The sequence below is a fragment of the Oratosquilla oratoria genome, chromosome 25 (assembly GCF_046742065.1).
Source record: "Oratosquilla oratoria isolate Oo_2021 chromosome 25, ASM4674206v1, whole genome shotgun sequence".
NCBI classification, from domain to species: Eukaryota; Metazoa; Arthropoda; class Malacostraca; order Stomatopoda; family Squillidae; genus Oratosquilla; species Oratosquilla oratoria.
In genome coordinates, this window is record NC_134801.1 from 41505264 (window position 1) to 41566414 (window position 61151).

General features: G+C 36.8%; 2 protein-coding genes across 2 annotated transcripts in view; one reads left to right on the forward strand and one right to left on the reverse strand.

The window, feature by feature from the left end:
* The window catches only part of LOC143039086 (uncharacterized), a 4371-nt gene extending 2682 nt beyond the window's left edge, over window positions 1-1689 (reverse strand). Inside the window, exon 1 of the mRNA XM_076208938.1 lies at window positions 1-1689. This exon is cut by the window's left edge and continues 2682 nt beyond it. Coding sequence (XP_076065053.1) covers window positions 1-1689 — 1689 coding nt within the window.
* Window positions 1690-22791: 21102 nt separating this feature from the next.
* Window positions 22792-60729, forward strand: LOC143038764 (trypsin alpha-3-like). The gene is made up of 5 exons (XM_076208293.1): window positions 22792-22978; window positions 29950-30158; window positions 31561-31661; window positions 45322-45427; window positions 60060-60729. The coding sequence occupies exons 1-5, from the start codon at window positions 22968-22970 to the stop codon at window positions 60188-60190; spliced, it is 558 nt and encodes a 185-aa protein (XP_076064408.1). The 5' UTR covers window positions 22792-22967; the 3' UTR covers window positions 60191-60729.
* The last annotated feature ends 422 nt before the right edge of the window (window positions 60730-61151 follow it).

A 61151-nucleotide genomic window follows, 5' to 3' on the forward strand; every position in this document is an offset into this window, starting at 1 on the left:
TGGCTCAGATACTTGACTAGTATTCAAAGGTATGCCCTTGAAGTAGGGGAATTTATCAATCTCAATTTTGACAGGTGGTTGCCTAACAGGCACTCTTGGGACGACCATGACATTTGTAACACTGGCCTCTCGTCTACCATCCGGTGACGTAAGGCTAAGGGATACTACCTTTGATTGAGTTTCCCTGGTCCCCCCTAAAGTACTCATGGTGTACTCCTTAAGGTCTCCTTCCAGACCCAACTCGAGGGCCACCCTTTCCGTGACGAAAGTAGTGTCTGATCCACTATCTAACAACGCCGTGACCTTAAGTTTATTATCCACGACAACTGGTAAAATGGGTAGATAAATCTTCGATCGAGCATCATTAACATAACCATTCATGACCACACTTGACTCTTGACACTCCGAATTTTCAACTACGCCCCCATTACCCTGAGAGTCCTTTGCCGGGACGTGGATGAATTTTGTATGCTTTAAACCACATCCAGGAACTGAACAAATGGATTGTTTGAAGCATTTGCTAGCCCCGTGCCCACCTAATAAACAATTGAAACACAGCTTGTGTCTTTTTACAACTTCTAACCGACATTCAGGTTTCATGCCTTTAAATTCCTCACAGTAGAACAGTCTGTGTCCTTCCCCGCACACCACACATGTGCTACCAGCACGCCCTAACTTGACGGGGTATTTAGACTCAGATGCTGCTACATTACAACTTGTGCTCTTCACATTTTGACCCTTACCTGTGGATTGCAATCCATAAACCGGATCACATGCCTCATCTGCCATGACATTGATAAACTCAGCGAATTGACTGAGAGATGGGTATGTGTCCGTTTCTCGTTTGTGACTTAGAGCTTTCCGTTTCCATTTGTTACGAACGAATCCCTGACACCTCTGTAAAATATCTAAGATATACTCTTGAGTGTTAAACCTTTCATACAATTCTAATTTTCCAAAAGTAGCAACTGCCATTGTTAAGTCATCACCCAATTGCCTCAACTCTTGAGGCTTAGATACCATCTTACCATTTTTTAAATCATTAACAATTTGTTGAGACACAAGGTGAGAATTACCGAACCTGCGTTTCAATATATCGCGGGCTTGTACGTAACCAGCACTATTTCCCACCAACGCACAATTTTTTATGGCAGCTTTCGCCGGTCCCTTGGTGTATTGTAATAGACGAGTCAATTTGATCTGAGGGTCACTCACTTTACTGTCTACGAGTTCATCAAAAATTGTCATAAAGAGATTATACTCAAGAGGGTTACCTTCAAACACGTCTAATTCAACTTTGGGTACATTTAAGATCCCAACTAGTTCAGCCGGTGAGACGTCTAAACGTTCACTTTCACTATTTTCACTGTCTACGCGGGACTTTGCACACGGAATTTCACTTTGAGTCCTTACCTTAAGGAACGCCCTGGCGTCCTTTATCACCTTTATGTACTCCTCTTCAGTTTCCTTATACCATGACTCGCTGGCCTCCAATTCCCTTTCATCGTTGCTCAGGAACGTTTGGTAAGTGTCGTGTGCCGATTCGAATTCATCGTAGGATGTACGGACACGGTCCAGTCTGTCCGTAATGCCGGCTATGTCTTCCTCAGCGATTAACCGGCACAAGGTTCCCAGGTGACGTGTGACCGCTGCTTTCCTCTGTCGTCTCACCACCTTGGCCTGCTCCATGACGGTGACTTAAGTCGAATGACTGTAGGGTTTTGTCGGCAAATTATTTATGAATAAATGGAGCTCCGAATGGACGCTGACTGCAGGTCATTCTAAAAAGAATGTTTTTATTGTCAAAGAACTTGTACAACATTACAAAAATACATAAATGCCAATTAATAACAGAAAATATACAAGTGTTAATCAATACGTTGAGTCGTAACTCACATCATAAATTTGACATTGAATTGACATCATATACTAAAGCAATTACTCACCGACTTGTGCGTCTCCCATAGGTCCCCCTACGTCCGTTGACTCGTTTGACATTACAATGGTGAAGTGGAGGATTGCGACATTACACGTGACTTGTCCCTTCCTCTAACTGCATATAACCCACACATTGGGCGACTCTGCCTAATGCCAGTTAGAGAAGACGACCTTGATATGCTGGCCCCCACACACCATCTACCCACAACTTCTCCCACACTCGACCAAGTCGATGCCGGTGACGGGGGGAAATTGTACAACTGATCGTACTGTGACACTAAATTGATGGACGTAAAATGCACAAAATTATACCGTGACATTAACGGACGTACAATACACAAAATTATACCGTGACATTAACGGACGTACAATACAAATTATTCATTCCACTCCTGATTTTTATACAATGAAATCAGCAACATAAATTTACGTCTATGGACGTAACATATATATATATATATATATGTATATATATATATATATATATATATATATATATAAATATATTTTGGTAATGGTGGAGGGGTAAACACGGGTCTTTATCTGATTATCGTGTTTATTCCTGACCGGTTTCGCTTACAATAGCTTCTTCTGAAGAAGCTATTGTAAGCGAAACCGGTCAGGAATAAACTCGATAATCAGATAAAGACCCGTGTTTCCCCCTCCACCTTTCCCATAATTTGTCCCAATGTCTCTACATATATATATATATACACACACACACACACAGGGGGTCACCGCAATTCGACAGGGATGGGGCGGTCTATCAGCGGTCCAACCTGGGTTCTGTCGAATCATGATGCAGTTTTTCCCATAGGAATACATTTTAATTAGGGGGGATAGGGACCGACCTCCAGCCCAGACCCCCCCCAAAATATCACTATGACCTCTAAAAATACTAACTTAGACTAAATCAATAATATTAAAGGCTTCATTTTTATCTAATTTTGTTTATTAAACACATTAAGCTGCTGTACAGTACATTTTTGGTGGTGGATGTTGTGGCCTGCAAGTCCTCCCACAGTGACAAGGCACGCTCCTGCACGAGCCCCATGCTGATCGGCATCTTGCGTTGTGTCCTGTCCTCTATCCACTTGATCAACATGTCCTCCATCGTGTCGAGACGGGAGTCCCTTGAGCCACGGAGAACAAGGGAAGTCGTGGAAGATGCAGATGCAGCGGCCTGGCGGTACTTGTCCCTGTTCTTCCAAATCGTTAATACTGTTGATCTCGGGACACCCATTTCCGCTGCAACGGCAGAATGAGCCATAACTACCTCACACTTTCTTATAAGCTCAAGCTTATCTTTGATAGGCATGAAAGTGTGTTTCTTAGAGGTGGGGCCGGAGGTGGATTTGCGCGGAATGGTGGTGGAACAGCGGAGCGTGGCTTGCTTTGACGATGGCTGGGGCAAGAGTGAGACAGAGTGGTGCATCGGGAGTGGCGGCAAATTCGACCGGGTGCGTGGCGCGCGAGATTTGAATGTCGAATTGTCGAGTCTGGCTGTCGAACCTTGAGGGTTGGGTATAAATTAGCTACTGTCGAATTTGCGATAATTCGAATTGCGAACGGTCGAATATATATATATATATATATATATATATATATATATATATATATATATATATATATATATATATATATATCAGAGAGGGACTATGTCTTGACACATGTAAGATATAAAAAATCCCACAGTCGGAGAAAGTAACAAATGAGGAATAGTATAACCGTAGATTTCGTCCACTCTGTAGTCTTCTTCAGCGAATAGTTACATGGTGTAGAAGTAAGTGTTATATAATCGGTACAAAGAAATACAATGGGTACATGGAAAGGTGGGTCAAGTAACTCTACCTTGGTAACGATTGCTGTCTTCCAAGCCATCTAATTTGGGTAAAAGTTAATTAATTGCTAATGTTGTTAAACAATCTGATGACCATTGTCCTTTAGATGTATTAACATTTGGGTAATTCTAATTAGAAATTACTCAAACTTTAATACATCTAAAGCACAATGGTCGAAAGATTATTCAACAACATTAGGAATTAAAAAAGCTATACCCTATGTAGATGGCTTGGAAGACAGCAATCGTTACCAATATATAGTTACTTCACCCACCTTTCCATGTTCCCATTGTATCCCTTTGTACCGATTACATAAAACTTGTACACCATGTATCTATCCGCTGAAGAGGACAACATAGAGTGGTGGAAATATACGGTTATTCTATTCTTCATCCGTTTACTTTCTCCGACATTGGGAATTTTTCGTATATATACACACACGCGCACACACACACACACACACACACACACACACACACACACACACACACACACACATATATATATATATATATATATATATATATATATGTGTGTGTGTGTGTGTGTGTGTGTGTGTGTGTGTGTGTGTGTATGTGTGTGTGTGTGTGTGTGTGTACATGTATATTTCCACTTGGATCGTAAGAGGCGAGAAGAAAGGGACGGGGAGTGGGACTAGGCATCCTTCTCCTTGTAGCCCCACAGGGGACATTCCTAAAAGAAAAAGTAAAGGCATAACAGTGTCTGGGAGTTTTCGGAACAGCACCCTGAAGTTTGGGTCTTTTAATGTGCGTGGATGTGGTACAGATGAGGGTAAAAGGGAAGGGATAGGTAGTATGTTTGTGAGAAGAAAGATGGATGTGTTGGCTTTGAGTGAAACTAAGTTGAAAGGGAAGGGTGAGTGTAAGTTTGGGAGTGTAAGTGGGAGGTTATCAGGAGTGAAGAGAGGGCGAGGGAGGGAAGGGGTGGCTATTCTAGTAAGTGAAGTGATAGGTAAACGTGTAGTGGAGTGGAAGGAGGTTTCCTCAAGGATAATGTGGATGAAGGTGAAACTGGGAAAGGAGATGTGGGTCTTTGTAAGTGCATATGGGCCTGGCAGTGAGAAGAGTGTAGAAGGAAGGGAGGCCTTTTGGATAGATTTAAATGAGTGCATAGAGAATTTAGGGAGAAATGTCAATGTAATAGTACTGGGAGACCTTAATATTAGGGTAGGAAATGGTTCAATTGATGGAGTAGTTGGGAAATGTGGAGTTCCAGGAAAGAATCGTAGTGGAGAGTTGATGGTGGAAATGTGTCTAGAAAGAGAGTTGATGATAGCAAATACAGTGTTTCGGGAGAAAGTCAAGCATAAGTACACACGGGAGAGGGTGGTGGAGGGAAGGGTGGTAGATAGAGCGTTGATGGATTATGTAGTGGTAAATAGGACTATGATAGGAATAGTTAAGGATGTACATGTGCTAAGGGGAGAGGGTGGGGGAATATCAGATAATTTTTTGGTGAGAGGTAAGTTGAGAGTGGAGGATAGATGGAGAAAGAGGAAAGGGACAAAAGCTAGGGAGGTGCTTAGAGTGAACTCTTTAAATGAAAAGGAAAATGAGAAGGAGTACAAGAAGAAGCTGAAGGAGGAGTGGGAGGGAGTGAGGGATAGAGTAGAGCTAGGTGTGGAGGAGGAATGGGGATGGTTCAAGGAGGGAGTCACAAAGTGTGCAAGGATGGTGTGTGGAACAAGAAGGACAGGAGGAAATAGAAGGAAGGGTAGTGAATGGTGGGATGAGGAAACAAAGAAGGTTGTAGAAGAGAAGAAACGAGCTTTCACAGATTGGTTACAAAATAGGACAAGGGAGTCATATGAGAGGTACAAAGAAAAGAAAAGAGAAGTAAAGCAAAAGGTAAAGGAGGCAAAGAGGAGAGCAGATGTAAAGTGGGGTAAGAGTATGACAGAAAAATTTGAAAGTAATAAAAAGATGTTTTGGAAAGAAATTAAGAGAGGAAGAGGAGGCGAATCAAGTAGAGAAGAGAAGGTAAAAGGTGCAGATGGAGAGATGATAATGGAAGAGAAGGCATTAAGGGGAAGATGGGCAGAATATTTTAGGGAGTTGCTAAATGTGAAGGAGGATAGGGAGGGAAAGATAGTTGCAGTAGGAAATGCTAAGAAAATAAGAGTGATGAGTGAGGAAAATGGAGGAGAAATAAAGAAGGATGAAGTGAAGGCAGTTGTTAAGATGATGAAAGCAGGTAAGGCACCTGGTCTGGATGGATGCCATGAATAATCACAGCAACTCCAAATTATTATGTTGTGTGTAAAATGAAGAATTAATCACATGCAGCTGTGCACTGATGCAAACAAGACAAAGCTGTTGGTGAAATGAGCCTAATGCAAATAATTAATTCGCATCTTTACCATCAAACCACCACGATATTTTTATACACCTGAAATTATATTGTTGTTAATGGAACATTATCATGATTTACATGAAAACTGAATTAATATCACGACAACTATAAGGAGATTTACAGTAAAAGAATACGTGTACGCGAGTAAACACAAAAAGAAAACACCATTGACACAATACTCATTTGTTTTTCTCTTGTTCAATCATGCAACAATGGAACATGTGGCATTCACTCACCAGTCTAAAAATATCAGTATATATATTTCTCATACTTAACATCATCATCATTTGGTGAAACTAACTGAGGACACATTGTCAAGATACAAAAGCTTCCACTCACACGATATCTACTTTGGTCGTGTTCAATTGTGTCACGAAATATGTTGAGCTTGCACACAGCAATGTCGACATGTTAGTGGCGGCAATTTCGTTGTTAGAAACACATTATTGGAAAAAAATATTAGTACATACAAATGAAGTTTGTTTTAGCCGTATTCAGAGGATACAAGTTCTGAATGTTTTCCATTGTTCGATTCAAAACAATATAAACAAGCTCTATAAATCTGCCTCATTGTTACGAGTGATTTACTTAGAAAAATTATATATATATATATATATATATATATATATGTATATGATATGTGTATATATATACAGTATATATACATATATATATATATTATACACACACACACACACACACACTTCAACGAATGGACGGCTTAGAAGACGTTCTGAAGAAAAGTGAAGTCTGTGGATCCCAACGCAAAGAGAAGTGCCTAGTGTTTTTGCAGGGTGGGGGGGAAATTGCTCGTGGAGTAGTGGGAACGTAGGGAAAGAGGAAAAGGGGAGGGATTACTGAGGGAAATGGAAGGAAATGAGGAGGGAGTAGACTTTGACCAGCCAGACAAGCGGAAGGTAAACAAAAGACTTAGCGAGGATCAAATGTCTAATAAAAATGTAAAGATTAGAAGTATAGAGAGGAGCAATACAGAAGAAAGTGACGAGAATATGTTCCAGGGATTTAAAGAGGGTGGGGGGGACACAACCCCCCCCCCCCGACTGATAAGACTAGAGGAGAGAGTTGATAAGGTGATCGAGGACTTGGAGCGTAAGTTAGGTAACGTAGACTCCATTTTTAAAAGAATTGAAAGGTTGGAACAACTAGAGAAGGCTAACAGAAACTTAACTGAAGAAATAGAGGACCTAAAAAGACAGTTAGGAAATGTAAAGGAGGAGAATGAGAAATTGAAGAAGAATAGTAATGAAAACAGAGAGAAACTAGCTACAGAAGCTAAAAATTGGAGAATAACTCAAGAAGGGAATAAGGTTTCATTCACTGACATAGTCAAACAGCAATTGAAAGAACATAATGAAGACTCAGTTATTAAAGTGATGAGACAGAAGGAGAATATAGTAAGAGAATTAGCTGACAAAAAGAAATGTATAATTATATTAGGAATGGAAGAGAAACATAACCCAGATAGAACTGCAAGAATCAAGGAGGAAAATGAAAGAGTAAGCAGTTTACTAAAATTAGTCCAGGAAGATGAACCAGAAATTATAAAGGAAATTGAGGAAAAATTCAGACTCGGAAAATATAGTACAGATAAGACCAGACCAATTAAGATTAAATTCAGGTCACAAACAACAGCAGAGAAAATTCTATCCAAGACAGGGAAACTAGCAACAAATGATCAATATAAAAAGGTATGGATAAAAAGAGAAATGAATAAGGAGGAAAGAGAGGCAGAAAAGCAGAAAAGAATTGAAGCTAAGGCAAAAAACGAGGAAAGAACGGAGTCAGAGAAAGAGAGATTCTATTGGAGAGTAGTGAACATGAAAATAAAGCAGTTCGACATACTAAAGAAAAACATAAGGGAAACAGAGAATACAATGGAAGTGGCAGAAAACTAAGAGTGTCTTACACAAATATAGATGGATTGATAACAGGATTGAATGAACTGAATGATTATTTGAAAGAAAAAGAACCGGACATAATGGGAATTGTAGAAACAAAATTAAAAGGCCCACTACCACCCAACAGTGTTGGACATGATACATACAATTATTGGATTAGAAACAGAGAGAAAAAACAAGGGGGTGGAGTTATGTTCCTGACTAAGAAGGATATAAACGTGAAAGGTGTCATATATGGAAAGAATACAGTAGAGATGATTATGATAGAAGTGGAAGACCGAGATAAGAAGAGCAGAAAATTTGTGATCAATTATGTGCCTCCGAAAACAGCCTCATGGGAGGAGAGTGAACATAAAAGTATGTTAGAGGACACAAAGATAGCATTAACTAAAATAATGGAAGACGGAGGAAGAATAGTTATGATGGGCGACTTTAATTGCAAAGAAATCTGCTGGGAAGAAATGACAGTAAAGAGTGGTGATGACTCATGGGGAAATGCTCTACTTGAGATGATTACTGACCATTCAATGACACAATGGATACAAGAGAACACTAGGTATAGAAATGAAGAAGAACCATCGAGGCTAGACTTAATAATTACATCTGAACCTAGAATAGTGGACAAGATTGAATATAAAACACCAATAGGTAAAAGTGACCACATATTGATTGAACTGGAACTTAATGAAGAAAAATATATGAAAAGAAATGAACAATATAGAAAAGGAAGAATGATGTATGAAAAAACAAACTTTGATAAAATAAGAGAATTCTTCCAACAAGAAAACTGGGAAGAAATATACAAAGAAGAAACAACAGTGGAAGAGAAATGGAATATTTTGACAAAAATTTACAAAAAAGGAGTGGAAAAGTATGTCCCAAGACAAAAACAAGAAAAAGAATATGTAAAATGCTGGTACAACAAAAGTTGTAGGGAGTTAAAGGACAAAAGAGACAAAGCCTGGAACAGATGGAAAAAAGACAGAAGACCTGAAAAATGGAAAATATATACTGGTTATAGAAATGAATATGTACAAAAGTGCAGAGAGGAAAAAAGAAAATATGAAAAAGATGTTATAGAAAAGTGTAAAGATCAACCAAAACTATTCTACAGATTTGTAAACAATAAACTGAAAAACAAACAAGACTTAGAGAAATTAAGACAAGGAGGAGTTGAATACACTGAGGAAATGGAAATGGCAGAAATTATGAACAAACATTTTAAATCAGTGTTTACAAGGGAAAATATACAACCTGAAGAGATTGAGTGGAAGGAAAAAGTCCCCCCTATGGAAGAAATAGAAGTAACAAAGAATGAAATATTGACACACTTGGGTAATTTTGATGTCAGAAAATCGCATGGGCCTGATGAAATAGCAAACTGGATTCTGAAAGAATGCAGGAATGAACTGGCAGACAAAATACATAGCATAATAAGCAGTTCCTTAAAAGAAGGAAAAGTTCCAGAAGATTGGAAAAAAGCAAATATAGTACCTATATATAAAGGAGGAAATAAAGAAGAACCTACCAACTATAGACCAGTCTCTCTAACAAGTACAATAGCAAAAATATGTGAAAGAATTATCAAAAGTAGATGGGTAAAATACTTGGAAAAAAACAACGTACTAAATCCAAGGCAATTTGGATTCAGACAAGGACGATCATGCGTCACCAATTTAATATGTTTCTATTCAAGGCTAATAGATATAATACAAGAAAGAGATGGATGGGCTGATTGTGCATTTCTAGACCTAAAGAAAGCTTTTGACAAAGTACCACATAAGAAGTTGCTTAAGAAATTAGAATATGAAGGAGGAATACAAGGTAAATTGCTAAATTGGATGGAAGATTTTTTGCAAGAAAGAAAAATGAGAGTAGTGATAAGAGATCAGCACTCAAAATGGAATGAAGTAATAAGCGGTGTCCCGCAGGGAACAGTTCTGGCCCCAATAATGTTTGCTATATATATTAATGATATGGATGAAGGAATTGAAAGCTATATGAGCTTCTTTGCAGATGATGCAAAACTACTGAAAAGAGTGAAAACTGAAGAAGACTGTGAATCACTACAGAGAGATCTAAATAAAGTACAAGAATGGAGTAGGAAGTGGGAGATGGAGTTCAATACAAAAAAGTGTAGTATAATGGAATTTGGAAAAAGCAAAAACAGAATAACAGGATCATATAATTTGGGAGAAGAAGGAATAAAAAAAGTAGAAAATGAGAAGGACCTGGGAGTCATTGTTATGAATAATATGTCACCTGAGAAACATATAAATAAGATTTTTGGAGAAACTTATAATTTAATAAGAACAATCAAAGTAGCATTTACATACCTGGATGAAGAAATGGTGAGGAAAATCCTAATCACCCTGATAAGACCAAGATTGGAATATGCAGCAACGATATGGTCACCAAGTACAAAAAAATGTATAAAAAAACTTGAAAGAATACAAAGAGCAATTACAAAACTGGCACCAACACTCTCAAAACTATCATATGAAGAGAGACTACAAAAACTTAAACTACAGACACTAGAGCAAAGAAGAGAGAGAGGAGATTTGATAGCTATTTACAGAATCATGAAAGGCATAGAAATTACTGATAGAGAGAATCTGATAAAATGGGATGACAGAAATACAAGAGGACACGGAAAGAAAATAAAAAAAGACAGCTATAGAAGAGATTTTAAAAAGAACAGCTTTCCTCACAGAGCAATAGACAGTTGGAACAAGTTAGATGAGAAAGTGGTGTGTGCAAAATCAATACATGAATTTAAAAATAGTTTAGATAAAATGAGATATGAAGACGGGACCCCACGAGCATAGCTCCCCTTCCCGTAAAATACAACTAGGTAAATACAACTAGGTAAATACACACACATATATATATATATATATATATATATATATATATATATATATATATATATATATATGTGTGTGTGTGTGTGTGTGTGTGTGTGTGTGTGTGTGTGTGTGTGTGTGTGTGTGTGTGTGTGTGTGTGTGTGTGTGTGTGTGTTCGTGTGTGTGTGTATGTATATATAAAAATATATATATATATATATATATATATATATATATATATATATATATGTGGTGTGTGATAATTATTTGTTTTATTTTAAGTAAACAGCGATAATATTATAAATTTTCAGAGTTTTTCAAAATTTCATATAAAAAAAACGCATAGAGCAAAGTTTAAACATAATTTGTGTTGATGGTATGAATTCATCGGCGTTGAAGAGAACACTGACCACATGATGTTGAATGATCTCAGCTCAAAACTGTTAAATTTCATGGATAAAATCTAAACCAATATTCTAAAAGAAAAAAAAATATATATATATATATATATACATATATATATATATATATATATATATATATATATATATATATATATATACATATATCCGAAACACTTTTTATCCCAAACATTTCGAATAAAATCTTTTCAATCTGTACCACTCTTGTGTAACCAGTGTCTTTAGTGTCAGCATATATGTGAGAAAAACATCTTGTGATTACACATGGAAGTGAACACAAGAAGATTATTTACAGCAACAAGCACCAGTTGTTGTTGGAATCTGTAGGTTCTTCGTGGGACGCTGGAGAGAAACTCATTTGAACTCCAACCCTTGTTAGAGCAATAATTTTCCTATGTACGTTTCATGTTTTTAGTGATAAAGATTAACTCCCTTCTTGTGGATGGTATAAAGGTGGGGGGTGGGGGAGCAGAATGCCACCGTCGTGTTCCCATGCACGTTGAAGTGTTTTTCTCCAATGAAGAGTCACAGCATCTCTTCCATTTCCTCTTCCTCCCCCTACTTTTTCCTGGCTTTTCCTCTGTCCCCTTCCACCTTTCCTCCCCCCCGTCCTCTCTCTTCCTTTCCTCCCCTTTCCTGACATCCCCAATCTTCCCTTTCCTCTTTCCCTCCTATTTCTTCCTCGTTCTTCTTCTCTCCACTACCACACACTCTTCATCTCTCTTTACCCTATCCCCCCTCTATACTGACTTCCTCTTCCTCTTTTCCCCGTTGCCCTCCGACCACAATACAAGACAAAGCCTTGGAACAAGTGTTGTGTTCTACGTGGGTAGGTGCACACCTGTATAACAGGAAAGCGTTATCTCGTTTAATCTATCTGTACAGAGAAATCACGTGGGCTTCAGCCGCCTACTGAGCCATTACCAACGCATACAAAATTGGGTGTAGGAGCAGTGGGTATAATAACCTAGGGAGTATTATCACCGTAGGGGATATTGGGTATAACCGTTTCTTGTTATAATGTATCAGCTGCAGTTTCTGTAATCATTGCGAAATGGGTGCTCCACTACCTAGACCTGACTACTGGTCGCGGGGTCCTCAGGTCGTAAAAGGATAAAACAAAAAAATTGTTCTTGATGTCGACAAGTCCTGACGTTGTCGTCACTGTTAAGGACTTCATTATTATCGTCATCATCAACATCATCACCAACAGCAACGAGAACATTATCATCGTTATCGTCGGATCTGAAATTCTCTTTTGATTTATTCTTGCACCTCATCCAATCTAAATTTTATATGCAGTAGACACACTTGTACCACATCTGCCTTATTCTGATATGGTCTACAACAAAGGGTTGATATATATATATATATATATATATATATATATATATATATATATATATATATATATATATATATATAACTATAAAGTAATGTCGTAACACATTCGTAAAGATTCAACAAAAACCCACTGTGTTGGATAAGAAGAAATGAAATAAAATTAATTCCATATATTTCGATCACGGACTGTGATCCTCTTCAGTGGAATACAGAAAGGTAGAGCAAATGGCATGTCTTATATACAATAAGAATAAGGGACAAGGGTAGGACTCAGGTAGCATCTAGTACTTTGCGGGGCAGGTCACCCGCCTTCACCAACGATGGTAACAATTTGTTGACTGCCCAGGTGGTAAGGCAGTCAGGTGACCACTGTCCATATGACATATTAAAATTTGGAAATTTGTTAATCAGGGATGATTCTATTATTTTTCTTTTAAAACTGCATTTTGAATTAAAGATAATCTTTGCCTCATTCCAATCCATATGATGGCCTTCCTTGTCTACATGTTGGAAGACAGCGGAATTATGTTGTGCGTATTTAATTGAATTTTTATGTTCTTTCATCCTAGTATATAAATCTCTACCTGTTTGTCCCCAATATACATTGTTACAATCAGAGCAAGGGAGTTTATACACACCTTGATGTATTTCTTCTCTAGGTCTTTGATGTACATTGACTATTTTCTTAAACAAATTATTGGGATAACTAAAAACAATTTTAATATCTTCCTGTGGAAGAAATTGAGAAATGTCATTTAAGGATCTATTATAAGGCAATTTAATACAGTTTTTGTCCCAACTGAAGTTCTTACTGGAATGGGAAGTGGATCCAAAGTAACTAGTTTTGGCTTTACTTAGGGCTTTATTTAGAAACCAATCAGGATACCCTATTCTTTTTAATTGATTCCTGATGGTTGTTATCTCCATTTCCAAATAATGTGGACTACATAATCTAAGTGCCCTCAGGAAAAGACCTGAGGCAACACTATATTTAATTTTATCAGGATGGTGACTGAAAAAGTGCACATAACTCCCCGTATGTGTGGGCTTTCTGTACACAGTGAAGGACAATTGGTCCTGATGCCGTATTAATAGGATATCTAAAAATGGTAGTCTATTATCCACCTCCCATTCAACTTTGAATTTAATATTAGTGGCTAAGTTGTTTATTTGTTCAAAGAAAGCATCAAAAGATCCCCATTCGTCATCCCAAATCGTGAAGATATCGTCCACATACCTATACCAAAACATTCCTTGTGGCTTAATGTCTTGTAAAAGCACTGTCTCGAAATACTCCATATATAGGTTAGCTAACACTGGGGAGAGATTAGATCCCATTGAACATCCGAACTGCTGTTTATAATATTGATCTTTAAATGAGAAGGTATTAGTGTTAGCACATAATTCCGTTAGTTTAATTATTTTTCTGACAGAGATTGGTAGTTGGTCCCGATAATTTTGTAATTTTGTTTCTAAGAAAGCTAAAACCTCAGCTACGTTGATGCAGGTGAACAGAGAAACTACATCAAGACTTAGTAATTTTCTCTGCCCAGATAAATGATGATTCTTGATCTTACTTATGAAATCTTCTGAATGTTTTATATGCGAGTCGGAAAAGCACCCTACAAATTGTGATAAAATGTTCGTGAGCCATTTTGATGTCTTACTCGTACAAGAATTTCTATTTGAAATGATGGGTCTTAGGGGAACACTTTCTTTATGAATTTTTGGGAGTCCATAGAAATTAGGTAGTTGTGGGTTTATGACTAATAAATTATTATTAAAAAACTCTTTTCCCACGATATTGCGTGCTCTTCTATTGAATTCCGAGGCAGTACTTTTGAGAGGGTTTTTAGTTAGTTTTTCATAAGTCCTGATATCATTTAAAAGGTCAAAGGCTTTGCTTTCATATTCTAACTGATTCAGAATAACTATTTTCCCTCCCTTATCAGCACGGGAAATGACGACATCTTTACGATTCGTGAGACTGTCTACTGCTAACTTATAACGCTTAGGCAAACCACATTCATCCTTTTATGCCTTGTAATAGAATCCCTTTGAGACACAAAAGTTCTTTATCATACTTATTGGACGCTAAATACCTATCAAATTCCACAATATGGTCTAGGGAATGATGTTTTGTAGGCATCAAGGCAAAATTGACACCTAAGCCTAACACCTCTAGTTCATGGCGCGTGAAAGTAACATCTGATAGATTGACTACATTTTCTATCACAGAGAATTTAGACCACACACTGTTTTTACACAATCTTTCTAACTTCTTGAGTTGTATGTCCTGATGCTTAACACTTATTCTAGATGCTTTTTCCAGAGCAACCTGAGCTAAAAGTTTATAGGTGCGGACATTTGGGCACAAAAACTTGCCCAGTGATTAGAGATACATTTTAACAACCACAATGCACTTTAATTCTAAGCCATCAAAGGCCAGCATGCTTGAAATTGAAATGTGGTACTGCCCAGGACTCGAACCGGGCAACTTCATGACAAGTGTCGACAGTGACTTTCCAAATAAGTCATCAAGAGATGTGCGTGTTTGTATTCACGTATATAAATATATATATATATATATATATATATATATATATATATATATATATATATATATATATATATATATATACATATATATATACTCGCCTTTTCCCATCCCTTTTACCATCATTCACTACTACCACCACACTCCCGGGGTTGTATCACAGGTGTGTCCTAAAATACCGAGAGCTCATTCAGTTTCCAGGAAGTTGTATAGTTGAGTCTCGTCGAATTGAGATCAGTATGTCGCTGTCCTTTCCCTGAACAGTGGCTCCGCTGCCTCGCCGCCCGCTTTGTTTGGTGTTCGAAGTTGTCCTTCACGCTGGTCATCGCAGGAGGAGTGCGGAAGGCTTCCCCAAAGCTGAGTAAAACCGACCTCTTCCTCAGCGTGAGAACACAAACACAAGTAACAAGATAGAAACAGTAACAAGCTCACGCGGAAAGTGTAGTTACGAGATAGTAGAAGAGCAACTGCTACACGTGTGAGGATTTCACGCCAGGAGGTGCTTAACTGCGGCCGAAACTGTCGCTGTAGCCCTCTGTGCACGAACTGCAGGGCAAGTAACAGTCACTGGTAGTTGCTGGACACCTGGTGTTCGACAACAACAGCAACGAAATGATACCTAATGTTGCTTTCTTGATATTCTTCCTTATAACTCGGCTTGAATGCGCTGTTAGCGACAGTGGGATTGAAAAGGGGTTGCTTGCCCGGCTGAAGGGACGTAAGCATACAAAAATGACCAAGGAGGAGAAGAATGACGCCAAACAAACCAAGATGGAAGGAGGAGGGTATGCAGTAGACTACGAACATAAGGGAGAATTATTTCACCCTGCTAGTCTGAAGAGCTGCGGTTAGTATTGCATGTTCATTATATACACACACAGCACACTTGTTACAGATATATTCTGAAGGGTTGGGAGTCATTAAACACGAGCATTTCAAAACTAAATAATAAGGTAAGATGAGGAAAAAAGCGAACGTGAGGAAGACGAACGGATTTAATGAGATGGTACGGGTATGTGACAACATCGGAAAGAAAGGAATATTACGAAGATGTATGCAAGCAGAGATGTGTTTGTGTGTTGTGATGTCTGCGTGAGTCAGCAAGACGCACGTAATGCATGCCCTCGCTTGTTGTGTGCATGTGTGCGTTTGTACGTTATCGCGGGGAAGACGGCATTAGGAGTATGGGAGCTATTGCAAAGATGTTTTAACGTGAGCCTTTGGGCGCGGCTGGGTGCAATCCCAGAGGTCCTCGTTGGTGCCACATCACCCCATCACTTAAGAGGGGCTCGCTACTTCTCTTTATATATATACATATATATATATGTTTATATATGTATATATATATATATATACATATATAAATATGTTTATATGTATATATATATATGTATATATATATATATATGTATATACATATATATATATATATATATATATATATATATACATATATCAGTAAAAGTGATGGCTAGTTTTGCATTTATTATTTTCTTATAGGTATTTTCAATATACCTTATTATAGATTTTTGTTCCTTGGAAAGGAAATTTATGACTTGGCTGTTTGTAGACATATTAGCTAATATGACTACATACAGCCAAGTCTTTTTTTCTTTTCTTTTTTTTTCTTTTTTACGATCCTCCCCTAAGGGCGTCATTTTACAATCGTGAACCAATCAAATTTTCTCCACTCTTTCACCAATCGGATTCGTTGTTACAAGTCTATATGGCAATATTGTTGACTTAGAATAATATCGAGTCTCCATAATTCTCACTTAGGTTACAAAGGAATGGCATGTCAGCAATACACTCGAGCTCCCGGGTATTGTTTAAAAATAACCATTTTTATTACCTACACAAGCTGGAAAGCGGACTCAGGCAGCTTGCTCAGTTATATTGTTTCATAAACACCCAACCCATAAAATGTAACATCTGTCTTCTACCCCACTTTTCTATCAGCCTCATATATCATCTGTTATTACGCATTGTGTTATTACATGTAACTACGTCTTTCAAGTGCCGGCTTGTATTGAGTTGGTGTGAAATAAATGCCGTAAACGTACCCAAATTTTGTACGAATCAAGTTTGCTACCAGTGAACTAAGGTGTTTTTTGTAATAGTGGTGTCAACTGTAAGATTTTCGTAGTAGAGGTAGGCAATGCGAACCTACTCGGAGTTTTTATCTTTCATTTGCGACACAACGCATCTTCACTCATAAACCAATGCCTAAGGGCCAACTCATACACGGTATCTATTATATATTATTGTAAATTTTGCCTGGATCTGTTCGCCTCAGTCAACCTGGTGGATAATTTCTACCCTGCCACAAGGACCCAAACATCTTTTCCTGGCGGTCCTTCTTATTTGTTTACTTTTTGATATTCTACCATTTACTTTTACTCTCCTGTTTTTACTCTATATCCTAAACCCATATCATTTTTTCTTTGATTTGTTGAAACAGAATGTGGCAGGCACAACTTGAATGGAGTCAGAATGGTCAACGGAACGGAACCCGGATCTAACAGCTACCCGTGGATGGTAAATATTTCGTTTAATTTCTTTTGCAATAATTCTTATTAATTCTCTTCGTGAATTTTCATTCTAACGCCAACATGCCTTTTTGGAAGCAATATTATGTATAATGAATTTGTACAATTCTTGGTATTGACGAACATACTTGTAAGAAAAAAAAAATTGTAAACCATGAAGGTGGAAATATACGTATAGTATATCAGACATTTTGTACTCTAATTCAAGGTTGGGCAGCCCTTGGATCGCGTGCAAAACCTGACGCATTAAACTTTTATTCGACATGCAAAACCCAGATCTCACCATATATATATATATATATATATGTATATATATATATATATATATATATATATATACATGGTAAAACCACTGTTGGAGTAGAAAAGATTGGAAACGAGAATCTATATATTTCGATTGCAAACTGCAATCCTCTTCATCTACTGAAGAGGATTACAGTTTGCAATCGAAACATATAGATTCCCCGTTCCCAGTCTTTTCTACTCCAACAGTGGTTTTACCTTGTTTGACAAATGTGTGATTACATTTTTCACCTATATATATATAACCAACTTCTTTGTTATGACCATTCATAACCGCATACTGTGCTGGGCAGTTGATTGGGACCTTAGGAGGTGAAGGGAGGGGGCCCATGCTCGTATGTAAGCCAATAGTTTTACTTCTTTTACGTCCAACGAAGTAAAAGAAGAAAATGCGAGAAAATTTTGTATCAAAGATTTGCCTGGTTTTGGCACCCGCACTTAAGAAGGTTGCCCTCCCTCCTTTCGTCGAAGAATAGAATTATGACAATATTTACAACAAATAATGGTAATTGGATGTGGTCAAAGGGTAATTGGAAATACTCTAAATCAAGAATTATTCTTATTCCTAACATTTCTTACATCAATGCCACGCTAATGTGGTTGGCCCAAAATGACCTCCCCTCCCTCCCTCTCCCCCAGGTATCCATCCACTTGAAATCTGGGTATAAGCAAGAGAATGCAGCATTCTGTGCCGGAAGCATAATTACATCGAGGCATGTCCTTACCGCTGCCCACTGTGTGGAAGAGTAAGTTATTTTTCTCCTTAACCGCCTACTTCTGGGTATTAATCAACTCCTTGCCCTTAATCTTTGTTCTCTCTTGCTGAAGACCCGCAGCTCTAAGGTAAACAGCCTCATCTTGGGTCTGCAAGCCACTCAGGGAAGATGTGTTTTTGTCTCGGGATTCTCAGTGTGGAGCATGATAGTATGATGTGTTCGTGTCCTCTGCGTGGTGGTTACATCTGGGACAGTTTGAATATACGGCCAGGATTATTATGTGTTGATACTGTTGGGACTGGGAAAAGGCACTGGAAAGCTGCATGGCTGGGCCACCTCACGGGTGATCTTCCAAAATCTTTTCTCACCATGGGAATTAGATTAATTGCTGGGGTGCAATATTGACGAAGGATGGAACAGTTATAACGGATTGGCTAGTGAGGTTGTTTAATGTGTACCTAAAGGAGGGGAGAGTACCAGATGACTGGAGGAATGTTTGTATAAGTCCACTTTACAAAGAAAAAGGAGACATATATGAATGTAGCAGCTTTAAAGGGATCAGTATGTTAGATGTAGTTGATATGGGAAATGGGTGCTCTCTGAGGGAATTAAGAGAACAAAGGGGAAAATTAAGAAGATTAGTATGGGTTTAAGAATAGAAAATGCATAGGACAGAATTTCTTAGTAATGTAGATTATGTGAAACTTTTTTAGGAAAAAGTGAGAATATCATTTGGGCTTTTATGGATCTAGAGAAATCATATGACATAATCAAAAGGACGGCAATGTAGGATGTGTTGTAAATATATGGGAAAGGAGGAAGGCTGTGAAGGGATATATATATATATATATATATATATATATATATATATATATATATATATATATATATATATATATATATATATATATATATATATTACAAAGAAGTTCATCCAGAACCCTAAGGTTTGGGACTCTTGATAAGCATGGGTGTGATACAGATGAGAGTGAAAGCGAAGAGATAGGCAGTATGTTTGTGAGAAGGATGGACGTGTTGGCATTGAGTGAAACTAAGTTGAAAGGGAGGGGTGAGTTTGAGTTTGGGAGTGTAGAGGGAGGTTGGGAGTGAGGAGAGGACCAAGGAGGGAGGGGGTGGTTACATTAGTAAGTGAAGAGATAGGTAAGTGTGTGGAGTAGAAGGAAATTTCTTCAAGGTTAATGTGGATGAAGGTTAAACTAGGAAGGGAGATCAGGGTCTTTGTAAGTTGGAAGGGGGGGGAGTAAGTTGAGTTTGGGAGTGTAGCGGGACGGTGGGCGTGAGGTGAGGACAAAGGAGGGCGGGGTGGTTATATTAGCAAGGGAAGAGATAGGTAAGTGTATGTTGGAGTGGGAGGAAGTTTCTTCAAGGTTAATGTGGATGAAGGTGAAAGTAAGATGTGGATCCTTGTTAGTGTATATGGGCCTGGTAATGAGAAGGGTGTAGTGGAAAGGGATTTTTTTTTTTTTTTTTTGGTGGTAGATTTAATTGAGTGCTTAGAGAGTTTTGGGAGGAATATCAATATATTAGTATTAGGAGATCTCAATGATAGAGCAGGGGAAGATCCAATAGAGTGGTTGGGAAGTGTGGAGTTAGGTAAAAATCAGAATGGAGAGTTAATGGTATAGATGTGTTTAGAATGAGAGTTGATGATAGCTAACACAGTGTTTACGAAGAAACTCAAGCATAAGTATACATGGGAGAGGGTAGTGGATGGAAGGGTAATTGATAAGGGTTTATTGGACTATGCAGTGGTATTCAGTAAAAGAGTATGAAGAGTTTGGGATGTCCGTGTTCTTAGGGGAGTGGTGGAATTTAAAATATATATATATATATATATATATATATATATATATATATATATATATATATATATATATATATCTTTTTTGTGGGAAGTAATTTGAGAGTGGTGGATAGATGGTGAAAGAGAAAGAAAAAAGATAATGAGATACCTCGAATAAACTGTTCAAATTAGAAGGAAAATGAACAGGAGTACAAGGAGCAGAAATTGGGAAGGCTTATGGGAAGGTTTTAATTGAGAAGATTAGGAAAGGAACAGAGGGAGTAACTGGTGAGGAACAATGTGAGTTTAGGAAATGTAAGGGTTGCATAGATCAGATTTTTGTGGTAAGACAGATAAGCGAGAAAGCTTAATGAAAAGGTAAGGATTTTTTTGGGGGGCCTTTATGGATTTGGAAAGGATAGACAGGAAGGCACTATGGGAGGGTTTGCAGATATATGGGATTGGAGGAAAGCTGTTAAGGGTAGTCAAGAGTTTTTACGAGAGTAGTAGAGCCTGTGTTAGAATTAGAAATGGAGAGAGCAAGTGGTTTGAGGTAAATGTGGAGCTGCATCAGGGATATGTCATGTCACCATGGCTGTTCAATGTGTACATGGATGGGGTGGTGTGTGAATGGAAATGGTTAAAGAAAAAGGAGAAAAGTGGGTGAGCCAGTTATTGTTTGCTGACGACACTGTGCTTGTGGCAGGGTCAGAGGGGATTAAGGGAGTTAGTGATGGAGTTTGGGAAGGTATGTGGCAGGAAAAAATTAAAGGTAAATGTGGGCAAAAGTAAGGTGATGAGATGTACAAGAAGAGAGGATGGTAGCAAACTGGAAGTAAGTCTTAAAGGAGAGAGGCTGGAGGAAGTGGATTGCTTTAGGTATTTGGGGTCACGTGTGGCAGGAAAGGGAAGAGTGGATGTGGAGGTAAATTGTAGATTGAGAGAAGCATGTAAATGCCTTGGGGGATTAAAAAGTGTAAAAGTGTCATGAGAAATAGGCATTTAGGAATGGATGCAAACAGGAGATTGTGTGAAGGGATGACTGTGCTGGCAGCAATGTATGGGGCAGAGACTTGGAATTTAAGAGAAGTGGATGGGAGGAGTTTCAATGTGTTTGAGATGAAATGTCTGAGAAGTATGGTAGGGATTACAAGGTTGGATAGAGTAAGAAACGAGGTGAGAAGGAGAGTGGGGTGGAAAGGGAGAAGGCAGATGGGGCTGATGAAAGAGTATTGGGATGATTTGGACACACGGAGAGAGTGAAGAAAGATTAGTAAAAGAAGTGTGGAAGGCAGATGTGGATGGAGTGAACTTGGGAACAACTGAAGATGAGATGGATAGATAGATGGGGTGAAAGGGGTATTGAGCAAGAGGGTAATGTCTGTTGAGCAAGGAAGGGGGAAAGCAGGAGATAAGGGTGAGTGGAGAATGGCTGTTTATAGATGATACTGTGATGCAAGAAAGGGATGGTCTGGGGGTGGGGGGTTAGGGAGTGATTATGTGTGGATGACATTTTGATGCAGCCCAAAGGGATTTCTCCCCATTCCTTTTTCTGGATAAGGGGACAGAGGGGGGATCACCAATTAAGGGAAGCAGCCTTGCTCGGGATGTACTGTGTCTTGGTGCATTGCTTCTGACCCAGGGCAGTGGGTGAGATACAGGGATGAACAATCATCCATGAGTAGCTAAGATGAGAGAGAGGAAAGGGTGGTAGATGGAAGTGGAAAGGGTGGAAATGAAATGGATGGGAATGGGTACATGTCTTTTGACTTGGCTACGTCCCTGTTAAGGGGGAAAATGCTTGGTATATAGATAGCTCATATCAAGCCAAACATCATATTTTATCACTTATTTTCAAACTTGTGTGTGCAAGAGGTGTCCCTCAGGGATCCGCCCAAACTCCCGAAGGATCCGAGTTCTAATCCAATAACTACCAGTAGCCTGCATCTGCACTGGCAGTCCAAGCACGGGAAACAAGTATAACAGAATCAGTCATGCCTCATGGTGGAAGCTCTTCTTTCATGTTCTCACTCATTGTATTGTCATTCCCTCTTTCAAAATTCTTTCATTCTTTTCAAATCTTTATCCTTCACAAACCTCAAAATGAATTTTCTTGGCACATTTCCTTGGTTAAAAGCACTGAATGAATTAATGTAGACTTTATGGGGGGGATGTGACAACTCCAATTTTGGGACCCTTTATTCACAGTTGTTCTTTTCTTTTCTAGCCTTAGTTCATCAAGGGAGCTCCCTCCGAGTATAAATCCTGAAGATATACTCGTGCGTTATGCAGATCACAACATAAAGGTCAATGACATCCCACGGGCCTACTTCGTCTCAGTCGTGAAGATCATCATGTACGAGAAGTGAGTAACGGTGTACCCAAGTCGTTGGTCATATGCTCAAAATCAGCTTTGTACACACACTATATTGAGTTGCTGGTGTAGTGGTTCTACATTTGACCGCTCATTCAGCTATATTAGTTCGAATCCCTGCCCAGGGTTGAAAAAAAAAATCACAACAAAAGCTGGCCCCCCAACTTTGGTGGGTAAGGCAATGGATGTGCATATGTACTGTATAAGCCCACAGCATTACCCATAGATTGAGCAATATATGACCTACCATCCAGGAGGATCTGCAATTCAGTAGTCCTCCTTCAACTTTTATGAATTGGCGCCACATTAGCTCTTTTCCAGTCCTGTGGCACTATGTCCTTCTCTAATAGGCACACAGTTAAGTCTTGAATCTCGGCCACCTATTAGTCTCTTCATTCTAAATGTATTCAGTCCAAGGTCACATCAGACCATGGGATTGTTTACATGTCAATTGTTCCAATATGGTGTGTAGTTTCTTTTATTTCAATTTTATTTCATTCAATTTGACATTACTTTTACACCTCTTCTCCCAGAAATACTTTTGTACAAAAACATGAAACCTCTGACAATGCTTTCTTGTAAACTTTCCCATCCAGTGTTAGCTAAGAGATTTGTTCCCCGTGTCTTAATTTATTGCTGACAAACCTGAATAGCAGTTTAGGCTCACATTTGCATTTATCATCATGTTGTGTATTTACCTAGTTGTATTTTACGGGAATGGGAGCTATGCTCGTGTGTCCCGTCTTCATATCTCATTTTATCTAAACTATTTTTAAATTCATGTATTGTTTTTGCACACACCACCTTCTCATCTAACTTGTTCCAAATGTCTCTTACTCTGTGAGGAAAGCTGTTCTTTTTCAGATCTCTTCTATAGCTGTCTTTCTTTATTTTTTTTTCCCGTGTCCTCTTGTATTTCTATCATCCCATTTTATTAGATCCTCTCTATCAATAATTTCTATGCCTTTCATGATTCTGTAAATAGTTATCAAATCTCCTCTCTCTCTTCTTTGCTCTAGTGTCTGTACCTCAAGTTTTGCTAGTCTCTCTTCATATGATAGTTTTGAGTGTGTTGGTGCCAATTTTGTAATTGCTCTTTGTATTCTTTCAAGTTTTGTTATACATTTTTTTTTTTAAGTTGGTAACCACATCGTTGCTGCATATTCCAATCTTGGTCTTATCAAAGTGATTAGTATTTTCTTCACCATTTCTTCATCCAGGTATGTAAATGCCACTTTGATTGTTCTTATTAAATTATAAGTTTCTCCAAAAATCTTGTTTATATGTTTCTCAGTTGACATACTATTCATAATAATGATTCCCAGGTCCTTCTCATTTTCTACTTTTTTTTATTCCTTCTCCCAGTTTATATGATCCTATATTTTTTTTTTCCAAATTCCATTATACTACACTTTTTAGTATTGAACTCCATCTCCCACTTCCTACTCCGTTCCCATACTTTATTGAGATTACTCTGTAGTGACTCACAATCTTCTTCCGTGTTCATTTTTTATAAAAATTTTGCATCATCTGCAAAGAAGCTTATATAACTTTCAGTTTCTTCATCCATATCATTAATATATATAGCAAACATTATTGGGGCCAAAACTGTTCCTTGTGGAACACCGCTTATTACTTCATCCCAATTTGAGTGTTGGTCTCTTATCACTACTCTCATTTTTCTCTCATACAGCACATAGATTACTCACTAATAAAAATTTAACAGGTTTGTAATACAGGACTTTCCTTTTCTGAATCAAAATGGATTATTAATACTCTTTGTTGTTAGAGATGTCTTATCCATCTTTTGCTATTTTTTCACATATTTTTACTATTATATTTACATAATTGTTACACACAGGAAAGGTGCAATGTTTGTTGGGTTTCATCTCCTACTTTCCAATTGATCATAACTAGCCTCAGATTTGTGTGTGGAGTAATTTGCCTATTTGTAGCATATAATTTAGGTTCATATTTGTATTTATCATCAACACATTATGTGTGTGTGTGTTTTCCTAATTACAGTATACAGGAAAGGAGCAATGCTTATTGGATCCTGCCTCCTACTCTCCAATGTGTCATACCTAGCCTCAAGTTCATGTGCGATTCCATCTTGGTCTATAATTTCCAATTTTCATATTCAAATTTTAATTCACACATTGTTCCAGTGTTTATGCATCTATATGAAATAATGTATTTCTTCACATCCTTTAGACATGTAGTCTTTCTTAATATGTTTTCATGGCTTCTAAAGCTCTCCAATCCCCAATCAAGAGATCTTTTCTGTCAAAATAAAACATTACCTTTAGTGACCTGAATACTGTAATCATATCACCTCTTTCTCTTCGATCTTTCAAAGCTGGCAGACCCAGTGCTTTTAGTCTCTCCTATGATTTATCTACCAGGCTAGAACCAGTTTGGTTTTTGCCCTTTGAATTCTCTCAATCTTGCTTATGTCCTTCATTCTGTGTGGAAACCATACCACAGACTTGGACAGATCAATGTTTCTGTGAGGTTATTATTTCTTCATACATATAGATGAAAGCCACTTTAGTCTTCTGCAGGAGTCTGTATGTCTCTTCCACAATCCTGCTGATATATCTGTTAGGTGTGTATGTGTATTTACCCAATTGTAGTATACAGAAAGAGCAATGCTTGTTGGGTCCCATCTATTATATAATCATTTATCCTACTTAGCCTCAAATTCATGTGCTGTTCAAACTTAATCTATATCCTTGATTTCCAATCATCATATTTAGTTTTGAACTCAAGTATTATTTGAGCTTGGGCTATATTTCTTAAGCTATTCCAAGTATTTATGCATCTATATGGAAAATGTATTTCTTCACATCCTTTAGACATGTGGTATTTCTTAATTTGCTCCCATGACATCTTAAGCCCCATCTTTAATCAGATCTCTTCTGGCAATGCAATCTATTTCATTTAGTGACCTGAATACTGTAATCATATCACCTCTTTGTCTTGATCTTTCAAAGTTGCTTTTAGTCTTTCTTCATATGGTTTATCTGCTAGGTTGAGGACCAATTTGGTTGCTGCCCTCTCGATCTTGCTTAGATCCTTCATCGTGCATGGGGACCATACTACTGACACATATTCCACTCTTGGATGGATCAGGGTTTTGATGTGTTTTTTTTTTTTTTTCCATCATCTCTTCATCCATATAGTGAAAATCCACCTTGATCTTCTGCAGTAGCCAGTATGTTTCTCCCAACAATCTTACTGGTATGTCTGTCATATGACAGGTTGTCTTCTAATTTCCATATACCTTGCTTTCACCTCTTTTGTTTTTGTAATGGATTCACTTCCCAAGTAGTTTAAGGATGGTCTTTTGCCACCATTGCCCATTTCTAGTACAGTACTTTGAATTTTTTGGTATTAAAATTAATTTCCCATTCTTGGCTCCAGGCAAAAACAGTGTCTAGATCTTTTTGCCTATATGTGTGTGTGTGGGTATTTACCTAGTTGCATCTTACGGAAAGGGGAGTTACGCTCGTGGTGTCCCGTCTTTGCATCTTGCAGTATCTAATTTGCTCTTAAATTCATGTATGGAGTTCGCATACTATTGTTTCGTCCAATTTGTTTCAGACATCCACCACTCTATGTGGAAAGCTGTTTTTTTTCAGGTCACTTCTATAACAGTCATTTTTGAGTTTCTTTCCATGTTCCCTTGTATATCTCTTATCCCAATTTTGTAAGTCTTCTCTATAGATGGTCAATAAGTCACCTCTTTCTCTTCTATATGTCAGAGTCGGTAATTCCAGCTTTGACAATCTCTCCTCATATGACATTTTTGAAAGTGTTGGGCCCATCTACGTAATTACTCTTTGGATTATTTAAATTTTATTCATATTATTTTTAGTACTGGATGTCCATAGTTTGGCCTTATCAGTGTGAGAAGTATTTTCTTCACACTTCGTCCAAGTAGGTAAAGGCCACCTTTATTGATCTTAGGAAGTTGTAGGTTTCTCCAACAATTTTATTTATCTGTTTATCAGGAGTCATGTTTTTTGTGATAATTACTCCCAGGACTTTTTCAGAACTCACTTTCTTTATTTCCTTTGTATGGATGTTATATTGTCCTGATATATATATATATATATATATATATATATATATATATATATATATATATATATATATATATATATATATATATATATATATATATATATATTTTTTTTTTTTTTTCTTTTTTTTTTCCATTACACTACATTTCTTTATGTTGAAGTCCACTCACCATTTCTGACTCAATTCCCAAATCCTGTTCAGATTTCTCTGTAGCGATTCACAGTCCATTTCAGTACTTTCCTCAGCAGTTTTACGTCATCTGCAAAAAAGTTCATATAACACTCTACATCCTCATCCATGTCATTTACATAAATAACAAACATTATCGGAGCCAATACTGATTCCTGTGGGACACCACTATTCATTTCTTCCTAAGTAGATCTCTTATCTCTGATCACTGCTCTCATTTTTCTTCCATGCAAGAAATCCTCCATCCATATCAATAGTTTTCCTTGTATCCCTCCTATGGTTTCCAGTTTTCTTAATATGTTTGTGGTACTTTAGCAAAAGTTTTTTGTAAGTCTAGGAAAGCACAGTCAACCTATCCATCCCTTTCTTGTTTTATATTTATTAATCTTGAATAGAAACAGATAAAATTTGTGGCACATGACTTTCCCTGTCTAAATGCGAATTGTCTCGGATTTAGTATATTGTTCTCCTCCAGATCTTTTGTCCATCTATTTTATATAACTCTTTCACAAATTTTGTAAGGGAGACTGGTCTGTAATTTGTTGGATCTTCCTTGTTTCCCCAATTTATATATTGGTGCGATATTGCATTTTTCCAGTCTTCCGGTATTTTTCCGTGTTTGTTCATGACCTCAGTCATTTCTATATCTTCTCTGTATTCTATATTCCCTTGGCGTATTTTATTACTATTATTTCCTGTTTGTTTTTTAATTTACCGTTCACATATCTATAGAATAATTTTGGTCGGTCCTTACATTTTTCTATTATGTCTTTTTTATAGTTTCTTTTTTTCGTCCCTGCATACTTTTACATATTCATTCCTCAGATTGATATACATTTGCCACTTTCCAGTTTTTTCCATCTTTTCCAATCTTTATCTCTATCTTTTGCCTCACTGCACATTATATTAAACCATCACTTGATATAGACATTTTCCTATTTTTGTCTTGATACATATCTATCCACTCCTTCATTATAGATTTCCTTCAAATTCATAAATTTCTCTTCCACTTGTGTGTCTTTATTGTAGAAAATTTCCAAACTAGCTTTTTGAAAGAAATTTCTAAGTTTCCCAAAATCCGTTTTGTTATACACCAGTCTTCCTTTTCTGTATTTTTCATTTCTCTCTATACAATATATATTTCCTCTTTTAGCTCAAACTCAAGTAGCATGTGGTCACTCTTCCTAATTGGTGTCTTGTCTTGTATTCAATTTTATCCACAATTTCAGGCTTTGATATATTAAATCTAATCTCTTTACCTTTACCATACTCCTGTTAGGCATCGCCCCCTGTCAGTATGAGAGACCGCCAACTTCCCCTGTCGTCGAAGATCCGATGGTTTTATATTATTTCCATATCTGGTATTTTCTTTTACCCATTGTGTCATTCTATGTTCTATAATCATGTCAAGTAATATATTTCCCCAAAGGTCCTCCCCACCTTTCACTATCATCCCTTCCCAACATATTTCTTTGCCGTTAAAACCTCACATAAGTACTACGCTTCCTCTATCCTTCAGCATCTCATTTAATGAATGCCTTGTATTTTCAAACATTTTAGAATACTCGCTCTCTTTCCAAGAGCCCGTTTTTGGGGGTACATAAATCACCACAAACTTTCTACTTTTCATATCACAATTTTCAACTCTTATTATGACTATTTTCACACTGTTTTCCCCATCTGACCTTTGTCACTTTTAAGCCTTTCTTAGTCAAAAAACATGACTCCTCCACCCTGTTTTTCCTCTCTATTTTTCATCCAATGATTATATAATCCTTGTCCAACACTATTTAGTGGTAGTGGACTCCTTAGTTTCGTCTCCACAATTCCCATTATATCTGGTTTTTCTCCTGACAAGAAATCATTTAGTTCATCTAATCCTGAGATCAAACAGTCTACATTAGTATAAGTCACTTTTATCTTTTTCCCTATCTCATTCTCTGTTCATTTCTTTTTCTTGGATATATAATTTTCTCAGCCTCATGTGTAGTACTCTTAAAGGCATTTTTTTCTTTTTAGTCTCCGTTCTTTTCTCTCTCTCTCTTTTTTTCTTTTTTTTTTTCTTTTTTGTAACTTCACTTCTTAGTGTCTTTTCAATCTTTTTCCTTATCGTTCACTTCTTTTTTGTCAATATAGTTTTATAGTTTTCACTATTTGACAACTTTTCTGCTTTGGTAAGATTTCTTCTGCTACCATTTGTGACTTTAATTTGATCTTTAGATGTCGATTATTTCTTTTGTGTATTGCCCCATTCTATGCACTTCTTCAATTTTTCCTATTTCTTGCTCTTTGTCTTGTACTTTCAGAATTTTTCTTGTTATTTCCTTTTTTTTTTTTCTCTCAAATACCTGACTAGTTTTTTTTTATATACCATATACTACTATAGACTTTTTTCCACTGGATCTCTAACCCTATTTTCTTTTTCTTTGATTACATGAATAACTGTGTCTTTGGTATTCTCCTGCTTTTGTTGTTGAATAGTTTCTTTGGAAGCTATCTTTTGGCTTTCTTTGTCCTTTCTTTTTCTGATTTTCTGTAAGTCTTCCTCTCCTATACTCCCTCCATCCTTCTCAGTCACTGCTTTAATTTGTGTTTGTATGTGCATATGTCTTCATACCTATTTACCTCCTTCCTAATATACAGTTCAACTACCTATGGAATTAACATGGGTCTTGCATGTTCAGATATAACTCCAAAACTGTAGATAGTGACATTGCCCTGTTGATGGTCAATGTTACGGTGGACTTCAGCCGCGATAGAAAAATTGCACCGATATGCCTTCCAAGCCCTTTGGTGAATTACTATGGAGAATATGCGACAGCCATGGGATGGGGAACAACAAAAAATGGTGGCAACAAGATGTCGCCTGTCTTGTTGACAGTTAAAACCAAAGGTACATGTGATTAGTTTGTCTTCACAAACACTTGTTTTTGCTGTTGTTGTTATTCTTTTGAGTATCAAAATATCTGACATATTGCCACAGATCAAATGGTGTTTTGTCTGAATTTTATCTTATTTTACTCCCTCTTATCTATACTTTAACAACATAACCTAGCTCGTTATCTGACGTGCACACATACACACTATTTGGATGAAGAGATTATGAAAAAATCATTGAAACCCTGATCTGTCCAAGACTGAAATATGCATCAGTAGTATGGTTCCCATACAGAGATAAGGATATAAGCAAGATCAAGAGAACAAAAAGGGCAGCAACCAAACAAGTCCCTAGCCTGACAGATAAACTATATGAGCAAAGATTAATAGCACTGGCTCTAATAACTTGAAAGATAGAATAGAAAGAGGTGATATGCTTACAGTATTCAGGTTACTAAAGGGGATAGATTGCATTGACAGAAGAGATCACCTGATTTAAGATGGGAGGGCTTTAGGAGATCATAGAAGCAAATTAAGACCACATGTCTAAAGGATGTGAAGAAATACAGTTTTCCATATAGATGCATCAATACTTGGCTTAGGAAATAATATAGCTCAAGTTCAAACATTTCATGAATTCAAAACTAAATATGATAATTGGAAATCAAGGCTATAGATTAGGTTGGAACTGTACATGAATTTGAAGCTAGATATGATCAAAAATTAAAGAATACATGGGACCCAATGAACAATGCTACTTTCCTGTATACTACAATTACATAAATACATACAAACACAGCCTGGCAGATAAATCATATGAGGAAAGACTAAAAGCACTGGGTCTGCCAACTTTGAAAGATCAAAGAGAATGAGGTGAAGTGATTACAATATTCTGGTCACTAAAGGGGATAGATTGAGATGGCAGAAGTGATCTCTTGATTATGGATGAGGGGGCTTTAAGAGGTCATGGGAACAAATTACGAAGTCCACATGCCTGAAGGATGTGAAGAAATACAGTTTCCCATATAGATACATATATACTTAGAATAGCTTAGAAGATCCTAAGCTTGAACAACACATGAATTAAAATCTAAATATAACTAGAAATCAAGCATATCAATAAAGTTCAAAATGTACATGAATTTGAGGCTAGGTATAATAGACTGAGTAGGAGACAGGATCCATCAAATGTTCCTTTCCTGCATACTACAATTATGTATATGCAATGGATTGTTGGTGTAGTGCTGCCATGCTTGTCCGCTAACTCACTGGTCTGAATTCAGTCTCTGCTCAGTTTAAGTGTCTAAAGTATTTAAATATGTATTTGTTTATTCATTTGCACATGCATTGATTTCACTGTCTACGAATAAACATAGAATATATTTTCTAATTCTGTTGTATGTGCCTCTTCTTCACAGTGGTGTCGAGTGAGTCATGTTACAAAGAGTTTGGTTACAAAAAAGCTGACATAACAGAAAACATGATATGTGCTGAGACAATATATGGAAGCGCTTGCTCGGTAAGTTTTTCTGTCTATTACTTTTAGATTGAGGGGATTTATTTGAAAGGAGTATGTATATATATATATATATATATATATATATATATATATATATATATATATATATATATATATATATATATATATATATAAGTTCATGTTGGATTCCTAGTGAAATATGCAAATTAAAATATTGTTGAAGAAGAAGGTGAGTAGCCTATGTCAGGAAGCATGTAGCTACAGATATAGCTGCCACCTTTGCCCTATATGCTTGGACCATTGGAGCAGTTAAGTCACTGCTGGGAATCAGGGAGGAGTGTAGGATTTGAATTCACAATTAAGCAAGTGCAACACCACCATGCTTCCGATTATGCCACAAGTGCACACAATATCTTGTTGGAATATAGGAAAAACTACGGAGAATATTATGGCTTCCAACATATTTTCCTATCCCTTTTAATAAGTAAATGTTGATGGTGTAAGTTCAATCTAGGTGACTGTCTCACTGAGCTAATACTGGGATACTCCTCTGACATTACACTGTTCACAAAGAGGCAAAAATCTACATACCTGTGATTGGCAGGGACTCATCAAACCTTGAAAAGTACAATTACAACACAAAGCCCCACGTGTCTTTGCTGAATATCTAATAGTTTATCTTGATTATTTCATTTCCAATCGTTTGTTCTGAACATTTCATAAATCATAAAATCATTGATTACTGTGTCCTTGTGGGAATTTGGTGTTTTTCTGTCACTTATGTTCTGATGTTCCATGCTCTTATGTTCTATGCATCAACTTTGTGCATGGCAGGGGGGATAGGCATGGGAGTGGGGAAGGATGGAAGGTATGTGTTTAGGGGAGATTAGTGCACTCTCTCATAGAATGAGTCCCCTCACTGGATTGCCACAGGCTTTGTTGTATTTACATTTCACACAATAGGGTTTATATGAGGTCTAGGATTGGGATAATATTTACATTGCACTCCAATCACAAATTACTAATATTTCAGGTCAGTTTCAGATAATGTCTCAGACTGCATAAAATGGGTTTGGTCTCATGCCAAATGCCTAATGGCGTTTTACCTCTCGTTGTTAACTGAAGTGACAAATGTTGCATGATATGTGGTGGTGAGAGGAACTCTGTGTGGTTAAGTGAAACACAAGTAGTACTGGAGAGGTATTCAAAGTGTTTATTTCTTCGACCTATCCATGACCGGCCGCTACAAGAGATTAACGCCCACTGCCCTATTAGGGTATGGCACACATTCTGGCTCCCTACTGCCAGGTGGGATTTGTAGGTAGAACAATATATATATATATATATATATATATTATATACATATATATATATATATATATATATATATATATATATATATATATATATATATATATATGTGTATTTACCTAGTTGTATTTTACGGGAAGGGGAGCTATGCTCGTGGGGTCCCGTCTTCATATCTCATTTTATCTAAACTATTTTTAAATTCATGTATTGTTTTTGCACACACCACTTTCTCATCTAACTTGTTCCAACTATCTATTGCTCTGTGAGGAAAGCTGTTCTTTTTCAAATCTCTTCTATAGCTGTCTTTTTTTATTTTCTTTCCGTGTCCTCTTGTATTTCTGTCATCCCATTTTATCAGATTCTCTCTATCAGTAATTTCTATGCCTTTCATGATTCTGTAAATAGCTATCAAATCTCCTCTCTCTCTTCTTTGCTCTAGTGTCTGTAGTTTAAGTTTTTGTAGTCTCTCTTCATATGATAGTTTTGAGAGTGTTGGTGCCAATTTTGTAATTGCTCTTTGTATTCTTTCAAGTTTTTTTTATACATTTTTTTGTACTTGGTGACCATATCGTTGCTGCATATTCCAATCTTGGTCTTATCAGGGTGATTAGGATTTTCCTCACCATTTCTTCATCCAGGTATGTAAATGCCACTTTGATTGTTCTTATTAAATTATAAGTTTCTCCAAAAATCTTATTTATATGTTTCTCAGGTGACATATTATTCATAACAATGACTCCCAGGTCCTTCTCATTTTCTACTTTTTTTATTCCTTCTTCTCCCAAATTATATGATCCTGTTATTCTGTTTTTGCTTTTTCCAAATTCCATTATACTACACTTTTTTGTATTGAACTCCATCTCCCACTTCCTACTCCATTCTTGTACTTTATTTAGATCTCTCTGTAGTGATTCACAATCTTCTTCAATTTTCACTCTTTTCAGTAATTTTGCATCATCTGCAAAGAAGCTCATATAGCTTTCAATTCCTTCATTCATATCATTAATATATATAGCAAACATTATTGGGGCCAGAACTGTTCCCTGCGGGACACCGCTTATTACTTCATTCCATTTTGAGTGCTGATCTCTTATCACTACTCTCATTTTTCTTTCTTGCAAAAAGTCTTCCATCCAATTTAGCAATTTACCTTGTATTCCTCCTTCATATTCTAATTTCTTAAGCAACTTCTTATGTGGTACTTTGTCAAAAGCTTTTTTTAGGTCTAGAAATGCACAATCAGCCCATCCATCTCTTTCTTGTATTATATCTATTAGCCTTGAATAGAAACATATTAAATTGGTGACGCATGATCGTCCTTGTCTGAATCCAAATTGTCTTGGATTTAGTACGTTGTTTTTTTCCAAGTATTTTACCCATCTACTTTTGATAATTCTTTCACATATTTTTGCTATTGTACTTGTTAGAGAGACTGGTCTATAGTTGGTAGGTTCTTCTTTATTTCCTCCTTTATATATAGGTACTATATTTGCTTTTTTCCAATCTTCTGGAACTTTTCCTTCTTTTAAGGAACTGCTTATTATGCTATGTATTTTGTCTGCCAGTTCATTCCTGCATTCTTTCAGAATCCAGTTTGCTATTTCATCTGGCCCATGCGATTTTCTGACATCAAAATTACCCAAGTGTGTCAATATTTCATTCTTTGTTACTTCTATTTCTTCCATAGGGGGGACTTTTTCTTTCCACTCAATCTCTTCAGGTTGTATATTTTCCCTTGTAAACACTGATTTAAAATGTTTGTTCATAATTTCTGCCATTTCCATTTCCTCAGTGTATTCAACTCCTCCTTGTCTTAATTTCTCCAAGTCTTGTTTGGTTTTCAGTTTATTGTTTACAAATCTGTAGAATAGTTTTGGTTGATCTTTACACTTTTCTATAACATCTTTTTCATATTTTCTTTTTTCCTCTCTGCACTTTTGTACATATTCATTTCTATAACCAGTATATATTTTCCATTTTTCAGGTCTTCTGTCTTTTTTCCATCTGGTCCAGGCTTTGTCTCTTTTGTCTTTTAACTCCCTACAACTTTTGTTGTACCAGCATTTTACATATTCTTTTTCTTGTTTTTGTCTTGGGACATACTTTTCCACTCCTTTTTTTGTAAATTTTTGTCAAAATATTCCATTTCTCTTCCACTGATGTTTCTTCTTTGTATATTTCTTCCCAGTTTTCTTGTTGAAAGAATTCTCTTATTTTATCAAAGTTTGTTTTTTCATACATCATTCTTCCTTTTCTATATTGTTCATTTCTTTTCATATATTTTTCTTCATTAAGTTCCAGTTCAATCAATATGTGGTCACTTTTACCTATTGGTGTTTTATATTCAATCTTATCCACTATTCTAGGTTCAGATGTAATTATTAAGTCTAGCCTCGATGGTTCTTCTTCATTTCTATACCTAGTGTTCTCTTGTATCCATTGTGTCATTGAATGGTCAGTAATCATCTCAAGTAGAGCATTTCCCCATGAGTCATCACCACTCTTTACTGTCATTTCTTCCCAGCAGATTTCTTTGCAATTAAAGTCGCCCATCATAACTATTCTTCCTCCGTCTTCCATTATTTTAGTTAATGCTATCTTTGTGTCCTCTAACATACTTTTATGTTCACTCTCCTCCCATGAGGCTGTTTTCGGAGGCACATAATTTATCACAAATTTTCTGCTCTTCTTATCTCGGTCTTCCACTTCTATCATAATCATCTCTACTGTATTCTTTCCATATATGACACCTTTCACGTTTATATCCTTCTTAGTCAGGAACATAACTCCACCCCCTTGTTTTTTCTCTCTGTTTCTAATCCAATAATTGTATGCATCATGTCCTACACTGTTGGGTGGTAGTGGGCCTTTTAATTTTGTTTCTACAATTCCCATTATGTCCGGTTCTTTTTCTTTCAAATAATCATTCAGTTCATTCAATCCTGTTATTAATCCATCTATATTTGTGTAAGACGCTCTTAGTTTTCTGCCACTTCCATTGTGTTCTGTTTCCCTTATGTTTTTCTTTTGTATGTCGAACTGCTTTATTTTCATGTTCACTACTCTCCAATAGAATCTCTCTTTCTCTGACTCCGTTCTTTCCTCGTTTTTTGCCTTAGCTTCAATTCTTTTCTGCTTTTCTGCCTCTCTTTCCTCCTTATTCATTTCTCTTTTTATCCATACCTTTTTATATTGATCATTTGTTGCTAGTTTCCCTGTTTTGGATAGAATTTTCTCTGCCGTTGTTTGTGACCTGAATTTAATCTTAATTGGTCTGGTCTTATCTGTACTATATTTTCCGAGTCTGAATTTTTCCTCAATTTCCTTTATAATTTCTGGTTCATCTTCCTGGACTAATTTTAATAAACTGCTTACTCTTTCATTTTCCTCCTTGATTCTTGCGGTTCTATCTGGGTTATGTTTCTCTTCCATTCCTAATATAATTATACATTTCTTTTTGTCAGCTAATTCTCTTACTATATTCTCCTTCTGTCTCATCACTTTAATAACTGAGTCTTCATTATGTTCTTTCAATTGCTGTTTGACTATGTCAGTGAATGAGACCTTATTCCCTTCTTGGGTTGTCCTCCAATTTTTAGCTTCTGTATCTATTTTCTCTCTGTTTTCATTACTATTCTTCTTCAATTTCTCATTCTCCTCCTTTACATTTCCTAACTGTCTTTTTAGGTCCTCTATTTCTTCAGTTAAGTTTCTGTTTGCCTTCTCTAGTTGTTCCAACCTTTCAATTCTTTGGAAAATGGAGTCAACATTACCTAACTTACGTTCCAAGTCCTCTATCACCTTATCAACTCTCTCCTCTAGTCTTATCAGTCGGGGGGGAGGGGTTGTGTCCCCCCCACCCTCTTTAAATCCCTGGAACATATTCTCGTCACTTTCTACTGTATTGCTCCTCTCTATACTTCTAATCTTTACATTTTTATTAGACATTTCATCCTCACTCAGCCTTTTGTTTACCTTTCGCTTGTCTGGCTGGGCCAAGTCTACTCCCTCCTCATTTCCTTCCATTTCCCTCAGTAATCCCTCCCCTTTTCCTCTTTCCCTACTTTCCCACTACTCCACGAGCAATTTCCCCCCCACCCTGTAAAAACACTAGGCACTTCTCTTTGCGTTGGGATCCACAGACTTCAGTTTTCTTCAGAACGTCATCCAAGCCGTCCATTCGCTGAAGTGTGTGTGTGTGTATATATATATATATATATATATATATATATATATATATATATATATATATATATATATATATATCACTTAGACAAAATGTAGTAGCACATTTATAAATAATAATCATGAAGAACCCACAGTCGGAATAAAAGGAAACTTAGAAGAAAGTATAACTAATATATTTCAACTAATAGCTCTTCAGGAAAGTACAGATTACAAGAATTTCCAGAGACATAAGTACAAATGAGATGTGAGTAGAAGGGGAACACGCAGAGTTAAAACCAGACAATCCGTCACACAGGGCGGAGTCAGAGGTGAGGGGATGTGTGGGTGGAGTGAGGTCAGAAGGGAAGCGGGGTGGGAGCGGGGTCAGGAGCATGAAAAGTCTTAACCAAACGGCTCACAACTAGCCATGAGATTATGTCCGGGGACCGTTGACCTTTGGAGATGTTCAAGTTCGGACATTCTTCAATTAAGGCTGATTCAACAATTTTTCTTCTAAAGCTACAGTTGGACTTCAACAAAATTTTGGCCTTGTCCCAGTCAAGACTGTGATTTTTGGTACTGACATTTTGAAACACAGCAGAACTTTCCTGGGCATACCTAACGGGTATTTCGTGCTCCGTTAACCTGGTGTTAAGATCCCTTCTGGTCTGACCAAGGTACACTAAGTCACAATCATTACAAGGAAGGCTATACACTCCTGGGGCCTCATTTCCCTTTAACCTTTGGTGAACATTAACAATTTGCTTGTGTACAGTGTTAAGGTAATGGTAGGCAACTGCAACAAGGGTCTCACAGTTGCCTTCCTAGTGATAGGAAGAAAAGCCGGTTTTAATCGATCTATGGAAACCTAGGTTTCGCCCTGAGGGAGATGTAACCTATGAAGTCTGGGACAAAAGGAAGTCTGAAATGGCTGTGGCATACTCTTTAGGTGGCTTATTCCCTTTTGAACTAATTTCTTAACCAAGAAAAGTAAATTCTGACTTGAAGAATTCACATTTTCTATGGGAAAGTCTCGCATTGTTCTTAGCCAAAATGGAAAGAACAGGATGAACATTGGAAATATATGCTCCTCAAGAGTCTATCAACCAATACGCCATTGAGATATGTAAAGACATTTTTCACATTAGCTAGTAATGTGTCAATAAAGCGCTGAAAGGTAGCGCCGGCATTCTTTAAACCAAATGGCATGTATAAAAGTTCAAATAGTCCAAATGGTGTGCATATCGCAGTCTCAATGATATCCTGTTCAGCGACAGGAACTTGCAGATATGCGCGTTGTAAGTCTTAGTAAAAATATGCTTATTGTTAAGTGACATGGTGAGAGAGTGCAAGCACAGTATGGGATATTTGTCATTTACAGTTACTTTATTCAGACCTCGGTAATCTCCGCAAAGTCTCCAGGAATGTGGTTCTTTCTTTGGAACCAAATGAAGTGGAGGCGCCCAAGGTGAGTTGGAACATCGAACGATCCTAGCATTAAGCAAAAATTGGAATTCATTCTTAGCAGCCTTGAGCTTCTCACCCATCAATGGTCTTGCCTTAAATGAAACTGGAGCTGAATCACCCGTATCTATACGATGGCATATAGTTCTTTCCAGTTGTTGAGTATTTGACAATTGGTGAGTACAGGGAATTCCGAAAAAAGGAGCAGGCTCTTGAACTAATATCCCCATAATGCACCACATGTGAAGAGGTAAGAACATCAGATGTCTTAAGGGGAATGGTACATATGGTGGACGGATAAAGTAGGTACCAGTGCACTATCACTATTCGGGGCCCTTGACACTGGCCTACTCACTGATGACACACTCGCACCCCTGTTCCCAAGGCCATGGGCCATGAGTGTCTCGGCGACACAAGCCAATTCATCCGAGAACCACCGTGCATGGCGCGGAGGAATCTCAGACTTATGAAATCATCATCGACTCCAAGTTGTTTGCCGAAGTTACGCACTTCACAAAGAAGGTCGTCAGCTTGTTGTACATATGTTGTTCTGATGTAGCAGGGCATCGAACAGTTCTAGTGGAGATCTGGTAAGGACATCAATTAGTGTCCTCTTTAATCGTTCGTAGTCGCCAGAGTTAATGACATTGTTGCCAAGCTGATTGAGCACTCAAAGAGGCAAGTTTGAGTGTGCATGGTGGACCTTCGTGAGGGGGACGCTGATGTTGGCTAGTGCTAATTGTGACTCTATCAACGAAAACCATCTTGCTGGTGACGCTTTGTTGAACTGTGGAGGGCAAACAGTGACAGCTACCGCAACAGGGAATGAAGGTGTAAACACTGGATGCAGGGGCATGGTGGAAAAGGGGACTGCCGCTGATCCTGTCAGTGAAATGGGCATGGCGACTGGATGCGCATGCGTTAAGACAGTCATGGTGTCGTTATTAGAAATGATTCTTGGGGGGGTTAGGTAGGCGGTATGGAGATCGTAGATATATCTGGTTGTGTATAGATCCGTGTACCGTAAGGCGTTAATGGTATCGTGCACATCGAAGTCACTTGGAATATGAATTTTGCTTGCACGTCGAAGTCACTTAGAATGCGTATATTACTCGCTCGCGTCAAAGTTATTAGGAATGCAAAATTTACAAGAACGTATACACACTTAAACACGTCAAATCATCACTCTGGGGTCACCAGTGTGGTGGTGAGAGGAACTCTGTGTGGTTAAGTGAAACACAAGTAGTACTGGAGAGATATTCAAAGTGTTTATTTCTTCAGCCCAGCCATGACTGGCTACTACAAGAGGTTAATGCCTACTGCCTCAGGCGTGGGCCTGGATAGGCCTGGGCATAGGGACATTAGGGTAAGGCACACATTCTGGCACCATGTTGCTAGGTGGGATTTGTAGGTAGAACAATATAGATAGGTGTATACATACACACATATATATATATATATATATATATATATATATATATATATATAACATTAAAGAAATACAGTATAACATAATGGAAAACACTTATTTATAAATGAGGAACTGCATGCAAAATTATTAGAGGTAATGTTATACAGAATACATGAATACCTATGGAATACAGATATGGCACCAGCACAAGGCGGAGTGTGTCAGAGTGAAAAGCTATCCCTCTAATAATTTTGGATATACAGACGCTCCTCAACTTACGTTTTAGTTACGTTCCGAACGGCCGAACGTAAGTTGAAAATGAACGTAAGTTGTTACTGTACTATACATCCGTAAATTCTATTACCGTACCTTATAAAACACCCCTAAATCATTAATTATACACATAACATTGTAAAATAATAACATTAATTTCAAATAGATTAAATTCAAGCAACATAAATTGAGATGGTGGAGGAGGAGGCAAGGCATGTACAGTTTGTCGTTTGTGCAATGTAAACAATGGACGCAGTGTCATGCGCAAGTATCGTTTGAACTACGGTGAGCGCGCTAAACTAAATAATTCACTCAATTTTTTTTTTCACTTTTACAATTTTTTTTTTTTTTTTTTTTTTTACAGTCAGTTCAAATGTAAAATCGAAAAAACGTAAAATGAATTAACATAAGTAGAGGAGCGTCTGTACTTAGAAATTGATTCATCATCCAGCTCTAATATCTTTAAATTACTATTATAATAATTAAAATTAATTATAATGAAATCCATAAAAAGGACTGTATTCGTCAACAAACACATGTAAAAATGTTACTATGTCACTTATATTCCTACTTGCTATCGGAAAGAAGGGATCAAAAACGTTTTCGATGTTTTTGGTCACACTCAAGTGGTCTGAGAGAGAGATGCCACGTAAACATTGCCAGATGGCCTAACACAGATATTAATGATTTCTTCAAATTGTCCCTTTTTAAAAGGAACCAGTATGGGAAACCAGAACTAGTCTCGGAACTGGTCTTGGAAACCAGTGAACCGGTCTGGAAGACCGAAGGGGATGCAAGTTCTCAATTCCCTCCATCCCTCGGTTCGGGAAGCGTTTAGACTGATGTTGGAGAAATAAAGGCAGCAATGACCAGAGTGTTTCCTTTCAACCACGAATGGAAAGTGGACTAGGACCCACCTACCCAATGCCCCAGGTCCTACCATACAACTAACCTGCAGCCCAGTCCAACCCCTCATCCTTCGGGTTGTGTCATTGGAAGTCAAGGAGTAGCAGAAAAATGATCGCTTCCTCCAGAAGATGGGTGGCAATCTATAGCATCTGAATTGTTGATATACATACGACAATTTTTTTTTTTCCTGTCGCGGTTAGCCGTGACAAGTGCATATATGGGAACTGTGTAGGTCGAAAGATACATGTAAACTACCACGTTGAACAATTAAGTAGTGGCTACGCAGACTAAATACATAAAACAACTACTATATAGGGATTAAGTTCTACATATACTATATAGGGAATAATTACTACTTTCACTATAAAGAGAAGAATGATTACAGGTACATATAATAGATTATCTGCATATATGGGATTTAGAGATGATTAATACTCCAGAAGAAATACTCAAGACAGAGCAGTCATCGAGTAGTGAAATTGAAAGATTAATAATGAAAATAATATATTGGTAACTCAACATTCCTTAAGAGGGTAGTCAACCATACTTGGTCCTATGGCATCAAGTCTGTTACTTTAAATTTTTATATATTTTCATATACCGTATATATATATATATATATATATATATACTGTATATATATATATATATATATATATATATATATATATATATATATATATATATATATATATACTGTATATATATATATATATATATATATATATATATATGTTATATGTTATATGTAGGCTGCTATATTTAAATGGAAAAAACTTGTATAATTCATTATATTGAGAATATTATTTCCCTTGATAGGTTTTAGAAATCTCTTCAATGTCACTTAACTTTCTTTACTTCACTAAGCATTCTAGAATACTGATTTCATACATCTTGATATGCTTTAATAATCTTAATCCTAATTCTACAGCTATCAGTTCACTAGATTAATTGCAGTCATAATCACAGATGCCTATATTAATTGGTAATTATAGCTTACCTACTCTAAAAAACGCCTCTGTTTGGATTTATTCCCAACAAAATCTAAGAGTGAAGGGATCAGGACATAATGGAATGTTGCTGGTTTCCTGGAGCCTACAGGTCTTATGCAAGAGACACTAGGGGAAACAACTTGATTGACTGGAACAATTACAAAACATCACTATCTCCAACACAAGGTCTTCATCTGGGCTAAATAGAATGGTTTGGTGTTAGCAAGAATAAAATTCCTATAGGGACAATCACAGGAAAGGGGGTTATTGAATTAACTTCAAACCAATGTGTCTTAATGTGGGATACTGAAATAAATTCTTGGGGTGCTGGAAAATTCTGCTCTTTATAGTAATGTTGCAGCTGCAGTCCTTATAACTATATGTATAGAGAGTGCTACAGGTGGTGCTGAGGCTGGAAAAGGTAAAAATTTCTGCCTTATATCTTTTGGCACAAGGTCCTCCACTGAGCTGAATGACATCACATTGGCCAAGAATGCATGGGAATTTTTTGTTAACTCTTTTCAAAATTAAGGGGATTGAGAGGGGAGAAAACGTATTAGTATTTTGAATATTTTGTTAAGAGAAAAAGAAGGATACTTTTTATATTTCCCTTACTCATTTCACTTTCTTGCATTTTTTTTTCAAAATTCTGCATCAAACACCTATCTCACTTACCAACTACTATCCTCATTACCTCCCTCACACCCTATTTCCTGCCTCTTGTGTTCTCCTCTATCCACCTTGTCCTACATGTCATCTTTCCTACTTTATCACATCCTCCTTGAAGCAAACCCATCTTTATTCCTGTTTCTGTTATCTTTCACTACCTCCCATAATGCCCTCAGCTTCTGATATCTTTACTCTTTTCCTTTTCATTTAAGTTGTTCACATTCAGCAATTCTCTGCCTCCCTCCACTCTCAATTTTCCTCTGTCAGATAATTATATGACAATTCCCTGCTTTCTCTCCTGAGAACATGTACATCTAGAACTTTTTCAATCTTTTTTGGTAGCACTACATGGTCCATTAATGACTTCTTGATCACCCTTCCATCACCCTGGCCCATGCATTCTTATATTTGTTTCTCTTCTTAAACATTGTATTTGTTATCATCATCTCCATTTTAAAACACATCTCTAGCATCTCTCAACTATAATTCTTACCTGTCACCTTGTATCTCCCTACTACTTCATCTACTGGTTCATTTCCTATTCTAGCACTGATATCCCCCAACTATGGTGGCCAGACGTCCTCCTTTAGGCCGGACAGTCCACCTTTTGAGCACTTTGTCCTCCATCAGGTGCAACCTCAGGCTGGATGTGCATTTGTCCTCCTTTCTTGGAGTGTGATGAACATAAATGAATAAACAAATAAATAGATAAAAATTAATAAAGAATAAAAAAATAAATAACCCTAAGCATACAATAATGCCATACAATTAGATTATGTTGGAGTACTCGGCAGCCAAAGTAGACAGGAACTGCACAGGACCAATGTTGTGAACATGTGATTGCATGATTCACATCTCATACATTGGACTGCAGTCCTGAGGTGGCTATGGTGCAGTGTGGTTTGGTGATTAATTTATGAGGTTAAGGAGTCTGTAAAGGCCGAAAAGAAAGTCTCTGTTTAACCCTGAGTGGGCCAAAGAGTTTGTCAATCAAGGTGAGGATACAACTAGGTTTTGTTTGTGTTGTAACTTAGTAAGAAATACAGATATTTGATTTTTGTCGGTTTCATTAGAAGTGAAAAATTTTATTCACTTTCAGTTTTTTATTATATGTATATATATTATATATATATATATATATATCATATATGTATATATATATATGTATATATATATATATATATATATATATATATGTATATATAAACAGGGGGTCACTGCAATTCGACAGGGATGGGGCGGTCTATCATCAGTCGAACTTGGGTTCTGTCAAATCATGATGCAGTTTTTCCCATAGGAATACATTGTAATTAGGGGGGATAGGGACCGACCTCCAGCCCAGACCCCCCAAAATATCACTATGACCTCTAAAAAACACTAACTTAGACCTGGGTTCTGTCGAATCATGATGCAGTTTTTCCCATAGGAATACATTGTAATTAGGGGGATAGGGACCAACCTCCAGCCCAGACCCCCCCAAAATATCACTATGACCTCTAAAAAACACTAACTTAGACTAAATCAGTAATATTAAAGGCTTCATTTTTATCTAATTTTGTTTATTAAACACATTAAGCTGCTGTACAGTACATTTTTGGTGGTGGATGTTGTGGCCTGCAAGTCCTCCCACAGTGACAAGGCACGCTCCTGCACGAGCCCCATGCTGATCGGCATCTTGCGTTGTGTCCTGTCCTCTATCCACTTGATCAACATGTCCTCCATCGTGTCGAGACGGGAGTCCCTTGAGCCACGGAGAACAAGGGAAGTCATGGAAGATGCTGAAGCAGCGGCCTGGCGGTACTTGTCCCTGTTCTTCCAAATCGTTGATACTGTTGATCTTGGGACACCCATTTCCGCTGCAACGGCAGAATGAGCCATACCTGCCTCACTCTTTCTTATAAGCTCAAGCTTATCTTTGAAAGGCAGGAAAGTGTGTTTCTTAGGGGTGGGGCCGAAGGTGGATTTGCATGGCATGGTGGTGGAACAGTGGAGCGTGGCTTGCCTCGACGATGACTGGGGCGAGAGTGAGACAGAGTGGCGCATTGGGAGTGGCGGCACATTCGATCAGGTGTGTGGCGCATAAGATTTGAATGTCGAATTGTCGAGTGTGGCTGTCAAACCTTGAGGGTTGGGTATAAATTAGCTACTGTCGAATTTGCAATCATTCGAATTGCGAACGGTCGAATTGCGGTGATCCCCTGTATATATATATATATATATATATATATATATATATATATATATATATATATATATATATATATATATATATATATATATATATATATATATATTACTGTATATTATAATCATTGATATGCAATGTCCACCTTTTTGGATATTTGGAAATGGCCACCCTACCCCCAACACCATAATAATTGTATTCCTCCCAAAACTTTTTACTTACCCATTTAAATGTATTCACAAAATATATCTGTTCTGCCAATATATCTCAAAAACTCTTCTGATGATACAGATTTATTCTTCCTCATGCTTCTTGCAGGGCGATTCTGGAGGACCTTTGGCTGTACAAGATAAGCTCACTGGCCGGTTTACTATAGTAGGGATCGTCAGCTGGAGTTACAAATGCAACAAAGTTAAGTTCCCAGGTGAGTTAGATTGGTATTTTCTCTTTGGAAAGTTCCAGCGAACCTGCCACTATTACAGAGTATATTATCATATTCATTCAATTATGCATTGTAGAAATTGCTTATAAGCAGTATTAATAATTATAGAGCAGTATGTAACCAATGCTTTAGGGACTGTTTTGGGGTACCCCTCCAGACTATAGCCACACATCATTTGTCTATGTTAGAGTAAAATCTCTACTCCAAGAGGAATGGTGCTACTTTTGTACTATGACTATCCCTACTTTATGCTGTTCCCTTGAAACTGCCCTTTACAGCTTCTTTGATTATACCAATTCTTTTGCCCTGTATACCCTGTGGTAGGGGAAGGAAAGAATTCTGCCATTGTTATTCCCATGCGAGTCATAAAAGACAACAAAAGGGATGGAGTCATGGGACTAAGTATCCTTCTCTCAGTATACTCATCCTACAAGAAGTCAAGGCATAAGAGGGTCTGGGAGATTTCCAACCAGAACCCTAAGATTTGGGTCATTAAATGTGTGAAGTTGTGATACAGATGAGAGTAAAAGTGATGAGATAAGCAATATGTTTGTATTTACCTAGTTGTATTTACCTAGTTGTATTTTACGGGAAGGGGAGCTATGCTCGTGAGGTCCCGTCTTCATATCTCATTTTATCTAAACTATTTTTAAATTCATGTATTGTTTTTGCACACACCACTTTCTCATCTAACTTGTTCCAACTGTCTATTGCTCTGTGAGGAAAGCTGTTCTTTTTCAAATCTCTTCTATAGTTGTCTTTTTTTATTTTCTTTCCGTGTCCTCTTGTATTTCTGTCATCCCATTTTATCAGATTCTCTCTATCAGTAATTTCTATGCCTTTCATGATTCTGTAAATAGCTATCAAATCTCCTCTCTCTCTTCTTTGCTCTAGTGTCTGTAGTTTAAGTTTTTGTAGTCTCTCTTCATATGATAGTTTTGAGAGTGTTGGTGCCAGTTTAGTAATTGCTCTTTGTATTCTTTCAAGTTTTTTTATACATTTTTTTGTACTTGGTGACCATATCGTTGCTGCATATTCCAATCTTGGTCTTATCAGGGTGACTAGGATTTTCCTCACCATTTCTTCATCCAGGTATGTAAATGCCACTTTGATTGTTCTTATTAAATTATAAGTTTCTCCAAAAATCTTATTTATATGTTTCTCAGGTGACATATTATTCATAACAATGACTCCCAGGTCCCTCTCATTTTCTACTCTTTTTATTCCTTCTTCTCCCAAATTATATGATCCTGTTATTCTGTTTTTGCTTTTTCCAAATTCCATTATACTACACTTTTTTGTATTGAACTCCATCTCCCACTTCCTACTCCATTCTTGTACTTTATTTAGATCTCTCTGTAGTGATTCACAATCTTCTTCAGTTTTCACTCTTTTCAGTAATTTTGCATCATCTGCAAAGAAGCTCATATAGCTTTCAATTCCTTCATCCATATCATTAATATATATAGCAAACATTATTGGGGCCAGAACTGTTCCCTGCGGGACACCGCTTATTACTTCATTCCATTTTGAGTGCTGATCTCTTATCACTACTCGCATTTTTCTTTCTTGCAAAAAGTCTTCCATCCAATTTAGCAATTTACCTTGTATTCCTCCTTCATATTCTAATTTCTTAAGCAACTTCTTATGTGGTACTTTGTCAAAAGCTTTCTTTAGGTCTAGAAATGCACAATCAGCCCATCCATCTCTTTCTTGTATTATATCTATTAGCCTTGAATAGAAACATATTAAATTGGTGACGCATGATCGTCCTTGTCTGAATCCAAATTGCCTTGGATTTAGTACGTTGTTTTTTTCCAAGTATTTTACCCATCTACTTTTGATAATTCTTTCACATATTTTTGCTATTGTACTTGTTAGAGAGACTGGTCTATAGTTGGTAGGTTCTTCTTTATTTCCTCCTTTATATATAGGTACTATATTTGCTTTTTTCCAATCTTCTGGAACTTTTCCTTCTTTTAAGGAACTGCTTATTATGCTATGTATTTTGTCTGCCAGTTCATTCCTACATTCTTTCAGAATCCAGTTTGCTATTTCATCTGGCCCATGCGATTTTCTGACATCAAAATTACCCAAGTGTGTCAATATTTCCTTCTTCGTTACTTCTATTTCTTCCATAGGGGGGACTTTTTCCTTCCACTCAATCTCTTCAGGTTGTATATTTTCCCTTGTAAACACTGATTTAAAATGTTTGTTCATAATTTCTGCCATTTCCATTTCCTCAGTGTATTCAACTCCCCCTTGTCTTAATTTCTCCAAGTCTTGTTTGTTTTTCAGTTTATTGTTTACAAATCTGTAGAATAGTTTTGGTTGATCTTTACACTTTTCTATAACATCTTTTTCATATTTTCTTTTTTCCTCTCTGCACTTTTGTACATATTCATTTCTATAACCAGTATATATTTTCCATTTTTCAGGTCTTCTGTCTTTTTTCCATCTGGTCCAGGCTTTGTCTCTTTTGTCTTTTAACTCCCTACAACTTTTGTTGTACCAGCATTTTACATATTCTTTTTCTTGTTTTTGTCTTGGGACATACTTTTCCACTCCTTCTTTGTAAATTTTTGTCAAAATATTCCATTTCTCTTCCACTGATGTTTCTTCTTTGTATATTTCTTCCCAGTTTTCTTGTTGGAAGAATTCTCTTATTTTATCAAAGTTTGTTTTTTCATACATCATTCTTCCTTTTCTATATTGTTCATTTCTTTTCATATATTTTTCTTCATTAAGTTCCAGTTCAATCAATATGTGGTCACTTTTACCTATTGGTGTTTTATATTCAATCTTGTCCACTATTCTAGGTTCAGATGTAATTATTAAGTCTAGCCTCGATGGTTCTTCTTCATTTCTATACCTAGTGTTCTCTTGTATCCATTGTGTCATTGAATGGTCAGTAATCATCTCAAGTAGAGCATTTCCCCATGAGTCATCACCACTCTTTACTGTCATTTCTTCCCAGCAGATTTCTTTGCAATTAAAGTCGCCCATCATAACTATTCTTCCTCCGTCTTCCATTATTTTAGTTAATGCTATCTTTGTGTCCTCTAACATACTTTTATGTTCATTCTCCTCCCATGAGGCTGTTTTCGGAGGCACATAGTTGATCACAAATTTTCTGCTCTTCTTATCTCGGTCTTCCACTTCTATCATAATCATCTCTACTGTATTCTTTCCATATATGACACCTTTCACGTTTATATCCTTCTTTGTCAGGAACATAACTCCACCCCCTTGTTTTTTCTCTCTGTTTCTAATCCAATAATTGTATGTATCATGTCCTACACTGTTGGGTGGTAGTGGGCCTTTTAATTTTGTTTCTACAATTCCCATTATGTCCGGTTCTTTTTCTTTCAAATAATCATTCAGTTCATTCAATCCTGTTATCAATCCATCTATATTTGTGTAAGACACTCTTAGTTTTCTGCCACTTCCATTGTGTTCTCTGTTTCCCTTATGTTTTTCTTTAGTATGTCGAACTGCTTTATTTTCATGTTCACTACTCTCCAATAGAATCTCTCTTTCTCTGACTCCGTTCTTTCCTCGTTTTTTGCCTTAGCTTCAATTCTTTTCTGCTTTTCTGCCTCTCTTTCCTCCTTATTCATTTCTCTTTTTATCCATACCTTTTTATATTGATCATTTGTTGCTAGTTTCCCTGTCTTGGATAGAATTTTCTCTGCCGTTGTTTGTGACCTGAATTTAATCTTAATTGGTCTGGTCTTATCTGTACTATATTTTCCGAGTCTGAATTTTTCCTCAATTTCCTTTATAATTTCTGGTTCATCTTCCTGGACTAATTTTAATAAACTGCTTACCCTTTCATTTTCCTCCTTGATTCTTGCGGTTCTATCTGGGTTATGTTTCTCTTCCATTCCTAATATAATTATACATTTCTTTTTGTCAGCTAATTCTCTTACTATATTCTCCTTCTGTCTCATCACTTTAATAACTGAGTCTTCATTATGTTCTTTCAATTGCTGTTTGACTATGTCAGTGAATGAAACCTTATTCCCTTCTTGAGTTATTCTCCAATTTTTAGCTTCTGTAGCTATTTTCTCACTGTTTTCATTACTATTCTTCTTCAATTTCTCATTCTCCTCCTTTACATTTCCTAACTGTCTTTTTAGGTCCTCTACTTCTTCAGTTAAGTTTCTGTTAGCCTTCTCTAGTTGTTCCAATCTTTCAATTCTTTGGAGAATGGAGCCTACATTACCTAACTTACGTTCCAAGTCCTCGATCACCTTATCAACTCTCTCCTCTAGTCTTATCAGTCTGGGGGGGGTTGTGTCCCCCCCACCCTCTTTAAATCCCTGGAACATATTCTCGTCACTTTCTACTGTATTTCTCCTCTCTATACTTCTAATCTTTACATTTTTATTTGCCATTTCGTCATCCGGTGGTCGTTTCATGTTGACCTTCCGCCCGTCTGCCTGGGCCAAGTCCTCCACATCCTCATTACCTTCCATTTCCCCAGTAATCCCTCCCCCTCTCCTCTTTCCTTACTTTCCCACTACCTCACGAGCAATTCCCCCCCCCTGCAAATACAAAAAGGCACTTCTCTTTGCGTTGGTATCCTCAATCTGCACTTTTCTTCAGAGCGTTCGTCAAGCCGTCCGTTCGTTGAAAGTGTGTGTATGTGTGGTGGGGTGGAGGGAAGTATTTTCAAAGTTAATGTGGGTGAAGGTGAAACTGGGACAGGAGATGTTAGTTTTTGTATGTGCATATAGGCCTGGTAGTGAGAAGAGTGAAGGGGAAAGTGAGCCCTTCTAGATATATTGAAACAAGTGCTTAGAGAATTTTGGGAGGATCGTCAATGTAGTGGTGTTGGGAGATCTCAATGCTAGAGTTGAAAATAAACCAACAGATGGAGTAGTAGGGAATTTTGGAGTGCCAGGCAAAAATCATAGTGAAGAGTTGATGTTGATGATGTGTTTAGAAAGGGAGCTGATGATAGCAAGCATAGTGTTTAAGAACATAGTCAAGCATGAGTATACATTGGAAAGGTGTTCAATAAGGCATTAATGGACTATGTAGTGGTATCCAAAGGAAGAATAAGAAGAGTTCTGGATATCCATGCTCTTAGGGGAGAGAGTTGGAGAGTATCAGATGATTTTTTTTTTGCTGAAGGGAAATTGACAGTGGAGGATAAGTGAAGAAAGAGGAAAAGGGCAGAAGGTAGAGAGCTGCTTAGAGTCAGCAGTTTGAATGAGAAGAAAAAGGAATATCAGTAGAAGCTTGGAGCAGTCTGGGAGGTCATGAAAGATAGAGTAGAGGTGGGAGTAGAAGAATAATATGTTTTTTCAAGGAGGAAGTGACAAGGTGTACAAAGATGGTATGTGGAATGAGGTGGACGTGAGGGAATAGAAGAAAGGGTACTGAGTGGTGGGATGATGAGGTGAAGATGGTAGTAGAAAAGAAGTGAATATATGTGAAGGATTTGAAAGGTATAAGAAAAAGAGATGAGAGGCTAAATATGAGAATAAAAAGGGAAGGAGGAGAGTATATATAAAATGTGGTAGGAGTGTGATTTTTTTTTTTTCTTCTTCTTCTTTTTAAGAATAAAAAGATCTTTTGGTAGGAATGGAAGAGAGTGAGGGGGTGAGCCAGGCAGAGAGGTGCAGATGGACAGATTTTAATAGAAGTAAAGTTTGTGAAGCAAGATAGGTAGATCATTAATATATATACAGTATATATATATATGTATATATATATATATATTGACAGATGTTGATAGAAGTAAAGATTGTAATACAAAAATACAAAATAACCAAAGGAGAAGGGAAACTTGTAGACAGTAAGTACTTTCATATATTACATCTTCAGACTAAATGACAGAGATACAGAGTTGGGTTTAAATGTAAGTAGACTATCGGGTGGCAACCATAGGGGGGGAAGGGGGGAGACAATATAATGTGAGTAGGGGGGATGACCTTACCTCTATCAACCTGATCAACATATAAGGCTCAATCTGGCGGAAAGATCTCGGTGACCATTTGGGTTACCAATTTATCACATTTAAAATGACATTAGCTTAAGTTTATATTTTTATCAAACGTGCCTAATATTAAGCATGATTCTATTATATTTCTTTCTTGTAGGCTTTTTCCTTTGGCTAAAATTGTTGCCTTAGACCAATCAATATGATGGTTGTATAATGCTTTATGTTGAAATAACGCATTATTTTTCTGGGCAGATGTAACATTATATTTATGTTGGGAAATCCTTGTTTCCAAGTTTTTCCCAGTTTGTCCAATATAATTTTTTTTTATAATCTTGGCAAGGAATTCTATAGACCACACCGTTGTTGTTAGGAGGGCTGTTCTTAATTTAAGTTTTCTTAATGGTGTGTTCATATTTAAAAGCTACTTTGATAACCAATTTTTTTAGTAGGTTTACAATACAAAGAAAATTTTCATGAAAAGGAAGAAAAAGTGTATTAAGTTGTTTATGGTTTCCTTGTTCTTAATTGCAAGTTTTGTAAAAGTGTTTCTTGGCAGTATTGTGACATTGATTAAGAATATGAGTGGGATATTTTAACTTTTCCCCAATATTCCGGATAGTTCTAAATTCATCATCAATAAATTCAGGATCTGAAATCCTGTAAGCTCTCAAGTACATAGAAATAAAAACTGATCTTTTTACACTGATGTGGTGATTGGAATAAAAATAAACATAGGAAAGAATATTGGTAGGTTTGGTAGTACCATTATCTCTAATCATTTCAACATCTAAAACGGGAAAACTGTTGTTATTTTCTATCTCAAGAGTGAAGTTAATGGAGGGTACCAGTGAATTTAGATTAATAAGGAAATCATCAATAGAAAGGTTATTAGGCCAGTATCACAAAACATTGCCTACATATCTGAACCAAATAACTTTTTCATCTTTAATAGTTGGTAATAAATATTTTTCAAAATATTCCATGTAGATGTTGGCTAAAACTGGTGAAAGAGGATTTCCCATAGCCATCCTGAAAATCTGTGTGCAATACTTCCCCTCAAAGACAAAAGAAGAATTATTTACACACAGACTTATCAATTTTATCAAATTTTTACAAGGGATACCATCAATACTGTTACCTAGAATATTTGGGAGAAAGGTTAAAACATCTTTAATTGGTACATGTGTAAAGAGCCCAGTAACATCGAAACAAAATTGTTAGGATAATCAATGTTAAGAGATTTAACCTTTTTGAATCAAGTCTTCACTATTTTGAATAAATGAGTTAGAAATAGTGCCTATGAATGGAGAAAGCTTTGTCACAAGCCACTTACATTTAAACCCAACTCTGTATCTCTGTCATTTAGTCTGAAGATGTAATATACAAAAGTACAGTACAGGTACTTACCATACTATCTACAAGTTTCCCTTCTCCTATTCACCCCTTTATTGTAATTTTCCATCAAGAATTTTCCCAATTTGCATTCTAAAGGAATTTATTCAGCTTTCCTAAGTCCGTTTTGCTGCACATCAATCTTTCTTTCCTATGCTTTTCATTTCTCTCCATGAATATTTCTTCCTTTAGTTAAGTTTCAATAAGTATATGGTCACTCTTACCAATTGGTGTATTATATTGGATTTTATCTATAATTTTAGGTTCAGTTGTAAATATTAAATCTAGTCTTGATGGCTCCTCATTATTTCTGTACCTGGTGTTTTTACTGACCCACTGTGTCATTGTATATTCCATGGTCATGGCCAGTAATATATTACCCCACAAGTCTTCGCCTTTCACTGTCATGCCCTCCCAACAAATTTCTCTGCAGTTAAAGTCCCCCATAATTACCAGATTACCTCTGCCCATTAGTATCTCACTTAATGAATGCCTTGTATTTTCTAGTATCTTCATATGCTTGTTCTCTTTCCAAGTGTTCATTTTTGGGGGCACATAATTCACCACAAACTTTCTACTTTTCATGTCCTTGTCTTCGACTTTTATCATGATCAGTTCTACATTACTTTTGCCCTCCGCAATTTTTGTCACATTCAAGTTTTTCTTGGACAAGAATTCCTCTTCCCTGTTTCTTGTCTCTGTTTTTAATCCAGTAATTATATAGTCCTTGTCCAACATTGATGGGTGGTATTGCACCCCTTAGTTTAGTCTCCACAATTCCCATTATGTCTGTTTTTTTCTTCTAACAGGTAATCATTAAGTTCATTCAGTCCTGAAATTAATCCGTCAATGTTAGTATAGGCCACTTTTAATTTGTTCCTTTCTCCATCATTTTTCTGTCTTTGGTTCACCCATTCTGATGTACTATTTTTTCAGTCTCATGTCAATTACTCTCCAGTGGAATTCCTTGCTTTTGGTCTCCGTTCTCTTCGTTTTTTTTTTTGTTTTTTTTTAGCCTCATCTCTTAGTGTCTTCTCTTTTTCTAATTCCCCAATACTCATTTCTCTTTTTATCCATATCTTATTGTAATGTTCACTCCTTGCCAACGTGCCAACTTACCTACTTTTTCAAATATGTCTTCTATTACCATTTGTGATCTTAATTTTTATCTTTAGGGGTCAATTTCTTTCCTTAGAATAATGACCAGGTCTATACACATCATCTATGTCCTTCTCTACCTCCTGAATTTCTTTTAGGAGTCCTATTGCTATTTCTTTTTCTCTCATGTACCTCACCAGACCATGTTTTTCTTTTAGTCCATATAACACAATACATTTTTCCTATCCAATGCATCTCTGACTCAATTTGCCTTTTCATTAATTACTTTGATAATTGTGTCTTGCATTTTCCTGCATTTGTTGTTGAACTATTTCTTTGAGGGCCATTTCTTTATTTTCTATGTTTTCCTTCCATTTCTTAATCTTTTGGATACTTTCCTCACCTAAGTTTTCTTTAATTTTTTCAGTAATTTCTTGTTTTTGTTATTTACCTCATTTTTTAAGTATCATTAATTTTCTTCTTTTCATTTTCACTATTCACCTCTATTATATAATTTTTAATTTCCTTAATCTCGTTTCTTAGTTCCAAGTTAGTTTTCCTTAGGTTGGAAATTTCAATGTTAGCTTGTGCTAAGCAATCCATTAGTTCAACAGTTTCCTTCCTTGAGTCCATGGTTTCATTTTCCCACCATCTTCTATTTTTGCTCATTTCCATTTCTATATCTAAGATTCAACTTAAACTCCTTCTTTCATACTTACCGAATCCTGAGAAAGAGTCATGGTATAACCACATGGCCGCTGGCGTTTCACAATGTTTATATTGTATTTCAGCATGGTGCCACTAAATGACTGTTGTCAAATTGTTGTTTGAGTCAGGCCTTTCGTTTTTTTTTTTTTTTTTTTTTTTTTTTTTTTTTGCTAATTACGTCATATTCCACTGCAGAGATTTTATTTCAGACACCCATGATTTCTCCCCTCCCATTCAATACTAACTAGGTTTCCTTCTTTTGTTATATATCCCAGAATTTTTCTCTTTGGGGCACAACGACGAAGGTGTGGACGGTTCTGTGGTTCGGAAATGATGCTTTGGCTGGCTACCTCCCTTATAAGATAAATAAGTACAGTGGTAGTTGTAAGAAAACCAAAAATGAATAAGGTTTAATCTGTTTAATTTTTTCATTACTGATGAAGGAATAACCAAAAATATTGTTTAATAATAATAATAATAATAATAATAATAATAATAATAATAATAATAATAATAATAATAATAATAATAATAATAATAATAATAATAATAATAATAATAATAATAATAATAATAATAATAATAATAATAATAATGATACAACAGGATTTTCTTACTAGTTTAATAACATATATGAAATAGCAAAGAAAACCAGAGATGTGGTGTAGAAAATATAAAACATGGGAAGAAACATGAAGACTGGTAAAACAAAGGATGAAGAGAAGTGATTATATGAGAATCTTGGAGAGGGGAGGACACAGGAAAAGGCACTATTGACAAAATGCAGAGGTGGGTCTAAACTATTCTACAGATTTATCACTGGTAAGGTGAGACTCGGAAAACAATCTCTAAATTGATAGTTGATTGAAAAGTTTAGGAAGAAACATAATGGACAGAAGTTTCCAATCAGTTTTCACCAAGGAAAATTTCTTAATAGAAGCATTGGCAGATTTAAATGTTTACTCTTAGTGAGAGGGGGCAAGCAAAAAGGGCAACAGGAGGTATTTACCTAGTTTTACCTAGTTGTATTTTGCGGGAAGGGGAGCTATGCTCGTGTTGTCCCGCCTTTGTATCTTGCAGTGTCTAGTTTGTTTTTAAACTCATGAATGGTTTTTGCGCATACTATTTCATTGTCCAGTTTGTTCCAAGTGTCCAAAACTCTATGAGGAAAACTGTTTTTCTTCAGTTCTCTTCTATAGCTATGTTTTTTTATTTTCTTTCCATGTCCTCTTGTGTTTCTTTTGTCCCAGTTAAGTAAATTCTCACTATCGAGTACCTCTGTGCCTTTCATGATTCTGTAGATGGTCAATAGGTCACCTCTCTCTCTTCTTTGCTCCAGTGTCGGTAACTCCAGTTTAGCCAATCTCTCTTCGTATGATAGGTTTGCAAGTGCAGGTGCCATTTTTGTAGCTGCTCTTTGGATTCTTTCTATTTTCTTTATATTCTTTTTGGTACTGGGGGACCACAATGTCGCTGCATACTCTAATCTAGGCCTTATCAATGTAACCAATATTTTTTTCATCATGTCTTCGTCCAAGTATGTAAACGCCACTTTTATTGATCTTAGCAAGTTGTAAGTCTCCCCGACAATTTTGTTAATCTGTATATCATAGGACAAGTCGTTCGTGATAATTACTCCCAAATCTTTTTCGGATCCTACTTTCTTTACTTCATTGGTTCCAATTGTATATTTTCCTGATATTCTGTTTTTGCTTTTTCCAAACTCCATTATGCTACACTTCTTCGTATTAAAGTCCACTTCCCATTTCTGACTCCAGTTCCATACCCTATTTAGGTCTTCTTGCAGTGCTTCACAGTCCTCATCAGTTTCTATTTTCCTTAGCAGTTTGGCGTCATCGGCAAAGAAGCTCATGTAGCAGTTCACGTCCTCATCCATGTCATTCATATAGATAGCAAACATTATTGGTGCCAGCACAGATCCTTGCGGTACTCCACTGATCACCTCTTTCCAGTCTGAATATTTTTCTCTGAGCACTACTCTCATCTTTCTACCAGTCAGAAAGTCCTCTATCCATTTTAGTAGGTTTCCCTGTATTCCTCCTATGTGTTCCAGTTTTTTTAGTAGTTTTCTGTGTGGTACTTTGTCAAAGGCTTTTTGCAAGTCTAGGAATGCACAATCAGCCCATCCATTTCTTTCTTGCACTATGTCTATTAGTCTTGAGTAAAAGCATATTAAGTTTGTGGAGCATGATCTTCCTTGTCTGAATCCGAATTGTCTTGGGTTTAATATGTCATTGTCTTCCAGATGTTTTACCCATCTATTCTTGATTATTTTCTCACAAATTTTGGCAATGGTGCTTGTTAGTGATACTGGCCTATAGTTGGTGGGTTCTTCTTTGTTTCCTCCTTTGTGTATTGGTACAATGTTAGCGTTTTTCCAGTCCTCGGGTATCTTTCCTTCTTTGAGTGAGCTGTTTATTAAGATGTGTATTTTGTCTGTTAGTTCTTCTTTGCACTCCTTTAGAATCCAATTTGCAATACCGTCCGGGCCATGTGATTTTCTGACATCCAGCCTTGATAAATGTTCTGATATTTCCTTTAGTGATGCTGTAAACTCATTCATGAGGGGAGATTTCTTGTTTTTGTCTATGTCACAATTCGGTATTTTCTCTCTGGTGAAAACAGATTTAAAGTGATTGTTCATGACTTCGGCCATCTCTAAATCTTCTGTGTATTCTATGTTTCCTTGGCATAGTTTCACCAATTCCTGTTTGTTTTTAAGTTTACCATTCACATACCGATAGAATAGTTTGGGTTGCTCTTTGCATTTGTCTATAATATCCTTCTCATGGTTCCTTTTCTCCTCTCTTCTCACATTAACATACTCATTTCTATAGTTAACATAAATTTGCCATTTGCTTTGTTTTTTGTCTTTTCTCCACTTTTTCCAAGCTTTGTCCCTTCTGTCTTTTGCCTCACTGCATCTTTTGTTGAACCAACATTTAATGTACTCTCTCTCTCGCTTTTGTCTTGGTACATGCCTGTTTACCCCTTCATTGTAGTTTTCCATCAATATATTCCATTTCTCTTCCACTGCTGTTTCTTCCCTGTAAAATATTTCCCAGTTTGCATTCCGGAAGAATGTCTTTAGTTTTGTAAAGTCTGTTTTGTTGTACCTCAGTCTTCCTTTCCTGTGCTTTTCGTTCCTCTCTATGTCTATTTCTTCCTTTAGTATAGTTTTCGATGAGTACATGGTCACTCTTTCCAATTGGTGTCTCATACTGGACTTTATGCACTATTTCAGGCTCTGTTGTAAATATTAGATCTAGTTTCGATGGCTCTTCATTATTTCTGTGCCTTGTGTTTTCATGGACCCATTGGGTCATTGTGTACTCCATGGTCATATCTAGCAGTACATTGCCCCACGAGTCATCTCCTCCTTGCACTGTCATGCTGTCCCAACAAATTTCTTTGCAATTGAAGTCCCCCATAACTACCAGATTACCCTTACCCATTAATATCTCATTGAGTGATTTTCTTGTGTCATCTAGCATTTTTTTATGTTCAATTTCTTTCCAAGCGCTTGTTTTTGGAGGCACATAAGTCACCACAAACTTTCTACTTTTCATATTCTTGCCTTCGACTTTTATCATGATCAATTCAGCATTACCTTTGCCCTCTGCAATTTTTGTCACCTTTAGGTCTTTCTTGGCCAAGAACATGATTCCCCCTCCCTGTTTCTTGTCCCTGTTTTTTATCCAGTAGTTGTATAAACATTGTCCGATAACAGTGGATGGTATTTCACCTCTTAGTTTAGTCTCTACAATTCCCATTATGTCTGGTTTTGCTTCTAACAGATAATCATTGAGTTCGTTCAGTCCCGAAATTAGTCCGTCAATGTTGGTATAGGCCACTTTTAATTTTCTTCCTTCTCCCTGGTTTCTTCTTCCCTTGTTTTGTTCGTTTTGAAGCGCCATTGTCTTAATCTCAAGTCTATTACTCTCCACTGGAATTCTTTGCATTCTGTCTCTGATCTTTTCAAGTTTTTTTCCTTTGCTTCTTCTCTTAGCGCCCTTTCTTTTTCTAATTCCTCAGTACTCATTTCTCTTTTTATCCATATCTTATTGTATTTTTCACTCTTTGCCAAGTTACCTACTTTTTCAAATATGTCTTCTACTACCACTTGTGACCTTAGTTTTATCTTTAGAGGTCGATTCCTATCCTTAGTATAGCGACCAATTCTGTAAGTCTCTTCTAAGTCTGTGCCTGAATCACTATCTCCCCCCTGAATTTCATTAAGGATTTCTATTGCTGTCTCTTTTTCTTCTTTTTCTCTCATGTACCTCGCCAATCCTTGTTTTTCTTTAAGCCCATAAACCACAATACATTTCTTCCTATCTACTGTGTCCCTGACCCAATTTGCTTTTTCGTTAATCACTTGAATGATTGTGTCTTTTGCATTATCTTGCATTTGCTGCTTGACTATTTCTTTGAAAGCAATTTCTTTATTTTCAATATTTTCTTTCCACTTCTTAATTTCCTGGATACTGTCCCCACCTAAGTTTTCTTCGATCTTTTGTGTCAATTCTTGGAATTTGTTGTTCACTTCCTGCTTTAGATTTTCGCTATTATTATCATTAGTTTTCTTCTTTTCATTATCATTCTTCAGTTCATTTATGTCTCTTTTCATTTCTTTAATTTCGTTTGTAAGATCCAAGTTAGCTTTTTTCAGGTCAGAAATTTCATGGTTAGTCTTAGATAAACAATCAATTAAACCAATGACCTCTTTTCTTAAGTCCATGATTTCATTTTCCCACCGAGTCCTATTTTTGCTCATCTCTCTCTCTATCTCTAATAATCTACTTAAGTTCTTTCTTTCGTACTTACCAAACCCTAAGAAATCATTGTCGTAACACGTGGTGCTTTGTTTATTGTTTACATCGCGGTTCAGTGGATTGCCTCCAGATGGCTCTGATTCGCAACTGGCTTTCGAGTCGTTTTCATTCATTTTTGCTAATTTCGAGTTAACACAATTAACTAGCACTGCATAGATACCATTTCGGGCACTCACGTTCACTCCCCACCCCTACAGTACAAACCAGGTTTTCCTTTTTCGTCGTAAATCCTCTTCTTCTTGGTCGCGCGACGACGAGCGGTGTTGCTTCGATGAGCGTGTGTGTGTGTGTTATGTGTATGTTGGTGTCCCTGTGCAATTCTTCCCATTTTATTTAATATGGTGGCTATATGAACACACAAGTTTCACAAGTGTTTGCAACTGAATAGAAATTGTTATGCAACTGAATATCCTGTGTATTCAGTTGCAAAACAGTTTGTATTAATTTTAAATTCTACTTGCAAACTCTTGTGAGCCTTACTCATGTAAAGAGTGTTACAAAATGTGGAAAGTGGAAGTCAACATTAGTTTATTATTATAATAATTATGTATTTTGTCCTTCTTGATTCTATTGCATTAAAGGACATCCTTTGTCTGTTTCCCAGTTGTGTATACACATGTGTTGAACTTCCTGCAATGGATCCTTAAACATACCAGGAAAACAGACTACTGCAAACCCCTCAACATGCCAAAGCCAAAGAAAAGCCGGAAGAACAAAAAGAAAAGACATCATTGAGATAGGATTGGATATGAATCCACATGCACAGGTAATTATTATGGTAAGGACAGAAACAGTAGAAAAGCTTGGAATTAGGATTCCAGGGAAATGGAAAAGAAAGAGAGAGATATAGAGAAATGACTAAATATATGCAATACTCTCAATTGCCCAGCTGACAACTATGGTCACCTGGGGCTAGATCTAGGTGAGACTTACACATGACATGACATTATAACTAACACATGCCATCATAACTAGCATTGATGTCATAACTAACACAGGACATCATTACTAGGTTGCAGTCAAGTCCACAAATATTTATTGGATCTCACAAATAGTGTTCTAACAAAAACATGATTGGTGACCTAAGACTAGCTTCTACCATGTCCTTTCTCACAATATTCTTATATGCATACCAAAGTTATTTCCCCCTACCCTTATCAGGGACGTAGCTAGATAAAATTATACACCCAAACCACACCCATTCATTGTCCTTCCTAAATCAAACTACAAGAATGAATGATCACCCATGTCCCTGCCATACCGCTTGAGGTCAAAGTCAGTACAGCAAGACACAGTGCCTCCAAAGCAGGGTCTGACAGCTCAATTTAGTATACTCCCACCTCATTATATGGTGACTCTCCTGATGTAGGTCACGACTTCATTGTCTTTGAGAATAAACACCTTGTGAGATCGAAACCTTTATTAGTACTACGTTTCGCTTGTTACAGCTTTTTCAAGTACAGACATGACACACACTCTGAGCGCATATAAGCCAACAGGGAAGGAACTGGGAGAGGTTATCAGGGAGGGGTGGGTGGTAGGTGGAGGGGGAGGAGGGGGACGGGTGGGACTTGGTGAAAATACTGGTCCTGAAATTTGAAATAATTTCAAATTCCAGGACCAGTATTTTCACCAAAGGTTTGGCATGGCCATGGGCTCTCCTTTGAGCGCTGTCCTTGCCAACCTGTTCATGGAA

Excerpts from the sequence above, each read along its gene's own strand:
- LOC143038764 (XM_076208293.1), top strand. Across the intron at positions 31,662-45,321 it reads TATATGGAAGCGCTTGCTCG|GGCGATTCTGGAGGACCTTT; the intron begins GTAAGTTTTTCT and ends TGCTTCTTGCAG. Across the intron at positions 45,428-60,059 it reads CAACAAAGTTAAGTTCCCAG|TTGTGTATACACATGTGTTG; the intron begins GTGAGTTAGATT and ends TCTGTTTCCCAG.